Source organism: Dermacentor variabilis, chromosome 4, assembly GCF_050947875.1.
Source record: "Dermacentor variabilis isolate Ectoservices chromosome 4, ASM5094787v1, whole genome shotgun sequence".
Classification (NCBI taxonomy): Eukaryota; Metazoa; Arthropoda; class Arachnida; order Ixodida; family Ixodidae; genus Dermacentor; species Dermacentor variabilis.
This window is the reverse complement of record NC_134571.1, coordinates 114,738,212-114,810,027: the sequence shown is the minus strand read 5'-3', so window position 1 is coordinate 114,810,027 and position 71,816 is coordinate 114,738,212. Positions and strand designations below refer to the sequence as shown.

At 47.7% G+C, this 71,816-nt stretch overlaps 3 protein-coding genes across 4 annotated transcripts; 1 reads left to right on the top strand and 2 right to left on the bottom strand.

Annotated features, from left to right (window-relative positions):
• Positions 1–4,057: 4,057 nt before the first annotated feature.
• LOC142579649 (major facilitator superfamily domain-containing protein 6-like) lies at positions 4,058–14,083 on the bottom strand. 2 transcript variants are annotated; one of them, XM_075690060.1, is made up of 5 exons: positions 13,946–14,083; positions 13,638–13,744; positions 7,557–8,843; positions 6,949–7,101; positions 4,058–5,407 (listed from the first exon to the last, which is right to left on the bottom strand). In XM_075690060.1, exons 2-5 carry the CDS (start codon positions 13,723–13,725, stop codon positions 5,328–5,330), a joined length of 1,608 nt encoding a protein of 535 aa, XP_075546175.1. In that variant the 5' UTR covers positions 13,726–13,744; positions 13,946–14,083; the 3' UTR covers positions 4,058–5,327. The 2 variants fall into 2 exon arrangements, with proteins under 2 accessions (XP_075546175.1, XP_075546174.1); XM_075690059.1 differs by having other exon boundaries at positions 4,058–5,394.
• Positions 14,084–36,871: 22,788 nt separating this feature from the next.
• LOC142577890 (putative gamma-glutamylcyclotransferase CG2811) lies at positions 36,872–45,995 on the bottom strand. The gene is made up of 2 exons (XM_075687321.1): positions 45,786–45,995; positions 36,872–38,848 (listed from the first exon to the last, which is right to left on the bottom strand). Exons 1-2 carry the CDS (start codon positions 45,969–45,971, stop codon positions 38,519–38,521), a joined length of 516 nt encoding a protein of 171 aa, XP_075543436.1. The 5' UTR covers positions 45,972–45,995; the 3' UTR covers positions 36,872–38,518.
• Positions 45,996–57,176: 11,181 nt separating this feature from the next.
• On the top strand, positions 57,177–64,287 carry LOC142578301 (uncharacterized). The gene is made up of 2 exons (XM_075687699.1): positions 57,177–58,536; positions 64,220–64,287. The coding sequence occupies exons 1-2, from the start codon at positions 57,177–57,179 to the stop codon at positions 64,285–64,287; spliced, it is 1,428 nt and encodes a 475-aa protein (XP_075543814.1).
• Positions 64,288–71,816: the final 7,529 nt, after the last annotated feature.

Genomic DNA, 71,816 nt, shown 5'->3' with positions numbered 1-71,816 from the left:
AGAAGTGGTGAACGCAAGGTAACATTTTCCATCTACTCGCTACTCTCGTATTGCACTAAACGCTGAAGGAACTACACATTCGCAGTCAGCATTACCGCTAATTATTGTCAATAAAAGCAAACAACACAAAAGCTTCGCTTACATCAATTCCCACAGTGCTTGGGATCCGCGTAATTTTTTAGGCTGTGAATTTATATGCTTAAGACTGGCGCTCATTAAAACAATATTCTCATTCGCAGTGAGGAAAAGCGGCTTAAGTGTCCACGGTAGAAGGGCTTCAATCCCGTGGCTATTACATCATTGCCGATTTCCGTGGGATCGTAGTTGTCAAAATGGGATATAAGTGACAGGGAAATCAGGAAGTTGATGAATGGCAAGAAGGCTGAAGCTTGCACAAGACCTCAGGAAAATAAAATGACTTTTTAAGCAGCATAGTCAGGGAGCCGTGCTATGGTGTCAACGTCTATTAAAAATCCCCCAAAATATGACCAGAGGCCGACAAAACTGCAGGTATTTTGGGAAAAGTGAACCCGCTGGAAATCTCTGCACAGTACTAGCTTACATATAAAAGATTACTTAAATATAAAAAAAACTATAACGTTGGTAGCCGAAATTCCGGGTAAATAAACTGACTGTTGAAGGAGTTCAGCCGAAACCCGATGGTGCGAAATAAGGCCAGGATGTCGGAAAGTGTTGTAGAGAGGTAAAGTAGGTCCTTCGGCCGACGCCAGCGCCCGGCAACATATAAGGAGATGTCTGGCCGTCAGTCGTTACAGAGTGATCCTGGTATAAAATTTTGGGCGCGGGCTACATCACATTAAATACAATGCACTCTACGGTCATTCTCCAACGACTCGTACCGATTGTCGCACCATGGCGATGCGATCAAATTATGTCACGCGCCGACTGTCACCTTCCCTGAACTGCCAACATTCCTTACCCGCCGTAGTTGCTTAGTGGATGTAATGTTGGGCTGCTAAGCACGAGGCTGCGAAATCAAATCCTAGCCACGGCGGCAGTATTTTAATGGGGGCGAAATGCGAAAACACCCGTGTACTTAGATTTAGGTGGACGGTAAGGAACCCCAGCTGGTCCAAATTATAACGGCATCCCCCACTACCGCGTATCTCATAATGAGATAGTGGTTTTGGAATGTAAATCCCCATAATTTATTATTTACCGTTGGTTAAGGATGTCCTTAACAGTCGCACAACTCTTGAATATAAGTAAGTGTCAGGAGTTCTGCGCGAGGTCTTTGAGTATGTGGGTAAGCATATGGCGTTCGATATCTGCTAGTCTACATTGCGGCTATATTATATACAACAGACAAATCCCACATACATTACTGCACAGTAATCTTAAATAATGGTCTTCTTTCACGCACATGGATAACCGTGCAGGACAGTACTTTCACAACTAAACGGAAGTACTGTATCTCTAATGCCGAAAGGTGTACCTGGCCCGGTGGCCAGTAAAGGGACGTAATATTGTGAGCAGCTTCAGCCATAGCATGTTAACGGACGACCACACAGAGACAGTTTGTACAATTCTTGTGTCGTGTCTTTTGCCTAAAGGTGCAAAGCTATCTTATCCATGTATCTATCTAAATAGTTATGCACATCTCGATTTGCAACTGCAGCGGTAATCCATGAGTGCGGATAGGAAAGTCGATAGGGAAATAATTGGGGGCACCTTAACGAAATCGGGAAGTCAAAATCAAAAGCAGTTCACGACGGCGTCTCTCGGAGACGCTGTGCAATGTTCGGACGTTAAGAATGTGTGCCGACTGAGGAAAGGCTGCTGCGGGGTGCTTCTGACGATTACCCTAGCTTGTTTGCTCTTTAGTATCGAAAAAAAAAGAGGTAAAGAAAAAGAAAACCGTATCAAAAGCCCCGAATAGATAGTCGCTCTTCACGACTAAACGCTCTTAGGATGATAAGCCATTTCCAGGTGACGAGTGGCTACGGTTTATCAAGAACACTGATAACGCCGGCGGGACAGCATTGTGGCAAAGTTCAATGCGCAGAGATACCTTCTAATTAGTTTATTTTTGTTTTGTTGACGTCATCATGCGTCACCGCGGGAAGTTTGAAAAGATTAAGGTCAGTACACTACGGGGTGGCACTCACACGAACTAAACCCTCGTGTCCAGAAAAGCTGGATACGTTTACGTTATTGCTAACACAGAGTACTTGCAAAATCGCGCTTTGCGATTCATTTACTCTGAATACTCAACTTTCACTAGCGTCAGTGCTCCTAAAACACGCGCTGAATTGTCTCAATTATACAGGGTGTCCAAGCAAACGTCAGCCAAGCTGTGTAACGAAAAAAAAATAATTAGAAGCACGGAGCAAGATTAGATTTTAAGGACTACTGTGTTAGGTTGTCACACCTGTGACTGCAGTAGGTTTTATAATTCTATTTTGCACCATCTGTTCTACATTTTTTTTGCCGTTCAATAGCATGGCTAACGTTAGCTGGGACACACAATGAATATCGTGTCGTCGCGAGATTGCTCCCATTTTACTCCTTCACAAGCTTTATCATCATCTAACTATGCGTTACGAAACCTGCAGCCACCTTTCCACGCCGACATCACCTTATAGAATCAAACGTCCGAGGCACAAAACAATTCACCTTCGCATGTCATATATTCCCGGCACTATCACTGAATGGAAAATCTGCCGCCACACATCGCCACTTAGCCTGACTTCATAAGATTTCAGCGACTAACACACGTTGTACGACGACTAGCAAATGTTTACCCATAAATCTTCAAGCTTGAGGTGGCATCGTGCAAGTTTGCGTTGTCGTAGAGCGTTTTCTTATACTTGTACCGCATTTTCCCGCCAAGTACACGTATAGTCATGGCTGGCTGGCCCCCATCGCCGTCACTCCGTTGATAGACGAGCCAAGCCATGCCAGCTCAATGAAAACGAAGGTGAATGCAGCGCCACTTTTCTACTCACTACAAACGAAGGCCTATCAGCGAAAAAGTTATAACAGAAAAAGAGTGTACCGCGTTTCAATACGAATAAGAGAGATCAGGAATCGTGTACTCTAATTGAAGGTCACGTGAAAGACCTCTTATACATCGTCATGTTCTTGCCGCGTGGGACGCCCGAGATAATTTTTCGCAACGTTTAGTGGAAAATAAACAGAATATATATAAATTCGCCTTTAATGAGAAAAACATATGTCTCATTTTATTTAACCAGTACGATAGACAATTTTTTCCATCATCGGAGTTACCTTGTCTGTCCCTTCAAATATAGTCAGCTTAAGTATTCGCCTAACACATTCGTAATTTGAGTTTCAGCCACGCTACGTTCGAGATATTCTTGCAACAATCTCCTGAATGATGCATGTTACTTTGAAACACACGTATACATTCCCGAAAAAAGAAGGCCCTGTTACAAGCAAAATATAAAAATTCAAGCGGAGACACAGATATACAAGAGGTAACCCTTGAATGTTCAAAAACAAAAAGTTTATTGAGTGCAAAATCTCGTCGGCACTCATACCAAAATAGATGCACTCGGGAAGAAAATATACATGGTGTAAAATTCTTTGTGAAACGAAAACTATAGCTAATTGTAGACACTGGTCACTACGTTCACTGTGTCAATATATATTTAAAACGGTGCTACTAAGAATTAACTATACGCGGTAATGTGCCTACGTTTCGCTAACAAGTGTACTTGCCCATTAAAGAAACAGACGCCTGTAGAGCTCGAACCATACCACAAATACGTATTTTCAAAACAGTATAAGGACAGTAAAAATTGAGTTAAGGAAATATCCAAACATGTGTTTGTCGTAGAACCAATACAAAAGCTGCTATTTGCAGTCAAGATCAGAACGAAAACAAGTAAAACAGTATCCAGCTCAACAATGTAATTAACGACCCAACTTGGGTCATTTTCGTTTTTTATATGTAGCTCAAGAGCACAATGAGTAAAGTGGCTGACACCTCAGGTATACCACAAATCAACCCCACAATAACTGTAAGCCCAGATTTCCCGGCGTCAACACCCCCCCCCCCCCCCATTTTGAAGTTACAACTGTGCACTAAAGTGCTCTAATGACAGGATAAGGAAAACCGCATGCACAAACTCCCGTTTTCTTCTTAAAGCTGCAGGTATAGAAAAAAAAAAGCGATAGGACAAATGAGATTCTGATATCGGATCCTGTGCACCACCTCTGACCAAGGCAAGAATATTCTTTTTTTCTCAATCTCTTTGGGATCACCTCGCCTCGAACAGTAGCTGTTCTGAGCACGGCAGTTGCTCTGCTGTACAACAAGCCCGACAATTTTAACATACGACGCGAGACGAGCTCAAGGCATGCACTTATACCTGCGCGTTTCGTAGGCTTCATCGCCTCGTATGTTTAACGATCCCACAACGCCGGCTGCTTGGCCACGCGAAGTGCAATCGGGAAAACTGTCTTAACTGCCACTTGTGCCACTTGAAAACACACGTAGCCTAACTAGTCGCGCAAAAGCTGCGCGCTTTTATATGGGAAAACGTGCTTAATGAAAACACGCAGTGTAAAATTGCGGTGGCCAACGCTAAACAAGTGACAGATTGTGCGCAGCATCGTTCTTAAGCGCATTTGGGCCCAAGCAAAGGCGACAGCCGTTTCTTAAACGAACTGTGCATTTCTCTCGCGCGCATCAATTATGTCAAAGGACGGTTCATTTAACTTATGCTCAGAAGCACCATTGTTCGGGAAATACGATTGGAAGAAGATAAATTTAATGTCAGTATCGAACCATGAAAAGACAACGCTTATTTCGCGATGCCAAGTTAAAATATGCTGAAGGTGCTTAGATTCGGTGGCAAGAGTTTTATATGCGCCTAACTCTAACGATATTTTAAATAAAGCACTTTCAGACAGTGAAGATAACCATGCCTGACTAAAGCCGCAGCTACCGATATTTCTGACGCTTTCCGCAGAGTGTTCTATCGACAACGTTGATACACGGCACCTTCACATAGTACGTTACGCCAATACTTATCAGCTTCGCAAGGCCTGTCTTGAAAAAGCACGAACACATGGCACATACACCAGCGCAGAGTTACCGAGGTTCAGTCTACAGGCCTCCCAATGGCTAAAAAGAAGCCGTGAGATTGGCAGGATTGAATGTCACTGAGTAAGGGTAGGTTCCTGTGGTGTCCTCGAAGATCCGAACGTCCCTATGCGGGTGATGACTGAACGGTCGGCGATCTCCTTGCAGCTGTGCTCCGGGAAACCAATGTGCGCAGCAACCGGGGAATTCTCATAAGTAAGTGGGCTTGGCGCATTCGTTGTTGGCAACAATGTCACACAGCCGGGTATCCTGTTCCTTGGCGCCCGTCAGGCCGAGCTTCTCCGATCGGGGAGTAGTCCCTGCAGGAGGAATCTGACGTAAAGAAAATGCACGTCCTTCAACGTTCGCTCACTGCGATTGGTGAACGGGTACGTTCAGCCACTACGAGCCTGAAAGCGAGAACAAAGTTCATGAAGACGTACGACTGCGATCGGTGCATTTAAAAGAAAACGTTAAAATATAGCGACTGCAGGAAGCCGACATTTTTATTTAGGCCATCAGATTGCTTTTTTAAAAAAGTCTTAACAGTTGCAAAATTACTGGATAATCAAGTATTAAGTGTGAAACTAATTCGGCACTGAGAAACGATATCACTTTGTTGTAAACTGCACACCATAATACATATAAAAGGGACGAAATTGATGCATTATACGCCGCTCTGAAATATACCACTGATTTGTGAGTAGGGATATTGTGAAACCCTCTTAATAAGTTTAACTTAACGTAGGCTGCTTTATCCAAATATCAAGTTTGTCCGCTTGGCATGTATATTGGTACATAGTTACCGATTTGTAAGCATCGCCCTTCAATTTTCTTTGTTGAATATACTCGATCATTTTCGGCATTTTTAGTTTTAAAAATCTGAGTCCCTAAACAGACATTTTGAGTTGTACAGTTGCTAGAATATAACGTTTTCTCTGAAATGAAACAAATTTCATTCAAGTCGGTCCACCATTTGTCTCAAAAGCATTTATGGGTTTTAGACACTTGAATGGGTTACAGGACCGAGTGACCATCTGAGATATGGAACAGAATTGTCAGTACGTCGGTGATATGAATAGTGGACTTTCTCTTTTATCAACATATTCCTCTCCTTTTCCCCTTCCCCCGGTGCAAGGTATCCAACCGGGCCCAGTCATGGTTAACCTCCCTGTCATTCATTCATCCCTTTTCCTCTCTCTTCCTAATCGAATAGGCAAATTGTAGTTACCTTCGAGCTAAAGCTGCCTTTTTAGTAGATCTCGGCGTTCTTGAGCATGGCTGCACAATGCCTCTCGTGCAGGCAACGTTTTCGTCCAGGAAGACATGACGGGATGACTTCGTAACGGACTAGATCTGACTAACTATTAGGAGTCATTTGGCCTACGTCTAGGAAGACATGATCCAAATCTCACGTGAAACCGATATGAAACTAAAATGAATACTGAGAAAGGCCTTCAAAAATGCGTACTTGCGCAATGCTCGTGGTTCGCTCAGTTCGCGGCTTCTGCTCTGACTTACTAGGCTATCTCCTGGCGTAATCCTTACACGCAACTTCATTTTCCTTTCACAATGCCCGACGGGACGTTAAGAACTTAAAAGAAGGCAGCAATTATTTCCCACTGACGTCATTCGGAATTAGGCAGAATAAACTGAACAGAAGAAGCTTCCTTCCCATTTGCAGCAGCTGCATAAAGTAAAACGATAAGTGCTGGTTACACGATGGTTTAGAAAGTAATTTCAAACTACAAAAGCGTGCACGAACACGTCTTCCGTGTTCATGGCGTTATATAATACCGTCTTTTTGCGAGAAAGAAGTGTGTTCATTGTGGAAGCTTACTACCTATCCACCCAACTGTTAACAGGATGCGCACCTAAACGGCCACGGCCCAGGTACCGAAGACACAGGTAGGTCAGAGTGCACAAAATTGCGCTCCCCGCAGACAAGTAGCCAAGATAGCGGAATGTGAGCCGGGCGCCGATTTTGTCGATGCTCATTCCGCCCAGCAGATTTCCGGTGGCGATGCCTGAAAAAGAAAAGATGACAGGCAAAGGCTTCCATTTTTATAGAGCTACGTAGCTCTGCTGCTTCGAACACTAAGCTACTCAGGAACTACATTTGAGGGACAGTAAAGTGATCCACCGGAACAATACAAAAACACGAGTGCTCATTTGAGCGTACTTGCTAAGAAAAAAACGAAAAACGCAGAACAGTGCGATAGGGAAAGGCGCACAACGTTGGTCGGCCTCTTCAGCACTGTCTTGGCCGATTTCAATAACTCGAACGCTTCCAGGCTCATACCAGTACATCGCCACACAGGTGGCGTTACCAAGGAAGTGTTACATGACAATGGAGAGCCTATTTTCATATCTACGTTTGGCCAAAGCGAACATGAAAGACTAAACACTTTCATATGCCCAATCCTACGCTCTCTAAAATGTACTAAAGAGAGGCGCACAAAAGAGCGCACACAACACTCACCGAGACCTTCGAAAGTCGAGCCCAAGATGCACATCATCGAAGCAGCCGTCCCAGGAGTAGCCGCCCGCTTGGCGAACACAGTCATAGCGGAGTAGGCAAGGGGAAAGATGGTGCCACCCACGATATCCACGATGAGCCCGTACCAGGGATTGACAAGATATGAGTAGCCGATGAACTTGATTGACAACGCCAGTAAAGCCGCCGAGTAGGAAAAGTAGTACCCGATGCGCTCGAGTATTGCCTTGGAAATGAAGAAGAACGGCACCTCCACGCACAAGCTCATCACCGTGTTGGTCAGGCCGATCAACAGCTTAGAGGCATGCAGGTCTTCCAGATACCATGTGCTGAAGGACCATATGATACCCATGAGGGCGCCAACTACGAACGTCCACACGGTGAATAGCACGATCTCGGCGTTGCAGAACAGGGTCGCGATGTCCCTGAGAAAGTTCACAGACAAGTCTGCCGTACGCAAGCGGGCCATGAAGCATATGAGGAGCACGTCCAAGGCCATGAAGGCCGCGAAGAGATAGAAGCCCGGCTTGTAGTCGGTGTGGGTAGAGTCACTGGCTTCGTCGATCATGAATCCGATCAGTGGGCTCACAACGCCCCAACTGATGGTGCCCCAGAGACGTTGGCGCCCGAAAGCGCTCACGTTGTCGCCCAGTAGCTCGCAGACGGCAGCATCCGTGACGGTGTACAGGGTTACCGAAGACGTCCAGGCGACGACGATTGAAATGGTGTAGATCCAGAATTTGCTGTCGTACTTAGTGGCATCGCATGGACAGCGCAGGGCGGCGTTAATTTCACTGGCAACGCTCTCGTTAACCATCGCATTCATGCATATGTCGGACAGGCCTGTTAAGTTAACCAGGGTGTACGAGGCACTCGTGACGTTGACTTTCACTAAATAGTCCTCTTCAATCACAGTCAAGTTGCAGGAAAGCGGGGCACTTTCGCGAGCCCCGCAGAGAACGCTAGAGGCGGAACTTGCGTTCGACACCATCATCTGACTAGAGTTGCAATTTATGTAACCAGTCAACAAACTATCGGAGTGAGCCTTGAAGCTGGGGCTGAAGAAAACAAACCCATGGGAGACGACCAAGATAGCTTGAAGAAAGCCAATTACGGCAGTGGCGTTTTGTGTCCGGTCGATCACAACTCCACACAGGGGCTTTATGATGACGGCGGCCAATGGTGTTACGGAGAAGATGACAGCGATCATGGCAGCGTTTATTCCTACCTGTCGCCCGATCACGGCCAGGTACGGGGACACGCATGCTTGTCCTGAGAAAAAAGAAAAGCACACGTAAAGAGAGAAAATTCGTGACATCAGACGCTGTACAACTCATGCGCGACGGTTAGCGAACGCGATCATTTCATATTGTTTTAAACGTATCGTCGATACGTGCATGCCCTCACACGGGAAACACCAGGGAGAGGACGTCACTCAATGTCGTCGCTCGCGCGGGTTTCGACTTGTAGGCGACGAGCTTAAAAACGTCCTCGTCATATGTAACGTCAAACATAGACGGTGTTTCTCCTTCGTTTTACATATTTTAAAGGGACTGACAACCGATTTTGTAAGGACAAAGCTCAAGAGTCGCTCGTCCAGCAACGCTGAAAATTGAGAGCTATGCCGATAGACCGCCTCGCAAATTGTAAAAGCCGCCCATCGTTCTGCTTCCACGGGAATGAGTGAAACTGCGGTTAACCACGTGCATTTTGACCTTTTCAGCCAATTTTGAAAATAAGTTGTTAGAGTAAGTTTGCGTTGTCGTAGAGCCTTTTCTTATACTTGTACCACGTTTTTCCCCCAAGCCCCGTCACCGTCACTCCGTCGATAGACAAACCAAGCCAAGCCAGCTCATCGAAAACGATGGCGAAAGAAGCGCCAATTTTTTACTCACTACAAACGAAGGCCTATCAGTGAAAAAGTTATAACATAAAAAGAGTACTGCGTTTCAATACTAATAAGATAGATCAGGAATCACGTACGCCAATTGAAGGTCACGTGAAAGACCTCTTATGCATCGTCATGTTCTTGCCGCGTGGGGCGCCCGAGATTATTTTTCGCGAAGTTTAGTGAAAAATAAACAAAATATATATAAATTCACTTTTAATGAAAAAACATATATGGCTCGTTTTATTTAACCAGTACGATGGACAATTCTTTCATCATCGGAGTTACCTTGTCTGTCCCTTCAAGTTTAGTCAGCTTAAATGTTCGCCTAACACATTCGTAATTTCAGTTTCAGCCACGCTACGTTCGAGATATTCTTGCAACAATCTCCTGAATGATGCACGTTACTTTGGAGCACACGTATACATTCCCGAAAAAAAAAAGGCCCTGTCACAAGCAACATAGAAAAATTCAAGCGGAGACACAGATATTTAAAAGGTAACGCTTGAATGAATTAACGCACACGATGTACAACTGATACGCGACGGTTAGCCAACGTGATCACTCCATATTGTTTTAAACGCATCGTCCATACGTGCATTCAGTAAAAGCGCGATTGCCATCCAGACTACTTAGTCTCACGTAACAGAATTAAGTTAAGAGGTCGACAATCTCGGAGTTCATCGCATGTCTCTCTGGCAAAGACATTGTGCCTTCTGCAGTGATTGGGTGGATATGGCGCTCTGCTGCCAAGCTCGACGTCGCGGGTTCGATCCCGGCTGCGGCGTCCGCATTTGAATGGGGGCGAGAAGCAATACACTCATGTAATCTGAGATTAGGTGCTCATTAAAAGGCCCTCAGGTGGTTAAAATTAATCTGGAGCACTTTACTACGGTGTTTCAAAACCCAACGTGAAGTTTTGTAACGTTAAGCTCCACAATACTGTTACGGTGAGATGTGAAAAAGGATTTATCTGCAATATTTACACAGTGGCAGCGAGAGGCACAACAACAAAGATGTCGGACCGGGTCGCAGCTCGTCCTCTTTCTCGTCTGCTTTGCAACGTCTTAGAGGGTATGCACCATCGTTTGTGAACGAAACGGAACGTCTTCTTTGTCCTCAGGATAAGTGGCTCGTAACAATATATTTAAAAGACATTGTCAAGTGCTGCTTACTACTAGGTGGATCATATAATTGAGGCCCCTGCGTCCTCAGCACCATGCAAGGGATAAAATGGCAGAAGCTCGCGGAGGAGCGAAGGGATACAGATGTCTGGGCTGTCTGGAAAACAAATAATGATAACTACAGCGAACTATCAGGCCATAATAACCAAATATCCTTCGAGTTTCCGTAAAGACCGCACAGACCGAAATTTGGGGCGGCAGCGAGCCTAGCCGGTTCCGTGCGCCCACAAATAACAACTCTGTTATCAGAATTTCCAGCTAAGACATTGCGTGTTCTCGGTATAGCACGTCTATAGTCGCAAAATTTCACCACATAGCGTCAAGTTCAATGTTTGTTCGAACAGAAGTTTCAACGTAAATTCGAATAAATGCCATAAGTGTCCTTCCTTAAAAAAGAATAGCAGCGCTGCGGTCATCGCCATGTGCACCATTTACAGGTGTGAGCCACTTCCGTCACCACTGCAGGCGTCTATCAGAAAAGAGCCGCTTCTGGGCAGTAGAGGCGCCTGTAAGACATTTCGCAGACCAGCGCGTTTCCAGTTTCAGGCCCACGTCGAAGTCTCACAATTTAGCTCAGATCGCGTAGCGTGAATACAAGGCCGCAAAGGGGCCGCGTTAAGCACTGTACATACGACAAGAACGTTGAGTGCAGAGCCGACATCTATCATAGGTCAAACAAGGAAACTCTGCATCTCCGTCCGTCGTTATCAGGAGCGTGGCGGAGTTTCAATAGTGCTATCTTTCAATCGCGCGGTAGCGAATTCCTGCGAAATCGAAAGCCAACCGCATGCAGGGTTGTGCGATATGCGTTCGCAACTGTGGAGCCGTGAAAACGATTCCCTAATAGCTGTGCCTTTCTCATACAGTCACCGATGCCGCTGAAAGCGGTCGCATACCTCTAAACTCTAAACTGCCCAATGACGATGATTGGGGTTTATTGGCGCTTTAGGTTACCCAAAATTAGCAGCCAAAGATTTAGTACCATCACTTAGTGACTTAAAGCAGGTGGCACAGCTGTCAGGCGAAAGAAAAAAAATGTAAAACGAGTTGCGCTGAACATGGCCACAGCCATGAACATTTTTTGAAGATATATAGGTCGCTAGAAAGCTACGTGCAGCTACTTCAGCAAACTGTTTTAAAGATGAGATAAACGAAGTAAACCGTCATCGTTAATCCTTCGTCATTAATTCCTGAAAGTGCCCGTGAAGACTTGGAGGGCTTCTGTTGATGCACTTGTGTGATGTCATATCTTACGGCTTTCTACGAAGCAACAGCAAGCGAAACGCATACACTCCTATATCGTTTACGCTCTATGCTATTAGAAAGGTTGTGATGGAGGTCGACTTATCCGGATGCTTGATTCGGCTCAATCTAATAGGCTGACTGAGGCAGAGAGCAAGACACGTGATACTACGGCATGAACGAAGATGAGCTATTCAGGCAGCATGTGCTCTCACGTACGACTGAACAGTACCCCTGTGCCTTCACAAGCCAGCGAAATCGATTTAAAAATCTGATGCGTGATCTCGTCTCTTCATCCCGCGCGGCGGTCAGTGCAGTCAAGGCGACGTAATGACGACCAAGCCGTCTAATCACAATTAGAAGCGATGGAGATGCGGTCAATGACCAACTCGACGGAGGGTAAAAATTTGCGGAACCTGCTTTCTTGATCACGCTAAGGCCACTTCAACAAACCGGCAACGTCAGAGTGCCACAGAACCACAACGTTTGTTCAGAACACTGAGTAAATGCTACCGTTCATGAAACGAGTGGCTACCTCCGGAATATTGAATAACTCAGAAAGAAACAGGCTCTAATAAATGTGCAGGCTGGAACAATCGTGCAAGGGTAGACTTACAATCAATCTTTTCGCAAATCCCTACACATGCCGTGCTTAATGAAGAACACAGTCACACGCTACATGACAATAAAGACGGCAGCGCGTGCCAGTCGATACAGTCTGAGGAATCTGGCGAGTCAAACTACCAATTCTTGTCCGCCTTAATCGAGGAAACCGCCGAGGCTTCGAAAGATCACGTGGTCAGCAAGCCCATGTCATCTTGCATTCTCAAGGCCAACTTGGCCTGAAAAGCAGCTCGGGCAGCATGAAATTCGAGCGCATCGAAGATGCAACTAGCCCGGATGTTGACACAGGACCCTTCTGCCATGCTAATTGCAGCAAAACTATTCGCATACAGATTGTGGAGCTTAACTGCGCTGAAGGATTACGAAGGTGATCAGCACCGACGAAAAGCTTGGAATCAACCACTTGTAATCAATAAAAAGCCTGATCGAGCACCATGCTGGAAGCAATAAATGTAAGAGTCGGAGTCCTGAGAACGATTAAAAATATGAGACAATGCGAAATAGAAGACAAAGAGAAGGATACATACGTGTTTAGGTTAAGAAATGTCTACCTTTGCGACGCGAAGGCCTCACCAGCCGCGTTCGTTCGTTCTGGCCTACCCCATGTACGAGACGTCCACCTAAGCTGTCGTGCACCGTTCGATCGCGCTCCCTATGGCGCGGCCGGCGTGTTTCCGGTTGACCCGCACAGCGTCGTATAGTCTTGGTCAAGATACAGGCTCAAAGGAAAAAAAAGAAACGAGAGCGCATATTATAGTTCAGCGACCTCCAAACTCCCCTAAACTAAATGTGGGCGCTCAGAAAGCTCCATAGAAGTTCCAATTTAACCCCACATGACCAGCAACAGATTTTACGACATGAAGCAAGGCTCGGTCGATGTTAGGCTTTCTGATGTGTTCGCTATCCCGACACTGTGGACTTCATGTTCAGCTCCCGGTCACTTGGCTTGCTTCAGCAGACCCGCCACTTCGCATGTGCCTCAAGAGCTACGCTGACTAAGTTATCTCCACGACCATCAACAGCCGCGTCAGCGTTAGAAGCTCACACGATAAGGCAGCGACCAAAGTGAACGGCAGTGGCCCTGCATACGCACTCGAAAAGGGGAACATTACACACGAAAGTGCGTACCAGCAAGGTAGAGAAAAAAGTGGGCCTTCAGCGGCAGCAGCTGCCTATTGACGGACGTCGGTAGGCATCGGGTCCAGCAGGATTCCATCGCCGCGGTGTGCTTGTCTCTGGGAAGCGAATGAAAACCGGCGTACTCAGAACATGCGCCTGCGACAATAACACGAAACACAACCGAGAGAGAGATAGAGAGAGAGCAAGGACGGGAAAGGCAGGGAGGTCAACCAGACGAGCACCCGGTTTGCTACCATACACTGGGGAAGTGGGAAAGGGGAACAAAAGGAGGATGAAAAGGTCAAACAGCTCCGCACCTGAGAAGGTAACTGTGCTAGCGAGGCTCGAACTATCCCGACTGCCCATCGACTGCTCAGGCCGAAAGCCGACCACGCTCATACATATTACGGCTGGCGCGAAAAATCTTTAGGCTTTGTTCGCCGGTCGAGCGTCAAGCATGGGCGCTCCGACAAATGCGTTTGTGGGCTCGGCGGAACGCACGTGGTCGCTATCGCTACTGCGGCTTCCTCATGCTTATCACCGCGTGCTCGCATCGCCGCGTGGTAGCTGACGGGCGCTAGGCGACAGCGTACAAATGTCATCGACAAACAATCGAAAAGATAGCAAGCAAGGTATACACTCTTAGGCAAAGTTACACCCTTTGGATTGCCCCTTCTGCACACAACAATAATCGTTATCTGCCTTGATGCGTTTCCTTTCTTTAACGCTGCGAGCCCGGTACTTTCCAGGAACGAACGGCACGCGCGTTATCAGCATAGAACAGTTTACACCCTTTCGAGTGCCCCTTCTGATAACGCGCGTGCCGTTCGTTACTGGAAAGTACCGGGCTCGCAGCGTTAAAGAAAGGAAACGCATCAAGGCAGATAACGATTATTGTTGTGTGCAGAAGGGGCAAGCCAAAGGGTGTAACTTTGCCTAAGAGTGTATGTAACAAGCGGAAGCCGCTGTCGGAATCGGTGAATGCTCTTGTGCAAAGCTTTGTAGATGGTTCGTGTGACGTACGCGGAATCCGTTAGTCGGTAAGGGCTCTGACATGCCGCTCCGCAGCGGCCTGCGCTTAGCGGCTCTGCCTGTCGCGTCACTGTCGACTTTAATGAAAGCGATGACATACTATAGAGCATTTCTTCATGATGCACGAAATCATGATCAACCGTTTCCGAGCGAACAATACGCTCTTAAACAAATGTACGCCTTTTGGTCGTATCTTGCCACACAACGATAATCGTCATCTGTCTTGCTTGCGTTTCCTTTCTTGAAACCGCTGCGCTCGCTACTTTCCTGTCGAACATGCTCTGTCATGCTAATAACCCGCATGCCGTTTGTGACTTGAAAGTACCGGGCTCACAGCGTCAAAGAAAGGAAATGCGGACAAGACAGATGACGATTATCGTTATGTGGCAAGATAAGATAAGGGTAGCCGCTCGTCGATCGCCGATAGCTGTCGCCTTTTTTTTTTCTTCTTTTCTTTCAATAAGCTTTTTGTAACATGAATGGCCAGAGCAACTAGAATTTTCTGCTGCATGCGCATGTTGATTAAAGGAGTGCGCGTATGCACGGCACGTTGAAGAATTAAAATTAAATTCTGGGGTTTTACGTGCCAAAACCATGATCTTATTAAGAAGCACACTGCATTAGGGAACTCCGGATTAATTTTGACCACCTGGGGGTATTTAACGCGCTCTCAATGAACAGCACATGGGCGTTCTTGCATTTGGCCCCTGGGTGCGAAATGCTTAAATGAATCGAAAAGCAGTCGGCGCGCGCGCTGTGGAATGCAGCTACAGAAGCTGACAGCTCCTGCCAGTGCTTTCTCGAAGCGCATCGAATCATCGTGGCGAAAGCAAGCTGACAGGCGCGCTGCGCGAGAGGTTCTGGTTCCAGAAAGAAATCTTGGGCCTCCGTGAACCTGCACTTGCATGCGTAGCCGGTGGAGAAGTGCACCTACGTTGAACCAGCAGCTAGAAATGAAATTTCCCTAATTACGCGTTGTGTGAACCGGCAGGGGTATTACACTGGTATCTGAACTGTACCTCGCCTCTACGTTTATAAGTTTCGATTGATTGATTCACTAACGCATAATTTGACAGCCTACTTATTTAATTTATATCCAGCGTATTCAATACTTTTTCAGCACACAACGTGCTGAACGTCAAGTTCAACTGCAATTTAAACGCTTCGTGACCAGGGCCTTCAAGGTGGCCTCATCGAATCCAGCAGTCACAGGGTGCATTAAAACTGCTCGATAATAAAATGTGTCCTTTCTGCTCAAAAAATAGTTAATGTCATTCAACCTGCCCTTAAATTTTAGTACACGAGCGTTTTCGCATTCCACCCTCATCGGAGCGAGACCACCGTGGCCGTCATTGCGAATCGAGCGTGCAACCTGGCTCTCATCGGAGCCAGGGGGTGGCAGACTGGGAGCCTACTTGACCTCCCCCCTTCCCATAACCTGGAACAGATGTCTGGCTACGCGACTGGTTCTACTACAATACTGTCGTATCGCTTTGGTGGTGATAAACTTTATTGAAAACGGGGAGGGGGAAGAGGGGAGCTGGCTGCTGGATTGGGCTCAAGTAAGGCCCTGGGCCTGCTCAGTCCACCAGTGCAAGATGTCGGTCGACGTCCCCGGACCTGAGCCAGGCGGCCTAGTCAGTTTTGCTGTTGACTGGGGGATGAGAAAACGGGAGCGAGGTGCATTCCGACATTATGTGTGTGAGTGTCCCTGCTGTGAAAAGAGCCCACAGATCGCTTTCGCCGCAGGAAACTGTTTACAGACAAGTATGGAAGATGCACTTGCTGTTTTGTTGCTGCCGAATTGGGTATTGCCAATCGCAGAAGTCATAGCAGTCCTCCTGGCCAACCAGAACCGACCAGGTTGCAAATTCGACAATATGGCGAAATTCAACAATTTCCGGAATAGTACCCCAAGGGACGATCAATTTCGCGATATTTCGAGAGAATCACTACTGGGCACATGCGCACGAGGGTTGGGCAAACGCAAGAAAGAAGCTCCGTTGGCACTCATAGGCTGAATCTCGCGAAAGTGATCGTCCGAGAATGCGCCGCCTGAAAGTAGTGCATAGAGAGGGCAGGAAACACAGCGTATATGGAGTAAGATGATCCAGAGTCGCTCATCTGCCGTCCTCACCACGAATGTCTGAACTCGTTGCCAGAAAGTGGCGTATCATTTTCTCATCTGAGAATGCACGATTGTTACTGAGCGTCAGGTCTAGAACAAAGAACTAAAAAGCCAGCTTTTCGCACGCATATCTTGGATCTGTTACCGTGTTCCTGCAATCGAACCGTGAGTGCCGTGGTATAAATACGGAATGTGGTCACCGTGCCAACCGTACCGTGGATCTGCCAGCGTGGCTGAGGTACACTTTCGCCGGCAGGTCCACGGTGTCGAGGCAACGAAGAGCGACGCTTCGCGCCAAACAAATGCACGTTTGTACGGACCAACGCCTCATCCTAACCAACCATTCCTATATTTGATGATACTAATAGCAAATTCGGGTGGTCCTTTCGGAGCGTTTCCCAGGTAGTCTTATTCGGGTGATCGAAAAAGTGCGCTCACACTAAATTCGGTTCCTTAGTTCAGATCGCTGAAATCCGACTTGGAGCATCCAAAAATGCTCCGGCCGACGATGTCCGAGAAATTGTGAGATCCAGCCAGTTTTCGGTCGCGATAACTGGCTGGATCTCGCACTTTTCGCAATCTCCCAGTTTTCGGTCGTGAAGGAGGAAGAAGTTTGGTTCGACACAGTCGCACTGCTGTCTCGCGCCCTAGTGTTTTTGCATTTTTTCGACGTTTTGTCAAACAGATTTGTCGAAGACGTCAGACTACTCGCCAAGATACCTTCCCTACCGGAGGCCGGGGGGGCCTTCGCCTCCCGTAGCTTCGATAGGAGCCTGCACAAGAGCCCGATCTGGTAGTGGCGAGAGCTCCGTTATTACTACGCCTGACCTGACACCGGGCTAGAGGCCACCGACTGACCCTGAGTGCAACCGTTAATGTAAGCGATATAAGGCTACAGAAACAGACGACGAGTCTATGCTTATTGATGATTGTGACATAGCTGACATCACAGATCTGGACAATGAAGGCTTCAGGCTTGTGCGTCACCACAAGGAGAGGACCGTCTGAATCCCAGTGATTATTACCCCTGCCACAGAAGGAGCCGACCTGAAAAAAGTAAATCCCATTGTTCTGCCTACGGAAACTGACAACATTTTTGGTGCATCACCAGTTAGGAGCCGATTTACTGCTCAAGGAGCGCTGCTTCTAGATGCACAGACAGAAGAGCATGTGAATTCCCTTCTGAGCTGCAAGTCAATCTCAGGGACTGCGATCTCAGCACGAGTGCCCCATTCGTACCTGCAAAACACGTGCATTATTAGAGGAGTACCGAAGTGGTACACTGACGAGGAACTTTTGGCATACCTAAAGCCACAAGGTGTTTACCATGCAAGGAGAGTCACGCGACGCGTTCAAATTTCTGAATCCGATTGGGAGTCCAGGCGAACCAGCTCTGGGTTCTTACGTTCGCTCCAAATACAGACCGTCCAGAGAAGATCAACTTGGGCTTCACAAGACACAAGACCATTGGCTACGTTGAGACACCACCTCGGTGCTTCAAGTGTCAGCGCTATGGACATGTGGCCAAGTACTGCCGTGGTGAGCAGCTGTGTAAGAGATGTAGAGGACCGCATGATTTCAAAACATGCGCGTGCAGCGAGAACTTTCTATCTGCAAACTGTAGTGGTGGTCATCCAGCCAGTTATAGCAAGTGTCCTACGCGGGCAGTGGCAATAAAGTGAAAGAAAAATTTTATTTTGGGGCCTACAGGAAAGGATGGGAAAAATACGACGAAGAAAAAGACGGAGAGTCGCAGAGAGTCATACGAAATCAAATGGAGCTCAAAGAATGAAACTGATTTTCCAAGCCTGAAGCCTTCTCCAGGAATCCAGGACACAGTGGTGCCATCGCGCAGCGGACCGGCTAAAGCAGTCAAATCAATGAACGGAGGCCCCGTAGACGAGAAGACTGCTGGACAACCGGAACAGCGTAGTTATGTATCTGCACTGCGGCGACCCCAATCGCGTTGCGATGAAAAAGCACCACAGGAGGACTGTCAGCAGGTGCTACGTGCGCTCTTCAAAGCCTTGCGATCACACATAAAGAAGATGCCGGCGAGCTCGATGAAGGACATGCTCGAAGTAGTCCTGGCTCGCGAGGCAGTGATCCTAAGCTCTGCCTCTTCTTAAAGCACCTAGCAATATGGATGCGGTCAGGACACAATGTTCACCACCTCGCCCACAGATAAAACTTATTATGCAATGGAACTGTGCGGGTCTTGCGTGCCATTTATCTGAACTGTTGCTTTTCTTACGCAGCATGCTTGTGCTATATTGGCCCTGTCCGAGGCTGGTCTTCCAAGTTCCAGATCAATTGCTGGTTATGTCGCACATGAAAACCAAAGTATTCCGACATTTCCGAACGGAAGCGCCATTCTATATGAAGGATGTGAAATACCACATTACGTTCTACCAGTTCGAGACCTTTGCAGCAGTGCTTTGGAAGTCACTGCTGTACAAGTGCGGCTGGGAAACCGAAGCCTCAGCGTGGCCTCTGTATATGTGAGCTCTCGCCTGAAGGTCTCGATAGGAGAAATTATAATAGACCTCTGCAGCCGCTGCCCAGCTCTGAGGATTATATGTGGGGACTGTAACGCATATCATAGTCTCTGGGCCGACAAGGCGATTGATACACGTGGGAAGCAAATTGTTAGTGCTTTAAACACCGAGGGACTCTGCGTGGCAAATGACAAAGAGCCAACGTTTTCTCAACCACCGGCCTCTTACAGTATCATTGACTTGACGTTGAACTCAGCGGACATCCTCGCATCGTCAACGACGAGTAAAGATAGAATGGGCAGCGACCATTTTCCTGTCTTCGTCTTCGTTAACATTGCTGGATATAGAACCAACGGCCGAAGATCCTGTCCTGTGACGCATTGCGATACGTACAGCGACGGCCTAAGCGAATCATCTGGAGACCTGTTCGCGGACATGCTACGTAGCAAGAGATTAGCTACCTCTGAGATAAAGCTACCTGACCACTTCCCCGCTCCGGATCTAAAGCTCAAAAATCTATGCGCTGCCCGTTGAAGAGCGGAACGGAGGCTGATGAGGACGAAGGGCGACCAACCAATGAAGACTATATATAACAGGATTAACGCAGTGATTCGACGTTACACAAGGAAACTAAGAAGAGATCAATGGGCATCATTTAGTGCAAGCCTATCGGTCTTCACGCCAGTTCCAAGGATATGGTGGGCCGTTAATAACCTTGCTGGAAGCTTTCGACCAAACAAGCCATTTGAAGCCCTAGCATTGAAGTTCGGCAAGACGTTTGCTGGTCTTACGAATGCCTTTGCTGAAATATACTCTTCCGGCAGGTCAGCCCGCACACCCAACCCGCTTCCGCCGCTATCGTCGTCTCTAATGGATGCTCCTTTCACACTCAGAGAGTTTGAACAAGCTATGAGCAGCCTCCGACGTCGCTGTGCGGTGGAACCTGACCTTATCAGTAATCAGATGCTGACTAAACTACCGGTTGAAAGACGACGTGATTTGCTGGCATTTTTTAACCAAGTGTGGGCCAGAGGGGATATCCCACATTTATGGAAGGTAGCATGGGTGGTACCAGTTCTGAAGCCAGGAAAGAATCCTGCAGCTTTGGACTCAGACAGACCGGTATTGCTGACCTCCTGTGCAGCGAAGCTAATGGAGAAGATGGCGTGCACAAGACTCACTTCGTATTTCGAGCAGGGTCGAAAACTACTATCGTGCATGACTGGGTTTCGGCAGCGTCTAAGCGCTCAAGACAATGTGCTGGACCTGCTAAGCCACATAGAACATTACAGTGTGAATGGCCTGTCGACACTTGCTGTTTTCATGGATGTTTCCAAGGCTTACGACTACGTGTCTCAAAGAGCCATCATCAGCCAGTTACAAGTTAGAGGCGTCACAGGTCGTGTCTTGCACTTCATACATACGTTCCTCAATGATCGTCGCATCAAGGGTCGTCTTGGTGACACTTTGAGCGATGCAATACGTATATTTCACGGCATGCCACCGGTGAGTGTTTTATCTCCCTTATTATTTATCATTTCAATGAGTAGCCTCCCAATAGTACTAAACCATCGAACACCAGTGAAGATATCTATATATGCCGATGATATCTGCATATATCTCTCATATATATGTATATGTATATATATATATATATATATATATATATATATATATATATATCATCTGCATATATATCTGCATGTATGTACGGTCTCCGGCTACCAGCATCGCCGCCTCGTACGAATAGCCCAGAGAGCAGTAAAAGCCATTCAGGGCCACTTGGCAACGATTGGATTATCACTATCAGCAGAGAAATCATCATTCGTACTCTTTCCTGGAGAGAAAAGAAAATCTACAGGCTTGACGCTGAATTTGGACGGATACCAGATTCGACAAGTCACCAACGTCCAATTTCTTGGTGTTACCTTAGATCACAGGCTACTCTGGCGCCGCGGTGTTGACCACGTTGTGTCGTCATCGTCACCCAGGCTACATGTGCTCAACCGAGTCGTTGGCATACGCTGGGGCAACCACCCGACGTCGATGCTACGACTACATACAGCGTTCGTTACCGGTCGGATCCTGTATCAGCTACCTCTGATGTCACCCTCAGACAGCCAATACGAGCGCTTAGAAGCCATCCACAGAAAAGGTATCCGACTTTGCCTTGGAGTCCCTCAGCCAGCGTCAAACAAGAAAGTGCTCTACGCCCTCTACGCCCTCTACGCCCTCTACAACTGCAGGCTTCCCAGGCTCTCATGATCCAGCTACGATTGAATGAGTCTACGCCCGGTAAAGCCCTCTTACGACGTATATGTAACAGGCCGCGCTCACATTTTTATGCAGCACTGAACACGCTTCGCGTATTAGGATTGCGCTGCTCGAGACAGAGGGAAAGGATAGAACCACCCTGGACATTCGAGGACATCACATGCAGCTTAAGTGTACCACGATTGCAGTCAAAGAGCTGCATTCCAGCTGCAGAAGCCAAGTCATTAGACCTGGAACATCTGAACACGACTTACCCGAATCACCTACAAGTATACACAGATGGCTTTGTCAAGGCAGACGAAAACCGCTGCGCAGCTGCATTATATATTCCCGTTCTAAGATATACGTGATCTGGCCGTCTGGACTGTATAGCCTCGTCGACAGTTGTGGAAGGCATAGCAATAGCTTCTGCTCCGCGCAAACTAGAGGCTTTGGCTCCGCAGAATGTGGTTGTCCATGCGGACTCAAAGGCCACGTTACAACTGTACCGTGGTCTGCGATCCCTCAAGTTCCCATGCAGATCACTAGCCATCGTGAAAGAACTCAACAACAAAGGCTTCACAGTAATGTTTCATTGGATTACCTCCCACATTGGTATCTCTGGAAACGAAAAAGCTGATGCGCCTTCCTACGCAGCGCTCTATCATCCTCCCAACATCAAGGCTCCAAAGAGTAATCAAGTGCAAAAATCTGACATTCGAAATCACTTTGCGTCGCCTTGGGTTCCACCGCATATGCCCTGCGTAACCAAGAGATTGCACTGAGAGGAAGCCTCGCTTCTATATCGAATAATGACAGGATCTGCCAATACACCGGCCTGGTTATTTAAGACGGGGCGAATAAATTCTCCGAACTGTACGGCATGCAATGAGACAGGAGACATTGAGCATTTTTTGTGGTCCTGCCAGCAGTTCCAAGATGAAAGGGACTTTCTCCTGAAGAATCTGAAAAAAAAGGACCTTCCGCATGCGTGCCTGCAACACCTTATATTTCCCGAGGGATCAGTTGTAGCCCGCAAGGAAACTTCACGTCTCCTTATCGAATTCTTAAGAGATACTGGTTTGATGGACATATGGTGAAACCCTTCAGCGGTATTGTGCGAGACGCTCGGGTGGAGGAATTGCCGGCCTTGATCACCAGGCTAAACCCGCCTGTTGCTACAATTTACCACCACCACCACCACCACCATCGGTCGCGAAGCGCTATGCAGCTTTAAAAAATAGTAATAGGTGCTCGCCTGTTGCTCCAATTTACCACCACCACCACCGCCACCATCGGTCGCGAAGCGCTATGCAGCTTTAAAAATATAGTATTAGGTGCTTTGGTTTTACGTGCCAATACCACGATCTAAGTATAAGTTATGCTGTAGTGGGCGACACCAAATTAATTTTGACCACCTGGAGCTATTTAACGTGCACCCAGTGCACCGTACCACGGGCGTTTTCGCATTTAACCCCCATCGAGATGCGACCGCCGCGACCGGGATTTGATTACGCGACTTCGGGCTTAGCAGCTCAACGCCAAAGCCTCTAAGAAACTATGGCGGGTGCTATGCAGCTTCCGTCAGTACGTTTCTGTGGGTGTCGGCCAGGCTCTTTAGGCGGTTTTATAATTGCATTGTCGGGCTTTGTGTTCCTCACATCGACGATGTCGACGCGGCAACGCGTTCGTCAGTGGCACCATGGCGGTACCTTCCCTTCTTTTGGTTTGGGGCGGGGGGGGGGGGCAGTGACAGCATGTTATCATAATGCCGAAAAGTTGCTGTGTTGGCGTATACATAGGACTGTCTTGCAAGCGACCGCCACTGTAGCGATCGCTTTCGTAGCCCGCCAGTGTTTTCTTTTTCTGGCTTGCTCCCTCGCTCGCTGTGATGCTATAATCTATAATGCTGCGTAATGCGGTGGCGGCGTTCAGTCGGGCATCACTGAAAGTTTCCTTCGGCCTTCGCTTCATTCTTTCTCGTTGCTCCGGAAAGTGACCCGCCGTTCGTGTGGCGCGTGCTTTCTCGGACTCTTATCTGGAGCGTCTTGCCATCCTATTTAGAGGACCGGATCGACCACCCGAACTCACATTAAGTTACCTATTTCCAATGTCGTGCTGTTTTGTGCTATCCATATTCACGGAGTGTAACCAAGGGCCTTGACCAGTTGCTAAAGTTTATTTGTATGGACGGATGTAGCTTCGTGTCAGCTTCAAGCCGATGCCAAGTTGTCCTTTCACCAACGGCGAAGTGTGAAGTCTCTACTGCTCAATATCTGCTCTGGGTCGGGGTGCTGCGGAGATGGCGCTGTGTGCTGGTGAATTCAAGGTGACGGTATTTTCGTTCACGAAAAGAAGGCTAACGAAAGAAGTGGGCTAACGGAATGAACCGCGGAGTAACCAGCAGTTCAGAGGTGAGTGGTGCTCTAGCTAATTCCGCCCTTTGCAAGGAATTCTGTTTAACACTAAAGAGCTTAACTGCTGCCGTTGCGAAAGTTATGTGTAAACGTTAGTCGTAGTGACGTGTTCCGCTAGGCGATCAACCTTTAGTTCTCCAACGGCATGTACTCTCTCTCTCTCTCCTGAGCAAAATTATACACACTGCAGCGATTCCGTGTTAAAGCGGAATATCTTCAGCGTCCAACCTTTATATATAGCTTTCACTGATTACGAGAAAGCGTTTGATTCAGTCGAAATCTCAGCAGTCATTGAGGCATTGCGGAATCAGGGTGTAGACGAGCCGTATGTAGAAATACTGAAAGATATCTATAGCGGCTCCACAGCCACCATAGTCCTCCATAAAGAAAGGCGTCAGGCAGGGAGATACGATGTCTCCAATGCTATTCACAGCGTGTTTACATGAGGTATTCAGAGACCTGTATGTGGAAGAATTGGGGATAAGAGTTAATAGATAATACCTTAGTAGCTTGCGATTCGCTGACGATATTGCCTTGCTAGGTAACTCACGGGACCAACTGCAATGCATGCTCACTGACCTAGAGAGGCAAAGTCGGAGGGTGGGTCTAAAAAATAATCTGCAGAAAACTAAAGTAATGTTTAACACTCTCGGAAGAAAACAGCAGTTTACGATAGGCAACGAGACACTGGAAGTGGTAAGGAAATACATCTACTTAGGGCAGGTAGTGACCGCGGATCCGAATCATGAGACTAAAATAATAAGAAGAATAAGAATGGGCTGGGGTGCGTTTGGCAGGCATTCTCAGATCATGAACAACAAGTTGCCAATATCCCTCAAGAGAAAAGTTTATAACCAGCTGTGTCTTACCAGTACTCACGTACGGGGCAGAAACCCGGAGGCTTACGAAAAGGGTTCTACTTAAATTGAGGACGACGCAACGAGCTATGGAAAGAAGAATGATGGGTGTAACGTTAAGGGATAAGAAAAGAACAGATTGGGTGAGGGAACAAAGGCGAGTTAATGATATATTAGTTGAAATCAAGAAAAAGAAATGGGGCATGGGCAGGACACGTAATGAGGAGGGAAGATAACCGATGGTCATTGAGAGTTACGGAATGGATTCCAAGGGAAGGGAAGCGTAGCAGAGGGCGGCAGAATTAGGTGGGCGGATGAGATTAAGAAGTTTGCAGGGACAACATGCCACAATTAGTACATGACCGGGGTAGTTGGAGAAGTATGAGAGAGGCCTTTGCCCTACAGTGGGCGTAACCAGGCTGCTGCTGCTGCTGATGATGATGATCTTTTGCGCCTGTGAATGTAAATTGAAATTAAGGACTGCAGTTTGACATTGCTAACGATCTAGCGCATTCGCCAATATTAGTTTCTGCGCCTGAATTACGAATAAGTTCAGCTTTTGGGGCGAGTTTGCTGGTCGTCCATACACATTTTCTCTCGGGTGTACCTGCCTACAGTGCAGATCACGGGCCGTATTCTGCAGAGAAAGAACTTCACAGTTGCAGTACTCATACGCATTCGTTGGCTCTTTGTGTGTTAAAGGACACCTCAGCAGGTTTAATCGTTGCAAGTAGACAAACACTGGCGCGTAGATCAAGTGGTGGCAACGCTCTCTGCAAAATATCCAAGGGCTGCACGGCGAGAAAAGAGCTAAACCTTCAAACATAAACGCGCCCTTCCTCTCGATGGAGATGTGCTTTCGGCCAAAGAATCACGGTCACAAGCAACAAATTCCTCTGCGTAAGACTCACTGCATGCAGCGTCGCCGATTATTGGACGTGAACTCGGCAAATCGTTCAATGCAGAACGTGCAAAACGGCCAGTGAAAGTGCGCCGTGCAGCAAGAAATCTAAGAGAGAGAGGAGAGAGAGAGAAAAGAGGTGCGCTGTCCGTCAGCACCCGTATGGAAGAAGGCAGTGGAGGGATGTCGGTTGCAGACTCTTGCCGAATCAACAGGACAGAATGCCCATGTTAGCAGTGACGCTCGCCTAGCTGGCTGCAGCATGGCAACGCGACATTTAAGTTTCTCCTTTGTCTTGTGACATTTAATGAATTCTAAAATTAACTGCGGTAAGACAATCACTACACGGCGTACGACAAGTTTCAATGTATAACCAAGCAATATATGTGGTTGAATGCAGATTCACTGATGTGGCTTTTCTCAGCCTTCGCAAGTTTCTAAGCTTCACCTCGACCAGACACTGAGCGCGGGAATCAGCCTAAGAGGATGTCCGAATAAACTATGTAAAACGCACTGAGGATACTTCAGCAACCCCGCGTGTTCTGATCCCGATGTAAGATACAATCTGTAGGCGTGGCCAGCCCACCTTGCAGGAACGCCTGATGTACAATGTCCCCTACTTCAAAAAGGCACCCCGACATGACTTTCCGGTTGTAGGTCTGTCCAATGAGAGGCGGCATTGCTTTTCTGTGGAAAAACTACCGCTGTTCTGACGTTGTTTTCGGCACGCCCTCTTTTTTGTGCAACGAATAAAATATGACATGGCTGTGTTCCTTCGTCAAATCTTCGTCGTCAACGCACAACTTAAGACCTACGAAAAATACGTACTTTGAGCACGCTACTCAAACATATCCCGCAAATGACTGTTAGGCACCATCCAATTGTGCCACTTGCTCAGACGTCAAACCCTGCTATAGCGCCACGCGCAGAAGAAAATGGCGCCCCGGCCACTGAGAGGACACAAACATTCGCGCCGGTCCTGTGCGCTGTAAGCGGGCGTACGGTCTGCCAGTTGCCATGACGACGAGGCCATTTCATTTCGTTCTGCTTTTCGCTGGGACATGGCGCCGATTTTTTTTCCCACTGGATGACGCTGCATTGATGGGTATGCTTAAGGGAAGCGTGAAGGGACGTTATCGGGAAGCTCTTGTGACGGCATTTGTCGCGACGTGTTCAAACCTAAAGATTTATCAGGAGTCACGAGCAACTGGTACAGGAGGTAAATGATCACCATCAAGTTCGGGAGAAAGGGCGCGACATAATATTTCCGTGGGTGCCAATACATATCGGTATTACTGGTGACGCCTTCGCCGATTAGGCGGCCCTGTTCGCCTGTGAAGGCAACCATACGGTCGCGATCCCACTACCAAGAACCAATGCTGCAAAGGGAGTTTATTTCCTGGCTCATCAGGTACTCTTATTCGTCGTTTCCTAGTTTCCCGAAGTGTCGCCTACATAAACATGATCTTTTCTGAAATCTTCAATTGCCATCAGGAATTTTCCGTCCGAATGCAATGTTTTCATGCCGCCTCTGCATCGGGTTAGCTTTCACGAGAGCATGCTCGTTCTGCGTTGGAATCTCTAACACACCTACGTGCGACTCGTGCGTCATCGAAAAAAAAATATTGAATAGCTTCTATGCTCTTGTTCTCGTTATGACGTCCAGTGCCGCGATATGCGTGTACAGCATTAAATCAACTAGATTACAGACCGTTTTCAGACGCCAAGATTCTTGGACCATGGCCGTGTGAGTCTCTGCAGCTGAAAGCAACGAGCGCGTTGTAGTCGACAGGCCTCCGCAACCGTTTGCAGACTTGGTGTGCTCCTTCGAGTGTTCGAGCGACTGGTGCTCTCTCTCTCTCTTCCATATTTTCTCTCTTTCCACCCCGTTAGCCTTTCCCCTAGTGCGCAGGGTAGCAAACCGAACGCTCGCCTGGTTAACCTCCTTTTCTTCCTTCCCTCTCGCGTTTCCTCCTTCTTAGAGCGTGGTTTTCGGCGCACTCAGATCCGTCGTTTTAAGCTGCCCAATACATTTACACAAACCACAATCGTGCAGGCGCGCCGTGTTAGGTCGACCCGCAAGAAAATTTTCAGTGCCTTTTGGAACGCAAGCACTCACGAAGCTAGCAACTCTGAAAGCAACCGCCCGCCCATTCCGGCGCTGAAATCGCGTAGGAGAGCGCACCAGTCACACCCGTTTTCTTTTTTTTTTGTTAAGCCGCTGCCCGCGAGCATACCAGCCGGGCTTTCGTGCCATCCCACACTAGGCCCGCCACCAACGTTGATGACATCGCCCTAAAGTACTCGGAGCTTCTGCAACACCACCGACTCAGCAGAAGAACGTACGCTTTACCAAACAAGAATCTGAGCAAAGAGGAAGAAGTCATCCTGCGCCGCCTACAGACCAACACCTACGTGCACGGAATAATGATACACAGACTGTATCCTACGCAGTACTCGTACATATGCCCCCATTGCGACGTTCCAGACACCCTGCAACACATGGTCCAGGATTGCCCACTGCGTGACACACCCACAGACCTTACCTCACAAGCTCCACAAGACGACTCCAAAGAAAGCCGCCCCATAGAAGCACAAAATGAGCGCCCGAACTCACCGCAGATCCATACGATAACTGAAACGTGGGAGGCCAAGCTTTCCTCCGATGACCTGGACGACCAACGCAGTCTCGTCGCCCGGGCCAAAGACGCCGCCCAAGCCAGAGGGTTCTTGGAATGAGGAATCCTGCCACCTAGGGTGAACCGGGTTCTGACTCGGTTTACCGTTTCGGAAAATAAAAGTTTAGTTCTCTCTCTCTTGTTAAGCCGTGTCACGCACGGCGCGCACACTAAATAGGACGATTCCGTACGCTTCGCATTTAACAAAGCATTCCGGTACTGCACTATCGCATCTTTATCACTTGACAAGTTACCTATCCGCGTAATCTATATTGAAAACTGACTATTCGCGGTAATGCGGCATTGAGGGCCTCGCTTCGTCGGCTCGCTACCGTGTGCATTGCCCGCCGTGTTTCAACATGGCGACGTAGATAACAAAAGGACTAAGGGCTGCTGTTCATAACGATGCTTCCCCTCCGACTCTATTCTTTCTTTTCAATCATTCGTCGCACCGAGTGACTGATCCCGCGGCGATAACGACGGTGTGCGAGCAAATGAGAAAGGGCAGGAAAGAATGGATAAATTATTGTCGCAAAATGCCGGCCTCTACAATTCAGAAACGCGACCCTCGTAAAAGGATGGATGAAAGTTGACGATAGCCCGATAGCCCTTTGGGCTATTCTGTAAACTTAACCTGTCCAATCGATACAACATTGCTCTTGCTCAAATTTTGCACAGGAGGCATCGGGTTTGGCAACATCTTGTTGCAAACGTGTCTTTTCCAAACGTTATGTCATAATCTGGTGAACATACAACTTTCCCCAAAACAAGTGCTTCTGCATTAATTCCAGCAGTCATTCGTCAATCACGGAACGGAAGAGAACGCACAGAACCAATGTTTCCGTTTCGCACGAGGTGGAGTGGAATCCATATCTTGCATCGGCCTAGGGGTCTTCAAGGCCTTCCCCAAAAAATACTGGACCCATTTGAACACAGTATTTTCTTTAGGGCGTCATTTCCATGCGCGTCTTGCAACTTTTGATGAATTGTTTCTCCATTCTCGGCCAATTTTGCAAGTAACTTGATATCCATTCTTTGGTTTCATCTGCTCTTCAAACTCAATTTCAACAACAAAAAAGTGAGTTGGACAAAGAAGTGTACACACGAAACTCTCGATTGTCTTACAGTGGTTCAGTTCGTACCAGAGGTCCACAGGGAGTTTTTGAGCGGAGAGAAAAGGAGCATGGTGCCACTAAATGCCGTCTCCCACTTTTTTAACAGAATGCGTTCCTGGACTATCATGTTTTCGTGACTTTGTTGCTGACTCACTGCATGGACTCTTGTGATGGCAACGCAAAGCACAACACAAAACAAGTTAAACACGTACATTTCATAAAGCTCTGATATCTTAATTTTGTTGTCAGCCAATTGAGATGTGAAGATTACCATGGCACCGCAGCGCGCCAAGACTCGCATTATGTAGGAAGCAGATCTAAGCAATGCCCAAGCGGCATTAGTAAACTTGCCTTTGTTGTGAACAGCTCGCTGGCAAGCTTCTTTTTATAGTCTGTCAGAGTGATGGTTTGTTGACCATTAATGCAAGCCAAAATGAAGATTGAGTGTACCATGTATGTACATAGTCCCTAAAAGTTTGCGAATGTGAATAAGTATGACGAGGCAAGAAACAGCTCAAGGAATTCCCTGCTAAAAGTTTGAAACATTTTAATTCTCTAGCATTTAGCTTGCTTGTATACATTGCTACAGGTGGAAGGACATGGTTGTAGAATAAGTATGCTTGAAGGCACCATACGAGGAGGATAAAACATTTCCAGTAGTTAGACCATGAAATGTGACACTTTGCATATTACACTATATGCAAGCCTGTACATTGTGTTTGTATAACAGTGTTATACAGACACAATGGCCAGTCCGCTTTACATTTTTATTAACGCTGTTTGTTCGAAGGCAAGCAGTTCACAGTTTTAATATCAATATACCAGCGAGTGTGTGCCGCCGCAAGCTTGCTTTGTCGTAGAAGCGACGCATGACGCAATGGTGGTGTGGTTTAGGGCGTCGCTGGCTTGAAGACAATGAGCTGCCGCCGTGGGAAGGAAGATAACGAAGGTGAACAGCTCACGGAGCCGTGCCAATGGTGACGGTGCCATCAGTGGTGCCATCGTGACGAATCCTGGGGCGGAGACATTGACGTTTCAGGCATTCTTTTTTTTTCGTTGATTTCGCTTTCAGAAAGATAATAATAATAATATTTGGGGTTTTACGTGCCAAAACCACTTTCTGATTATGAGGCACGCCGTAGTGGAGGACTCCGGAAATTTTGACCACCTGGGGTTCTTTTAACGTGCACCTAAATCTAAGCACACGGGTGTTTTCGCATTTCGCCCCCATCGAAATGCGGCCGCCGTGGCCGGGATTCGATCCCGCGACCTCGTGCTCAGCAGCCCAACGCTTTCAGAAAGAGATAGTACTACAAATGCAGAGTCATTCGCTTTTGTCTCGTAAATTGAAACATGGGTTTGAACTCTCTGTCCCATCCGTCCCGGAGAGTAGGCGTAAGTGGGGAAGTGCTCTCTCTCTCTCTCTCTCTCTCTCTCTCTCTCTCTCTCTCTCTCTCACACACACACACACACACACACACGCACACGCACGCACGCACGCCCTCTGGCACACACACATACACGCACGCTCGCACACACACGCGCACACGCACACACGATTGCACCCAACCATACGCACACTCACGCCCACATACACACCCACACATGCTCGCACACACACGCACGCACGCACAAACACACACACAGACAGAGAGAGAGATAGGACACACGTTCGCCCGCATTCACATTTATACGCGTCCACGCGTGCACCAACACACAAAAAGGTACGCACGCAGGTACGCGGAACTGCATGCACACACAAACGCGCGTATGCTCGCACATGCATCCACGCACTCATGTGCACGCAGACTCAAATACGGAGACACAAGCACGCGCGTACACTCAAATGCCAGTACACACGCACGCACGCTCAAGGCGTTTGCATGGATATACACTCCCTCTCCTCCCCTTCTGCATCGCAGAAACAAGCGCATGCAAACGGACTGGATAGCACTCGCTCAGCAATTAGTGTTCAAAACTCTAGCTGTAATAAATCGCTTTACGGTTGAAATTTCGCGCTTCTTCTAGTCTATGTGCCCTCTGCTGAGAGGGTGCAAGACCATTTGCTCATTTCGTGTGACATAACCGCCCATCCCCGACCAAAACACTGCTTTAACGCACGACCAATGTTTCGACTAAGTGTCATAAATGCATATGTTATTAAAAAAAGACTACCCCCTTGGCGCGGACCGTTGAAATTTGTTGATACTCATCTATTACATAGAAATAATTTTTTTTAAATTTCGGCCATTCCGTTACGCTTGTGCATTGGCGGGAAGTTCTACAGGATGGTGAAGGTGCGATGTCCACAATTCCTGAGTATGTCCATGCTACAAGGCACGGTAGTATATATATTTTAACCGTAACACAAAGACATGCGCATGCTTGTTATGTTCTCTAAGGAATACAATATAATAAAAGCAACGACTTAACAAATAAGCAAGACATTCCTACGTTTTAGAAAGCAAAAAAAGAAAATATAATATTGCAAGAGCCCTCCTGAACGAAACAAACCAAAACAAATCATGAGTTTTGTGTTTCGGCCATCTGGTAGAAGTCTGTCGAACTTAGTCCTACGTGGCGTTAAAAAAAAAGTCACCACCGCAGCAAACCCACTGCCAGCATGCCGCGGAATGATAGGTGCCAGTGATAAAACGACTCGGCCACGGCTTCCAACGCTGCCAAAAGTGATACGCTCGGGTTTTTATAGATACCACGTGAACCTGCACGACTCTGTGTCAAATTTTGGGAACAGTGTTACACCATGTGTGGAGAGTCGAGATAGGCATCAATCGAAAGCTGAGTTTCCTGACTACATACGCTGCAGCGACTTTTACGATAGATGCCGTAGTTTTATCACAGCTACCGTTTTTGTCTCGAAAATTGAGCACAAACTTTCGTCGTTTCCATAGGATTCCATTGCAGAATATTTAACTGCTCTAGTAACAGAATTCTTCGTTGCCACAGCATGATCACTGCATTTGGCTTGTGTAGATTGTCTTCCAGAACATGTCTGTCACCGGACCTTTTCAACAATCGACCTGCAGCTTTTGTTATTCGCGAAAAAGCCGCTCGTTCCATTGAAAACGCGCTAGCTTCGTGCCGGGGCCGCTTGGGGCGCTAGTTGGTACGTGTCCAGAAGCTGGACATGCTTACTTCGACGACATAGTGGTCCCGTTTAGTAAATTACTGAGACCAGACACACCTGGGAACCCATGGCTCAGTGCGAACAAGCTTTTGGGGAAATGAGGAAAGGTCTGGACCGAAGAACCCATCCTCAGAATATATTCTTGCGAGAAACCTCGCATACTTTATTGCGACGCGTCGAGCATAGACATCAGTGCAGTCCTCAAACAACGATATCATGAAGGCAAATAACATCCGGTCGCTTAAACTCGCGCAAACTGCTGCAGCACGAATTAAACTGCGGCATAACTGAAATTTAATGCCGAGCAGTGGCCGATGTTGTTTACAAGTTTACAAGGGGCACTGCTACTTCCACGGCGAACCATTCTATATCGTCACTGACCAAGCTGTCTTACAGTGGCTCAAAAACGTTAAACACTCACAAGGTCGCCTGTTTCGATGGTCCTTGAAGCTTTGCATGTATGAACTTAACATTCGACTCTAATAGGGCAGCGAAAACATGGAAGCGTGCCCATGTTCATGAAATACAATAGTTCAACTCCTTTCTTTACCAGAACGCAAGGTCAACAGAATGACAACCCACAATGCAAATACACTACTGGAAACGGCGTCATCATTGTCACACGGAGAGGATTTCACAAAGGTTACGTACCTTTGAAAACTTCCACTGGACTTTTTGCAGAAAGCACAACACCAGTTCGGAAATGTAGCGGTAACGAAAACCCTGAGGTTGTTGTCACCACTTTATTATTGGCCAGAAATCATCAGCGACATTGCATCTTAATCCCGACACTGTGACGTATGTCAAAGATTCAATATACCCAAAACCAAGCGATTCAGTTCACTTGAACAGCAACCATCCGCAGAGCAAACGTTCGACATTCTAGCAATGAACACTATAGGTGACTTTCCTGTATACGGCTCCGCAATTAGATTTATTCAGTTGGAGATAGATCACGCTGCGCGATATGGATGGGACTTCAAATAAAATGAAACTTCTCGCGCCGTACATTTTTTGCTTCACAGCCATTTGCGCTGCAGGGAAACCAAAGAAATTCTTCTCTGATCGTGGAGTAGGGTTCACTGCAGGCAAGCTCAAGCACTTGCTAAAATACAACAATATCCACCATCCGTTGACATCCAACCAATACCCCCAATGCATTGGCATCAATGAACGTATGAATAAAACCATTCTGCTCCGACTAAAGTTAAAAATGAATGTGCAACCGCAGAAGTCCTGGGTTAAACATATTTAGGATGTTGTTCGGGAGTACAACAAGAACCCCAAACGAGGCGACCAGATATCCACAATCTACCGTATGGGATACCATATTACACACAGTTGCTAATACCAATCTGCAAAGCTTGGAACCCGCAAGGAAGATTGCAATTCGAAACATGATCGCCTACTATGAGAAGAATAAGGTGACTTACGACAAATGCTTTCTTCCGCAAGATCTTGAAGTTGGCGATCCGGTCCTCTACCAAAAATCTTGGCACCCAAAGGAAGGAAAACTGAGTTAGGTCATGGAAGAACCTTACACAATCCTTCGCAGAGTGTCTGTGGTCAACTTTGAGATTGATATCGATGTGTGATACCCTTAGGCAGAAATACCGACATCCTGCACGTTAGCAAACTTCACCGGTACTATTATACCCACATGTTGTCCCTCTCTGAAGGGGAGGAGGAAAGCGTGTGATGGTTCACGGGTGGATGGTGAACGAAGAGGATGAGGATGGTGGATAGTCCATTGACTGGCGTTCTTACGGACTCCATGACTGCTTAGTCGCACATACACACACCCATACGAGAAGCAGGTTGGAGAGGCCATACGGAACGATGACGTAGAGAAGGCGACCTGCGGCTAGATTCTCGAGAATTCAGAGGCGTGTTGGTAGAGGATGGAGGAGAGAGGGATCGGTGGAATGAAGAGCGGTAGGAGGTTCTCCGGTGGCCCGCTGCTGGACGGGCGCCTGTTCGCTCTTCGGAAGTATAACCACGTTGCTCATCCTGTTGCCGCCGTCGACAGAGCCGGGAGATATGCCCGCGCTAGCCACAGTACTAGCAAATGGGTCGAACAGGAAGTGGAGCGGAGCGGCAAGGCTGTATACGCACTGGTGGCGACAATGAAGCCACAGGGACGTAGTGGTCCGTTTGCTGAGGGGCCGCGGTGACCGCAGGAAGCGCCGCGGCGTCGGCGTATGTTGACACCTGTCGAGCGCAGGGGCCGTGGGAACACGTTAGACGCGACGCAGAGGCGTGCTCTTGCTTGAATATGTCGCGTAAGCCGGTTGGAGACGGAACGACGCCAGGTTCTGGCGCACTGTAAGAGCACCACCAGTGAAGTTACTCCCGAACGATATTCCGTATGATCGTGCGCAATTCTAGTGCTGAAGGCAAACGGAGGTCTGTGTTATTCATGCAAATCTCTGACCCGTAGCCCCTCAACAGTATCTTTTCTGTATATCGTTATTGTTTAATCGTTATTGTTCTTGGTCTTTAATTCGGTCTTTATTCCTTGTGCACTCTGATGTTTTATGTCATAACACGCCCTGTAAGGTTTCCTGCTGCCACCCCCCCCCTTACGTCATTCCCCATCGGGGTCTTTGAGGCAAAAAAATATTATTGTGCAACTTCTATGAGTTATTCAGGTCATTGAAGTCGCTTTCCAGGTTGTAGTTTTGCAGCTCTTCCTCCACATCATCTCCGCGCAGACCAGCGAAGACTGGTAGCTCAGGGTGGCGGTTGTGAATGGCCACGACGGATGGCGAAGGCTGTGCTGGGGTGGTAGTAATGGACGTTCTCGGATTGTCTTGGGCAAGCATGGCAATAGGTGGTGTGTGTGTGTGTGTGTGTGTGTGTGTGTGTGTGTGTGTGTGTGTGTGTGTCTGTGTGTGTGTGTGCGTGTGTGTGTGTGCGTGTGTGCGTGCGCGTGCGCGCGTGCGTGCGTGCGTGCGTGTGTGTGTGTGTGTGTGTGTGTGTGTGTGTGTGTGTGTGTGTGTGTGTGTGTGTGTGTGTGTGCGTGCGTGCGTGCGTGCGTGTGTGTGTGTGTGTGTGTGTGTGTGTGTGTGTGTGTGTGTGTGTGTGTGTGTGTGTGTGTGTGTGTGTGTGTGTGTGTGTGTGTGTGTGCGTGCGTGTGTGTGTGTGTGTGTGCGCGTGCGTGCGTGCGTGCGCGAGAAGTGTGTAGCAAGCGTGCGACTGCAAGCGGTCGAAAATATTTGATTCGTGTATTTGCGGTGTGCTTGGACAGCTGAATACCATAACGGGTTGAGTAGGCGATGTCGAGATTAAATAGTACACCACGCTTTCGTTGTTCAAGATAGTGTCCTTTAATATATAACACAGAACGATAAAAACGCCTAACACATACATCCAGACGGGATCCACAAACCACAATCTTCAGTGAAAGAAATGCTTATCTATCATGTAGTTTTCATTATGAATAGAGTAGTAAATTTAATTTACAGGAATAAAGTAGAATATGACAGACAAGAGTTCGTGAAGAATCGCTGGATCTCGTGTTATTCAGAGTAGGTACAGGCATGAAATGGCACCCGGCAAAACACGTTACTCGGGGATGATACTAGCCACAATCTTAAGATGGGTGTAGTGCATGTTCGAAGCGGCACACCCAACCACACCACACCGCACCACGTCATACCGTGCACTGGTCCATGTGGACGCCGCCCAGCTGACAGCTGGCTGAAGAAGGCGCGACCAAACGTGTCAGCAAAGTTCGATTCTTGCTCCGGGATCTCGTTGCAAGAGGTCATTTTTTGATCATCCCTAAGCAAAGGACTGGCTTCGCGGAACATTCGCGTGCCAAGGCTGGCTGCATGACGTATTTCTCTCTCCTAACTTTTACTTCCGAGTTTTTTATGGCTAGGATTTAGAAAATGATGTGTCCGAGATGTCGACAAAAACAATGCGCCGGAGCGGTGAACGCTGTTGGTCAAACGCTAGTCTATGACGATACGCCAGAGACTAGCGCTAGCAAAGAAAAAACAAGAAAAAGAAAACCAAATAAGAACGAAACAAACAACGAAGTTGTGTGTTTACGTCTTTATTCAACCAATATAGCATAACAACCATACAGAACTTAATAAACTGTTGAGCAATACAGCTTCGCCGGTGTTCACTCTTCATATGGTGGAAGGACTGTGAATTTCTTCCTCTATAAAGGCAAAACAGCGCATCAGATGCTTCCGGAGCCGTGCCACGCAGCAGCTCGGCGAGTGCATTAGATCCGCAGCAAGTTCCATTTCCCAGAATTGAAGTGTATGGTGCTATTAACTGCCTTTTGAAAGCCGCCTGTTGGAAATAACAAATAAAACTTCAGTGTACTGGTAGTTACAGCTTGAGTGATATTGTGAAGAAACATTTAGGAAACACTCGAAAGCAATATTTTTTGCAACTTATTTAGGAGTAACCAGCGTACGTAATGCTATCCTGCACAAAGGATGGGGGGATCTCGTTTTGTTCTCACAACTTGCCCGGATATTCTCGTTTGAGTGCCCGGATAATGGCCCAGGCTTTTGTATCAAGGTCACTTGAAGGTCACCTACAACGGGAGCTAAAAATATTTCATACTTAAAACAAAGTGAGTGACATTGGAACTATAAGAAATCTCATAGAGAGGCCTGCGAAAATCTCACTTTTTATGTAAGCTGCATATCATTATTTTATATTCGGAGCCTAGCTCGCACATTATAACTGAATTCCTATACAGAAATATCCGTGTCTTTAATCAATGTTAAAATTACAACATTGTTCCAAAGCTGTTTGTCGCGCTGTGCTGCGAACATTAACAAACGTGAATTGCTCTCTGTCACGTAGAATTGTGTAACGTAGGGTCCAGGAACCCTCGTCAGGTACTGTGCGCCATCAGCTCCAGTGCGTTTTGCTACGTACACATATCAAGAAGAAATCAATAAGAAATTCTAAATGCATACATTAGTTTACTTCTTGCATCTATGTCATGGACCATGTCTCCTTTATATCCATGTCTCCTTTAATAATGTTTCTTTAGGTGGCCGTTGCTCAGACGCTACGTCGTTCTGATGCTTAGCACAGATGGTGACGGGTTCGATCAAAAATCGCGCTGGCCACATTTCGAAGGAGGACCGGGGACGCTCATGTAGCGTACTTTGGACTCACGTTAAGGGAACCACAGGTGGTGCAAACCAACCCAGGGATCTCGATAGCACGCCATGTGTTGTCGTTGTGATGATTAACCGCGCAGCTACACACAGAAAAACACACACTCTTTACTGGCAATAGTCATTAATAAGACTCACTCCGTTGGTTTATAGCGAGTAAAAATACATTACAGTGGGTATGAGATATTTTACGGCAAATAGGGCAACGTAAAAAGTTCACAAGCCTCATATATATCTACAAACAGGTTAGTAAACAGGGATAAGGTGCCTCAGAAAGGCTGGCTTTGACGAAGATAGGTCCTCCCATCGAAACGTTGGCCAGCCTTTCTGAGGCACAAAATGGCCAGCCTTTCTGAGGCACCTTATCCCTGTTTACAAACTTTATACCACAGTGTGCTATTCCATCTGTTAGCCCCTTTCTTGATTTTGGACTACAAACAGGTTAGGCATTATACATATATAATCTGTAGAATACGCAGCATCGCTGCGGGCGTCACCTTGGTCGGGTACCTCGCGTAGTTCTCTTGAATTAGGACGCACTGAATGGAGTGCCTACAGGTATAAGGTTTCGTAAATTGCGCGGAAAGTCAGCGTTGGGACGCAGCAATTGCCGGCAATTTCAGCAAGGCTAAATCTACCTGCAGCAAACATCCTCCTCCTCCTGAGAAAACCGTTGGTATAGGTATCGGTTTGAACGTTTAAAGCTATTTTGAAGGCTGGCCTTCGTTGATGCCCCCGGTTCTGATGATTTCTGGAAATGTGGCCTCCATGAAGCGTCGCGTTTTCTCATTGTCGCCGATAAACTCTGGCCACTCGATCCCCGGTTTTCCGGTGAAGTTCACCACGTAAGGAAGCGACAGCAGTTCTCGATCAAATTCACGCACAAAGTAGATCCACGCTTTGAGCCTGCCGCCGCCATGCGAAAGCAACTCTACGTCTTCCTGCGACCTAGCGTAAAATCGCGGGTGGCGCTCGAGGTGGTCGAGGACCTCCAACATCCGGTCGTCCACTTGGTACACTTCGCCGCACACTTCCTGCACATATAACGGGAATTGTTACAAAGCAGAACCGAATGCACCAAAATAGAAAATGTGTGTCATTAAGTTAAGCCTTCTCTAACACTGTTTTCCCTCTCAGAATTGACCGGCACCGAACTGTGCTATATTGTTGGGATATAGAACACAATGTAGAGGTTTAATTTTGGTGGTGTGCGAATAGTGATGTACCCAAACTGAATCGCGTATGCAGTGCCGAATGGTTTTCTCATTGTATAGAGAAGGTTATGAGGGCCTTTCTGTCTGTCTGTCTGTCTGTCTGTCTGTCTGTCCGTCCGTCCGTCCGTCCGTCCGTCCGTCCGTCCGACCGTCCGTCCGTCCGTCCGTCCGACCGTCTGTCTGTCTGTCTGTCTGTCTGTCTGTCTGTCTGTCTGTCTGTCTGTCTGTCTGTCTGTCTGTCTGTCTGTCTGTCTGTCTGTCTGTCTGTCTGTCTGTCTGTCTGTCTGTCTGTCTGTCTGTCTGTCTGTCTGTCTGTCTGTCTGTCTGTCTGTCTGTCTGTCTGTCTGTCTGTCTGTCTGTCTGTCTGTCTGTCTGTCTGTCTGTCTGTCTGTCTGTCTGTCTGTCTGTCTGTCTGTCTGTCTGTCTGTCTGTCTGTCTGTCTGTCTGTCTGTCTGTCTGTCTGTCTGTCTGTCTGTCTGTCTGTCTGTCTGTCTGTCTGTCTGTCTGTCTGTCTGTCTGTCTGTCTGTCTGTCTGTCTGTCTGTCTGTCTGTCTGTCTGTCTGTCTGTCTGTCTGTCTGTCTGTCTGTCTGTCTGTCTGTCTGTCTGTCTGTCTGTCTGTCTGTCTGTCTGTCTGTCTGTCTGTCTGTCTGTCTGTCTGTCTGTCTGTCTGTCTGTCTGTCTGTCTGTCTGTCTGTCTGTCTGTCTGTCTGTCTGTCTGTCTGTCTGTCTGTCTGTCTGTCTGTCTGTCTGTCTGTCTGTCTGTCTGTCTGTCTGTCTGTCTGTCTGTCTGTCTGTCTGTCTGTCTGTCTGTCTGTCTGTCTGTCTGTCTGTCTGTCTGTCTGTCTGTCTGTCTGTCTGTCTGTCTGTCTGTCTGTCTGTCTGTCTGTCTGTCTGTCTGTCTGTCTGTCTGTCTGTCTGTCTGTCTGTCTGTCTGTCTGTCTGTCTGTCTGTCTGTCTGTCTGTCTGTCTGTCTGTCTGTCTGTCTGTCTGTCTGTCTGTCTGTCTGTCTGTCTGTCTGTCTGTCTGTCTGTCTGTCTGTCTGTCTGTCTGTCTGTCTGTCTGTCTGTCTGTCTGTCTGTCTGTCTGTCTGTCTGTCTGTCTGTCTGTCTGTCTGTCTGTCTGTCTGTCTGTCTGTCTGTCTGTCTGTCTGTCTGTCTGTCTGTCTGTCTGTCTGTCTGTCTGTCTGTCTGTCTGTCTGTCTGTCTGTCTGTCTGTCTGTCTGTCTGTCTGTCTGTCTGTCTGTCTGTCTGTCTGTCTGTCTGTCTGTCTGTCTGTCTGTCTGTCTGTCTGTCTGTCTGTCTGTCTGTCTGTCTGTCTGTCTGTCTGTCTGTCTGTCTGTCTGTCTGTCTGTCTGTCTGTCTGTCTGTCTGTCTGTCTGTCTGTCTGTCTGTCTGTCTGTCTGTCTGTCTGTCTGTCTGTCTGTCTGTCTGTCTGTCTGTCTGTCTGTCTGTCTTCAATGTAAAACCAAGGAAGATGTGCCAGTTCGGGAATCTTTGAATGAATGCGAGTTACTGCTGTTATCCTCTGCTGACGAGCAAATTCTGCTAGGTTTGCTGGCATTTTGACAAATACCGTATTTGCACGATTCTACCGCGCACCATTTGAATAAAAGATGTGTTCAAATTTTCATGCGCATTAGTTACAATCGTAACTAATTCAACTCAAAATCAAAAACGAAACCGATTATTACTAAAACAGAGAAAAGCGAAGTAAAAGCTAGCTAGCCACACTGCCATCGAACGCGTCGTCTGGAAAGAGCGGCGCTCGGAGACGTCGCAAAGTGGGTTTATAGTGCGTGGAACGGCCGCACGCAGACGGTGGTTGCGCCAGCCTTCAAGAAGTATAGCATTTCTAATGCATTAAGTCAAACTGAAGATGACTTTCTGTGGCCTGTAGACAGCGAAAAGGAGATGTCGTCGGACTCCGATAGCGACTAGCCGCTAAGGTTCAGTTGTGTACGTGCCTGCCTGCCTTTGTATGTTCCATAAAACCTTGTCAACGTGGTACGCGTCTACTCAGGTTTTCTTACTTGATGTGCGGGTTAGAATCGGCAGCAAGTTATTGTTTTCGATATTTGAACGGTAATGCAACGGCGCGTTACAATCGGGGGCACGACAGAATCGTCAAAGTACGGCACGTTCCATAAAAATTGACCACTCCAGAAGGTCTATTTGTAGTTCAAGCCGCCGCATTTTTGTGTCAGCGAGCGACCTCTTAATTGGCCTACACTTTCGATGCCCAACCATATATTGAAAGGAAAGCAATATATATATATATATATATATATATATATATATATATATATATATATATATATATATATATATATATATATATATAATACACGAGAAGAGCGGTGTTAATTGAGGGTCCCTATTTTTATTAATCGTATCACAAGAAGCGAACAATGACACCGCGGACAACCATAGGGGAAATTACAATTACTTTCTAATTAAATTAAAGGAAGGACAAATTAATGAAAATGAAAGTGGATGAAAAAGCAACTAGCTGCAGGTGAGAAACGATCCCACGCGTAATGCGAAGACCTGGGATCGTTCCCCACTTGCCGCAAGTTGTTCCTTCACCCACTTTTATTTACAATATTTGTCATTTCTTTCATTCAGTTCATAAGTAAAAGTAATTTCCCCTATGTTGTCTTGGTGTTTTTATTTGTTGGCTTCTTGTCATATATATACATATATGTATATTGGGTGTTCAAAGTTCAATTTTCTGGGTTAAAAAAAATGCGAGGAGGAGTATACTCTTAAACTATAAGGCAAAGTTACACCCTTTGTAGTGTATCTCTGCCACACAAGGATAATCGTCATCTGCCTCGCTTGCGTTTCCTTTCTTGAAAACGCCGCGCCCATTACTTTTCTGTCGGGAGTGCTATGTCATGGTGATAACGCTCGTGCTGTTCGTTACTGTTACTGGCATAGAGTTTCTCACTATAACACCTAGAGGGAAATCTGGCGCCACCGCCTATGGAAGTTTCTTAAGGGGGCACCGTGCCGTCATGGGAATGACGGTTTATGTGTCTGCGAGGCTCGTGTTGGCTGGTGTTGTAAGACGCTTCGTCTAAAACGTGTATATGGCTACACAGATAACGCGTTCTCAAAGTGAAATCTACATAAAATGTTTCTATTCACACATATTACATCTTTACTCACCTACAATGCATGACCAAGTGAAGAAAAGCAAGAACAGACGCAAACTGTTTCAAGGCGAGCGCAAACCTTGTCGTCTGTCCTCCAACTTTAGCGGCTCGCTGATACGTTTTACGTAACATAATCGTGCACGCAATAACAAGTTCATATATTTAAACAAAACATGTTTTTGCTTAATAATAGAACCAAAACAGCTTTTTACGTGCTGTTTTAATGCAAAATGAATCATTGTGACAGACGAACGGTGCTTGCCAAGCGCGTTTTCAAGGTGTCCTGTCTCTCCGAGAATGATGCCAATCCGAAGTCACAATATACCGGCATTCCCATGGATACCACAGCGCAGCAGCGCCACATTTCCCTCTAGGTAATGTAGTGAGAAACTCTATGGTTACTGGGAAGTACCGGGCTCGCCGCGTTAAAGAAAGGAAATGCGGACAAGACAGATGACTATTATTGTTGTGCCAAAAGGGTGTAATTTTGCTTAAGAGTCTAGGCAAAGGTACACCCTTTGGGGTGTATATCTGCCTCACAGCAATAATCATCTGCTTTGCTTGCGTTCTTGGCCAGCGAAACCAAAGAATGTCTATGCAGCCGACGTGAGACGATCCCTGTTCCTTTAAGCAATTTCTAGTAGAGCGGGTGACAAGACGCCGTGCCGCTTTAGACTTCTTATGCTCTCAGGTGCTGCGATACTGCTCTGTTTCTTTAATAATAATAGAAGCTTTGTTTGAAAAATGATTGAAATTAATGCCCTCTCACAACATAAAGCGACAGCGACAGCTGACGTACAGCACCTTATTAAACACTAAACTTTCTAGGGCACCTCGCACGTGCGTAAAGCGAATTTCCGACCCTACGTTGTCAGCACTTAGGAAACGCGGATTCATGGCACGCATTTTCTAGGTCACCTCTTTAAATTTAGAACGCGTCTACCAGTCCTCATGACAGAGCATGAAATTGTGTCACCGTAGTCAAAGTCATGTTTATTTAGCTACACACATCTCCGATTCGGGCATTACTTCAGAAGAAGTGGGTATAAAAGAACAAAAAAAACAAGTGCAGTGTAAGTCCATGGCCTACATACAAACAAAACATACAAATATTTTAGAAATTTGCTTCATATATACTATTGCTTACACAATATTAGTTTCGAGTGATTTGAAATCTTACTTCGAATTATGACAATGGCCAAGAAACCAACGGTTTAAATATGTTCGAAATGCTTGCCTTCCGCCGCAACACACCACACGAACCGCTCTCGCGTCGAGTCGACAACTCTGCGCAGCACTTCCGGGCCGCTGCTTCGACAGGTGGCAACTATTCTCATCTTCATGTCGTCTGCGGAAACGCGATCTTTCACGCAGCCCCACAAAAAGAAGTCCAGTGGATAGAGATCAGGGGATCTCGGCAGCCAAAATATCTTTCCTTTGCGGCCAATCCACTGCCGCGGAAAGATACAGTTTAACCAGTTCTTTGCAGTGGAGAAGAAATCTGGTGGGGCCTCGTCATGCTGGAACCAAACTTTCCGCAGTTCGTTGAGAGGGAGATTCGAGCGAATTTTATCGACGGCACCAGCAAGAATTTCTTGCGCATAATTTTTTCCATCGAGGTTCCCTTCGAAGAAGGGAGAGCCATCGATTCTGTCCCAAAGTATGCCACAGCATACATTTGGACCCCAGCGAATTTGGTGGTTGTGCTGCCGCAGCCAGGAAGGATTTCCTTGCGACCAGTAGTGAGCGTTGTGAATGTTCACTTTGCCATTCCTCCAACATCGAGTCTCATCAGTCCAAATCATTCTTTGTGCAAAATACTTGTCTTGGTCAGCTTTTAACAGGGCCCAATTACAAAAGTCTGCCCGTTTTTCAACATCTGCCTCACTTAGGTCCTGGTGAAGACTCACATGGTGCTGGTGAAATTCGTGCCTTTTTAGAAGGTTATACAGTATTCCCGCGCTTTTCCCGCATTGTTCAGAAATCCCTCTGATGCTTGCATTTGGCATGGCATGCACGCAGGCAAGGACATCAATTTCAAAGTCCTCATCAATGATGTTCTCCTTGAGCTGTCTTTTTTGGCGAAATGAGCCTGTCGTGCGAAAACATCTGAAAATGCTAACAAATGTTGGTTTGGATGGAAATCATCGATTCGGATGGGAGACGCGAACAGACCCATTGCTAATGAGGCACTGCGGTTCATCTCCGCCATTGATAGCACAACATAATTTTTTTTCGCCTGATTTTTCTACCGAGCATCTAAAGACTGGAGTGGTCTTCCTCTTCAAATCGCTGCCATGACCTGCTCTTCACAATTTGTTCAAGACGTAGCAACTTTTTATTTGCAGAATTGAATGCATTATAACACTTGTTCGTACATGTTGTATCCCCACCCTTTATGTAATACCCCTACTACGGGGTCTTTAGGGAAATAAAATGAAATGAAATGAATAGTAAGACGACCCAGACGGAGCTGCCATTTTTCAACGCAGAAGGTTCCAATTCAGGACTTCCTTCTTCCAACGGCCCAGTTTTAGTATAGACAATCAGTGGCAAAGGCACAGAATGGAAGCTAAGGGGTTCACTCGATGCGCTTGCAAGTCGCAAAACCGCGAAGAAAAATGAAAAAGATCGTCAGGCATACACCAATGAAGTCCACTACTCAGGCCAGTTCACAGTCGTCCTTCTATTTCGAAGCAGTTTTTCAGGTGTAGGCAATGCAGGTCCCTCAAATCACACACTTCGGACAGGTGCAGCGTCCCTGGTACACCACTGGCAACTAAGGCGCTGCACGGCAGCTGTCACCTTTGTTTCATGCTTAGCGCTTGCATGACTTTGAGCCTCCGAAATGCAAAAAAAATAAAAATAAAACCAAAGAATGTATCGTCATCCTGCACTTGATTGCTTCGAAAGTACATGTACGGTGGCACCGCGCTTTGTCGCCAACACTGCTAGTCATTGCTTCAAAGAAGAGCTCGGCCAAGCCGCCACGCAAAGTCATCCTTCGGTTTCGCTGGCCACGAACGAAAATGGTGGCCAAGAACGAAAAGTAATCACCGCCGCCGGTCACCCCACATTCTTGTTAGAGTCACACGCAACAGCTGCGTCACACTAGGGAAGGGCCTCATAGCGGGTTCCGCCGTCTTGCATGCGTAATTAGAAGGCTTGGGCTGAAATTTCAAACAAGGACATTTCGAGAAACAGGCACATTACTAAAATCGTACAACATGGAATAGTCACCATATGCGACCGCCTCTGAGTTTTCAATATAAATATACATGCTCACTGCAGTGAATAAAAAGTTAATTCTCAAATATAACTAAATACTAATATTACGACGACCACTATTCTCAGAGTTTGCGACCGCATGGCCGCATAACCTTGGTAGAAAAATGGCTTCTGTGTGCTCCGCATTTTTTTTAAAACCCGGAAAGTCTAACTTTAACACCCTGCATATATTAATGCGCGCGCGCGCCTGAGTGTGTGTGTGTGTGTGTGTGTGTGTGTGTGTGTGTGTGTGCGTGTGCGTGTGCGTGTGCGTGTGCGTGTGCGTGTGTGTGTGTGTGTGTGTAAAGGAATAATTTCTTGTAAGCACTTACGTGACCCACACCATCGCAGGGCAGTAGACACGGTAGCTCAAACGCGGATAGGAGAACCAGCGGCCATTTCTTCATCGTCCTCGCCTGGCCAACTAGTGTAGAGTAACCGTTGTCGGTGTTATTCAGGAAGTTGTGGTTCCTCTCTCCACTCTTGAGAGTTCCATAGACGAACACATAGTGCCGCATCTCTGATGCCGCTCCCGTAGTTTCCATGTTCACGTATGACCTTTCTTTGGTTTCGCCTATTTGTGGAGCCTGTATCATAAGCCACTGGCGCTTTATAACAGCTTAAAGCCACTATTTAAAATGGAATTGAATGAAATTGCATGAAACTGAGTGAATAAATGCGAGAAACGAAATGAATGTATCATTTCAACAAAAAAGCTCAAGCGGTATGCTACATGACGGCTATAACGCCTACATCGCTCGTCAACTATCTTACGCCAATTGCTCTTGCGGAAAGCATGACATATGAGGTCTGCATAGGGAATCATGGTCTGAACTCTCGATATCCTGGGATCAGCCGCGAGTGGTAGTGCCTACCGTTATTTTATTTCTTGACTAGGTGTGCGTATTAACAAGTCGCGGAAACAAAGGTATATCTATATATATATATATATATATATATATATATATATATATATATATATATATATATATATATATATATATATATATATATATATATGTAGGAGCGTAGGTAGTGTAGGGTGTAGCGTAAGGAGCGTAGGGATGTTAACCAGTGAAGGGTCCTGTTGGCTGCCTTACGCTGAGTAATATGAAAGGGGAATACAATGAAAGGAGATAGAGATAATAATAATAATATTTGGGGTTTTACATGCCAAAACCACTTTCTGATTATGAGGCACGCCGTAGTGGAGGACTCCGGAAATTTTGACCACCTGGGGTTCTTTAACGTGCACCTAAATCTAAGCACACGGGTGTTTTCGCATTTCGCCCCCATCGAAATGCGGCCGCCGTGGCCGGGATTCGATCCCGCGACCTCGTGCTCAGCAGCCCAACACCATAGCCACTGAGCAACCACGGCGGGTCAAGAGATAGAGAGCATGCACAGACGGCACTACGGAGTCAAAACTATTCGCACATGCCCGACGTTCTCAGAAACAAAAATTCAAGAATAAAGGAGTAGGAAGGAGCAGCGCACCCGAACTGTTCCTTCCTAATCCCTCATTCTGAAGCTTTTGCTTCCTCGTCCCAGTAATTACATCACTTAATGTTAAACAAACTCACACAGCAACATATTATTCTGTTTAAGGACGCTGCTGCTACGAGAAAGAAATGCCGATGCTAATTAGAGAAACTATGCAAGGCACATTACTAAGCCATCAGTTCTCCGCTAGTCTTCTCTTTAAGGAGAGTTGTTTCTTCCATAGTCACTTTACGTCATATTGCAAGGTTTCGGGGGCTGAAATATCGGCAATGCGAGAAAGTGATTGTATTATTCAGCGGGTCTTTCATAAGCGTAAATTTAACACTTAGAGAATGTGTGAGCAATTCTTACCCCACATTATATAGCAAACAATTTTTTTTTCATTCTCGAAGAGACAGAAAGGAGACAAAGAAGGAAGACTAACAAAAAGAAACTCACGAGGAAGGCGAATCGCTTAGCCTCAAATTTTTGAATATGGCGTTTTCTCCTTGGCCAAGTGACGAAGAAGAACGCACCCCAAATGCTCTGCACCAGTCTGTCACTTTCCTTAACTCGACACGAGTTTGAATCCAGCTACACAGTAAATCGGTACGCTAACTCACTGAACCAGCCCGCAAACAATTTTGCTCGATTCAACAGACATTTTTCGCTCTATAGGCAAAGCTGCGCGACATGAAATGACCCCTGAGCTACCACCTGCACATTTTCCCGTGACGTGCGTCGTCACGTGAAAACCTAATTCCAGACAACGGCGCGGTAATCCCAGCTGCAGAAAACACAGCACATCTGCACAGTTTACGCACCACAATGAGAGGGCAACAGGCGCTCTGTCCCGTTGCCCTCTTATGTTTTGCTGTGTGTTGTTTTTTGGTGGCTTAAAAGCAGGTATAATGAATCAATACCAACTTTCCCAGTAAGAAGTTGTCTCAAGCCATATTTCTAGTACAGTGGGCCCATCAATGTGTTTGTCATCTCCATGTTTCATTGAATAAAAGGCGCCGTGTCCGTTGTCCTCTTACGTGTGCTGTGTGCAGTTTTTGGGCGCCTTAAATATAGGTACAATGAATAAATACCAACTTGCCCAACAAGAAGTTCTCTCGAGCCATATTTCTAGTACAGTGGGCCCTTCTATGTCGGTGTCATCTCCATGTTTCATTGAAGGCGCTCTGTCCCGTCGTCCTCTCATGTATGCTGTGTGTTGTGTTTTTGGCGCCTTAAAAAATAGGTATAACAATCCATGCATAATATACACAGATAAACGTGCGCAGACGTTTTGCTCGCTATAGTCACTAGTGCAGCTCGATAAAAGCACGCTTTGAGCAGGAGCATAGTGTGACAATAGTGTAGACGCGTACTTCGCTTTACACTGTCAAAAATGAAGTTGGTAAATGGCGGCTAAATGGGTGCGTTTACTATTTTAGTGTATTATTCTGCCATAAATGTTAACGGCATCAGAATAAAAAGCTTCTGTGCATGCTGTCCAACTCCAACACAATTTGCATAGGTCTCCAGGCGATCGCGCTCACTTATTTCCCTGACTTCAAGTAGTTTTCTGTGTTTAAAATGGTTCTATTCTTAATACAGCCCTGTATTTGTGTCACTGGTTCAGGGATGAAACGTGAACACGTCCGCAACATTTCTGGGTGACCTTTATCTCAGGGTTCAGCTGAAGGGGAAAATTTAGCTTGAAATAACTAGTTATTATTTTCCAATGCCCATATCATTTACATTGAGACATAAAAGTCATTAAACTACGAGTGGATTTCAGCTTGATCGGATCTATTACAGAGATGCAGGGCTGGTGCACCGCATTTTCGGGGCTGGTGCTTGTATTTATTTCTTCGCATGTCAAAGACTACACCTTCTTACAAGCAGTGTACTGCCACGGAGCTAGTAAACCGGTAAGTCCTGCCGCTACTAGAGAGAAAGGCTTCTTAGACGTTTCTGCAATGTAACTACTAAGCCATTTCTACCTCGCCTGGCCGTGCGCTATTATGCTGGGAATTTGACACTGAATCCAAAATTTAGAAGAACTGTAGTTTTGTTCGTTATGTTGGAATTAACAGCTATGCGCGACGTTGTAGCACTTATATATGCGGACAATAGGCAATAGAAATATCCATCGAATGCTTTACTTATTTATCCAAATATATAAATGCTCACCGGTGCCACAAGTGCTTCCACAAACAAGGGCAATAAATATTCTTGAAGTTGCTTGTAGAGCACGTGACGCGTATAACCTTTGGCATTGCTCCGCATATGTGTTGTTGTTTGTCCCTGCCTGGTCTAGTGCATTGAAACCTGCAATAATTGTGCCATAATGTGCCTGGTAAGCCCTACATAAACCAATAGCAATCTTCATATATTGAAAGGTGTGTAGTTCTCACCCGTAATCTTGGGACAAAGGAACAACAACGCAGTAGTGCAAGGGCATTTATTGTGCCTTTTATACACTAATGCCAGCTAGCTGAATTGCTATCCACAAAACATGCCGATGGGCGCGCGACAAATCGCGGCAGTCCGACTCAGCGCTATCGAATAGCGAGGGAATATGATCGCCCCATGCTGGACACCAAAGCCTGGTCGTTCGCGCATACGTTGACATGAACGGAGGCGCGTTCGAACGAGCCCTCGCGAAATGGTCTCGCAGAAGCATGGATCGGCACACGCGCGGAACGTGCGCGCCGCTTGCCGAAACCGCGCCTGAGAGGACGAGCGTACTCCCTGTTTCGCCCGACCAACCCCGCCGTTAGGTAGCGCTAGCAGCACCGCACTCACGCCATCTCTCGTAATGCGCTGCAGTCAGACAGGCCGCTGCTGGCACTAATCCACGAGGAGAAGCCGGATTATGGGAGATGCGAGACATACGGGGAAAACAACATATCAGGGGGTGCGTGAGAGCCGCGCATGCCTCCAAAGGATGCGGTTCTTCCTTTTTTTTTCTCATAAGTATTTTTTTACCCTTGTCACACGAGACATCTAATGCGATTTCCAACGAATGACATTTGTTCAGGTTAATGCCATCATCCCCGCGCGCTGTCACACGGCGAAAACTGATGTCGTTTGAAAACTATGACAACGACGACAGTGAAAAAAAGTCGAAGTTCGGGTAAGCGACATGGTAAGAATGCACGACGGGCGCGTGCACTACATCTGCAGAAGAGTACCGAGAACGACAGTCGCGTATCATCGCCGCTCTGACGTATGTACATGAGGGCTCCCAATATCCACATTGTGACCGCGTGGCGTAGGAAAACAGGCGTTTGCATTTACAACCAAGTCAATGGAAACTGGTGCTGAAACTTCGCTTGCGAACACGACTGCCACAGACACAGTAAAAAACGACCGTATAATCACTGGATTAAGAGTAGCTTTCTTTAAATATGCACTGTGATGCATTTAAACATAATTAAAGTAAGAATTAGTGAATAAGATTAACAGGTGCTCAACAGGCAGATCAACTGTTTGCTATGCTGAACGGTGGGCTCCCGGCGTCGATGATACACGATCGGTTTCAAAACGACTGCGGAAGAGTTTGGCGAACTAATTCGCTTGGAAATGTCGTTTTCAACGAATGCCATCACGTTTTACCGTGTATCGGCAAACAAAAGGAATTTTGACCAAATGTCATTGTTGTAAATAAGATTAGATTTGCCATGTGACAGGGGTATCAAATGTCGCCTGCTTTGTAGGTTAATATAGGTCTAATCATATTGCACGTGTGACCCGAATACTGTTGCTCTGCATTTCTCGAATGTATGCGAGCAGCAGCTGGCTCTGGAACGTTGCACGATGCAAAGCCTCGGGAGTTTCTAAAACATGGTGACATCTGCTGGCAGTGCTTCCTGGTTAGAGCCAAGAGAACAAGGATTGAAAGCGCACGCCCTAATGTTGCGCCTTGCATTAAGCGGATTCACGCGATCTTCCGGCTTCGTTAGGGGAGAACACAGGGAAGGAATGGTCGCTTCTGGAGGCTGTTACTTGAGTAGATTCAATTACTAGGGGAACCCTGGCACTGCGATGGTTCAAACTCCAACAGTATGACGGGCAATTCATGAATGTGCTCTGATCTTCGATCTTTGTGCTTCAGACATTCTTGTGGCTTCGTCTATTACACTTTATATTGGCCTGAATGGGCCTAAATTTCAAAGCAATTTACACGTGTTTCAATGCAGAGGGTAATAAAACTGTCTAAGTACTCATGATCGATACTAATTGCAGTGGTTCCGCTTGTTCATGTGTCCGTGGTGCGGTGATTTCAATATCGGGCTTCTGTGTTAGAGGTCCTGTCTTCGAATTCTGCAATCGAACGAATTTATTAACGTTCATTTAATTATTTACAACGCTGTGCTTTCTTAAAAATTATCACTTTGCAAGGTCACGAAGCAATTCAAAGCCAACAGGACAAATTTTAAGCAAATCCAGACACTAATCTTTCTCATGCTGGCTGAACTGCCCTGCTCGCAGCTCCCGTAGACATTATCGCCACAGTTCCTCCTACTAACTGCATGAAACTCTATGTTTATACGGGGGCAAGGGGAGAGAGTGTCCATGTTGGCGCTGACGCTCGCCTCCAAAAATCATGTGCTCACGGCACTTCAAATATTTCTGTCGCTGCTATTATTGAACCAATTTGAAAAATTCTATCGGTGGAACGCTCCTTAGCATAGAAGGAACGTAACAACTTCCAGTGTATACCCGAAATTGTGCGCTGGTGAGGGGGACCATAGGAGTGCGTCGGAAAAATAGACCATGCTCGAGCGTTCTTGATGGGCTTCAAGGCATGAGCGCTGGCAACTCCAATAAGTGCGTTGGTAAGGGCCCAAACATTGTCAATCCGGCCGTCCGTTCTGCCCTCCTCCGCCGACGTGCGGGTGGCTCTCCAGTCGAGACGGACGAGCGATCGCAACTTTCCCGTCCGCACGCCTGCTCGTCTTTCATTGGCTGGTCCGAGGCGGACGGCGTCGGACGTCGTCACTGCAAACGTGGCGCTTCCTTGAAGCGAAGTGAAGCGGAGACGCGAGGCCTAAGCTACAGCCGCGTCAGAAACAGTGTATTTTTCTCCTTCTTGTGATTTTTACTACAGTTATCTGGCACCCACGGAGATAGTCATTGAAGGCAGCAAGCCGGTGTACCCTTCCAGGCCTAATCAGTGCGTGCGATCGCCGACAGAAAGAGACGGAGCGCAGGAAGTTTGTTGTGTTTACGAGAGCACCGGAAGAAATATTTGAAGCCGTCGACTTCATGATTTTTTGTGCCATGCTTCACGCGTGCGTCGCAAACGAGAAGTCCATCACATATACGAGCATTCTGAGCAGGACACACGTTCAGTGCGCGGCGAAATAAATAGTGTCCGATCGGCCCACCTAGCGTACGCGATTGGTATCTGTTCTGTGTATTCGGATCGTTGCCGCGAAGTGATGAAATCCAGTCCTTCGCAACTTTGAGAAGTAATGATACGATCAGTAGCGATAGGTTTTAGAGCGCAGCTCTTTGGCGTCCGTTCCTGGGTTTCGCGTCGTCGTCGGCGTTGTCGTCGGCCTCGTAACCAGCTCCGCCCCCCTTTCATCCCCCCAGCGCTAGCAGCGACCGACTGATACCGCTGGATGCCGCTGACGCCGCTAGAGAGTCAGGATAACGTGACTGCATAGAACACCGTCGCCGCCATGCAGAAAGAGGAGGAAAGGGTCCCCCCCCCCTGTTCTTGTGTGGCGGATAGGGTGCTCTTCAGTTGCCGACGCGCCGGTTATTTCACGTAGGCCCCGGCACGTCGACGAATACGTGACCACCTTCCCACGGCTGGACCTGGTTCTTAGCGCTGCGGAAGCGAGGGTATCATATTGTTTGTGTCGGCATCGGCGGCGTTGTCCCTGAAACCAACTCCGCAGCTGGGGTTGACTCACTATCGGCGTCAGCGGCGTCAGTCAGTCGCTGCTATCTCTTCCCTCCTCCCTTTATCGTGTTGTCCGCTTGCTGCGCGCGCTTCTGCCCCATCGTTTGCCGCTGGGTGTACACGCCGCCCCCCTCCCCCCTCTTCCTGCGAGTCTCCGGTTGTCAAAGCGCCGACTCGAACTTAATTCCTTTCTTCGCTCCTCCTCCAATGCAACCCCTGTGCGGTGGCAATCAGAGAGCCAGATCGGTGGCGGCGGATCTGTATATGTGCACCGCCCGAGCCGAAATTGCCGCTGCCGTTCGCCACTGCGAAATTATCTGCCAGTTCTTTCTGAGCCATGAGCGAGACGACCGATGGAAGTCCTCCGTCTGCTGCTGCTGCTGCTGCTGCTGCTAAACGAGCTGCCAGAACAGAGGCCCAGCGCCGTCGCCGTCAGAATCCAGAGGTGCGTGCCGCCGAAGCAGAAGATTACCGTCGCCGCCATCGTGATGATCCAGGAGTACGGGAAATATAAAAAAAAATTCTGTGATAGCGCATACATGTGTTGCTCGATTTCTTTGCCTCAATCTATCGAAAAGGTGAAACAGCTTATTTGCTGCGCTCAAATTTCGCATTAGGAAGTAACTTAATCGTCGGTAATTTTTTATTCCCTCGTCATTGCTGCCGTTCCACGTGTGCTATACAGCGTGCGACCCGTTCTGCCTACCGCGACATTCGAGCTGTGTTCTTGCTTTATGAGAGGTGTTCGCAAGCTACAAATAGTGATATAGATGTGCGATGTGTCGCAGCGTTGCTGGGTGTAGAAGTGCTCGTTCTACGCGATGTGCGTGTGCTTAGAAGTGAAATGTGCAGAAGTGTTGCCGATCGCGTTTTGATATGTAGTACCCTTATAAGCCCTATTACACCGGCCTTTTGTGCTTCGTGCATGTATCGTTTGTTTCAGAAGTAACTGCTCTTTTGAAGGTGGTTCAGTTTAGGGAACATAATAATAGTTACGTGCGTCAAGACATACAGCGCTTTCCTGAAATTTGGACGCGCCTGACAGCACTATTGTCATGAATGAAAATTTCGGGCAGCTTTGCTTTTTTTCATGTGGACATTGGTGCGAATAGCAAGAATTTCTAGATTTCACGAAGTAAATTGCTTTAAATTTTGTGATGAAAGCGGCTGAAATACCTAAAAATCTGAAGTGTTAGCTTTTGGCTGGTGACTACGCACAAAGTCTGTTTGTGGGGACACCACCAGTGGCATGGTAGATGAATACGTTATAGGTAAGAACTGGATACTTCCTTCTTATTAGGTACAAAGTTTACGTTTGATGACAAAAAGTTATATAAATGTAAAAATGAACACGTAACCCAAGTGATATTACGTAACACGTAAGTAAGTGTCACAGGCATGGTGATATATGATATTCTGCTAGGTGAGCCAGCAGAACTGCGGGAATGAAATTTTTCCTAGAGTTATTCTTCGCTGTCCAGGTATGATCACGTTACTAATGCAAGCAGAACTGGGTAAGCGAAATTTTGCCGTTACGTTGTATATCCACCGTAGTTGATTATCTCGTTCGTGTCACCTGTTTTGGCACGAGCCTTCAGTTTAAAGTGAACAATAGCACAAGTACCAGCATTATGTGTCTGATAAGTGCTTTATTTTCTATCCTCGTGTTCATTCTGCCAACAGTCATCAAATAATCTGCATTAAACTGACTTGGGCCTTGTCAGGATTGGGGGCTCAATCCCATCACTCGTAACCCATTGTCAAGATTGGAGTCCGGCATGAATTAGAAGGTAGCTGGCCCATGCCGTCGTCCAACTTATCTACGCTGAGGACGTTGATGAAGGGAAGGACTGCTTCTCGTCGAGAACGAGGAATATGGGTTTATTTACAGTATCTACATCAGTCTAGCATGACTGCGAGAGAAAGTACCTCAGTCTAACATGACTGCTTGAGAGAGCGAGCTGAGCATCCACACAACAGCGGTTTATAAACACTCGGTCCTCCCCCGATCCCAAGGTGACGGAAACGTTCGTCCAGTCGTCGTAAGCTATCCGCCTCTCCGCGGGACGGCTTACACACACACACACACACACACACACACACACACACACACACACACACACACACACACACACACACACACACACAGGTTCACGGTCCGGAACCGACATCACACGGACTTCGTAAAACTCGGAGCTGACCCCCGCACCGCGCCGCCAGGTGCCCATTGTCTTGCGTCTTGGACGGCGCGTGGGAAGGGGCCTTCGTAGTCGTTCCCGCGGCAACTCCCCCGCTCATAGCAGAACAGGTGGGCGTTGGTGGGTTCGGTAACTATAGTTGGTCCGCCGAACGCATTCAGTCACAACGGCGACGAGGCTAGAGCGTAACGGTGGCATTCCTAGAAAAGTTGACGCCTGCTGTCGCAACCGGCTGGCAAAACTTGCACGTCAGCGGGGCCTTCTTAACAGCGCCTCCATGGCCCGGAAAATCTCGACTGTCCAGCGCTCACAACCGCTGGGCAGGAAGAGAACGGCTGGTGACCAGGGGGTGATGTCTTGGCTCGCAGCAACCACTTGTGTAACGATGTCACCGCCCCAAAACATCCAACAAGGACAGGCAACTGCAAAACGAACCCTACAACCCAATGCCATGACAGAGACTCAAAAAGTCCTCCCTGTACTTATTAGGTACGACTAACTGATCTCAAATCCTACCCTTTCGATCTCTGTAGTGCCGATACAACAATCCTCCTCTCTTGTGTGTCGTCACGTTGCACCTAGCAATGCCTTCTTTAGCTGTGTGGTGTAATTTAGCTAAGCTGTCATCATTCTTTTGCTCCGCTGCCAGTGACTCTCTATCCATACGTAAGAGCTGATCAAAGTTCTTCGAGGCCGGTGATAATAACGACCCTGTCTCGCTTGCGATGCATCAGCGGGCTCTTCCTGCTGGAGTGAACTCTGATACCCTATCGATACGCTCTCATTGAGCTGGTCAGCAGGCAGGCTCTCCTCAACTGCGTTTTTGTCCCTCGGGCCTAGCTCGGATTCGGGTATCGAAGTTATCCCCTTTTCTGCTTCCGCTGGAGCAACTTGTGCATTTTCAGCAGAAAGCGACGCAATTTTACGAGCTTGGCCTCGGGTCAATGCCTGTACTACGCCCTCTCCATGTTTAAGCCCCTTTTCACGTAGTAACTGATTTGAACGATTCAAAAAAATGTAAGGGCACTGTAGTGACAAGAATTTGGAAACTGCAGTATCGGTCACTAGCTCCCCGAATGGTCCACTGATTCTGACTTTGGCCTTGGGCAGACACACGCTGCGTTCTTCTACAACCTGTTTGATCCATGCTACTTCTCCGGTGAAGTCATCTACCGTCACGTAAGACGGATGGACAATGTCCATCGTGGCGGCACTGTCTCTTAGCACTCGGCATGGTTTGCCATTAACTTGCAGGTCGTGAAGATATGGGCTTAAAAGTTCCATATTCTCGTCTTTTTTCTCCACGTAGGAGAAAACTACGCTAGGCTTCCCGCAGTTTACAGCTATATGTCCCAGTTTGTGGCATTTATAACAGCGGATCGGCCTAAAAGATTCGAATTTTCTTTTCTGTTCCTTTTGTGCGGTTGCCCCGTTAAGTTTCTCCTCGCTCTTTTCTGCGGGCTTTTCCTCCACGTCTACAGACTCCGATCGTCTAGTCTGCGAACCCTTTTTGAACAGAAATGGTTTCCGCGGTCCATTTCGACCGTCCGAATTTCCGTCCTCGGCGTTCAACTTCCTACGCGTTGCATACTCTTCAGCTAATTCAGCTGCCCTTTCCACAGTGTTTACATTCCCTCTGTCTTGCACCCGCAGTTTCACAGCTTGGGGGATGGTTTTGTAAAACTGCTCTAGACACATGCACTCAATGATCATGTCTCTCCTGTCGTACGCTTCCATGCTTTTCAGCCACTCGACTAGGTTGGCCTTTAAGCCTTATGCAAACTCCGGATACCCCTCGCTATCAGGGGGGGACGACGACGAAGAAGAAGCGCTCGTGCCTAGTCAGAGATCGGCTCCGTGATTGCTAGCCAATTACGCAGTGCTAATTACCTCGAACCAAAGTTTTGCTTGCACCAATGTGTCCGTGAAGGCGAGCGGCATCGACCGACACCAGCTGACCCCAGAGGTGCGTTTTTCTTTGCCACATTTCGTGACTGCTTCTACTGCCGCCGTGCGGAACACGCCTAAGCTAGGCTTAGGCGTGTTACGCGGACACTAGGCCCAACAACACTGTCGCACCGACAGCGGCCTGCCGTACATCCCGCCGGCTGCCGCTCGTCAGCTCCGAGATGGAGGCGCCCTCTGAAACAACAATGATCGTGGACAATCACATGTGCGTTCAAGTTCAGGGAACAGAGATATCACCAGAGGAATACCACAGCGACGCTGGATGGACGCTCGCGGGGGAACGCATGTCGAGGCTGCGCCAGCAGACCCCCGCCAGCGGCAAGCCCGACGGACCCAGCGGGAGTCAAACAAGCACGAGGTCAAAATTCTACAAGAACGTCAGAGCCTCGGCCATCAAGGCAGCACGCATGCCAGCCATGCCACTAGAAGAAACCAAGATAGTTGTCAGACCCAGAGGGGGACTGGACATCGTCAAGACCGGCACCACCACCATCGCTGCGGCCATACTCGCTGCGGCCAAGATCACGAGCAAGGAAAGCGCCGCGGACACCATCTGCCCCAACACACAACAGAACATCATTGTCGTAAGTACACCGAACGAAGACAACGCGGCAAAGTACGCTAAAATCCAGGAAATATCTATTCAAGGCAAACCCTACGAGGTCAGCGCATATCGCACGGCACCTCACGACACCGTGAAGGGCGTCATTAGAGGCATCCCCATAGACGCGAGCGCCGAAGAGCTAGATAGAAGCATCGTCAACGAGAGGAACCCGCTAGCAGTGGCCGCAAAAAGGATTGGAAGCACGACCACTGCGATTGTGGTGTTCCAGGGACCCAAGGTACCGAACTTCGTCCGATACGGAGTCACCCTGATACCGTGCCGCCTCTACAAGAAACAGATCGACGTCTGCCAGCAGTGCGGCCGAGTGGGACACCGCAAGGACGTGTGCCCGACCCCCACAATCAAGACGTGCCTGGCCTGCGGACTCGAGAACCCTACAGAAGACCATCGCTGTACCCCAAAATGTATGTTGTGCGGAGACGAACATCCGACCAGAGACCGAACGTGCAAGGCGAAATACAAGATCCCCTACGTAGTGCGCAAGCGACAATGGGAGCGCCGACAGGCCGAACGCCAGCTGCTGTCGGAGAGCGATTTCCCGCCACTCGACAAGCCGCCAGCTGCGCGAAAGTCAAGGACCCCACCGGAAAACCGCGCGCCCAAATCCAGAGAGAGCAGTTGCTGCAAGAGAAGCCTCAGCAGGAAAACGTCACCATCACGTGAGCGAGTGAGCTGGGTCGACGCAGCGAAAGCAAACAACATAAGGAACGCGCAGAAAATCACCGAAACCACGAAGAAAGAAGATATGAATAAGGTCCGGGAGGCAAATGAGCTCCTAAGACAAGAAAACGCGGCGTTGCGAGCGACCATCAACAACCTCACGAAAGAGATCGCCGAGATCCTTCAGTTGCTGCTATGCAACAACGAGCCTCTACAGAGACCCACGCCAAGCACAAGCAAGACCAAGGAAACGACAACGAACATCCAGGAGCAAGCCATAGAGGAACCGGCACAGAAGAAGCGAGCCATCGAGGCCACGCGCATGCAAACAGAAAACGATCGCATCGACAGCCTCGAAGCGAAATTCGAAGCGACATTCAGGAAACTCGAACAGCTAATCACGACAAACATCGCAGCAGTGACAGCACTGAAACAAACAATGGAGACCTACCAAGCCGAGAAGACGAACAGATTCGCCTACATCGAAAGGACCCTACAGCCGATGGTAAGCCACCCGACGTTTGCGCCCCTCTTCGGGCAACATCCACCCAACCAGGGAGCCCCGTACACGCCAACGCAATCATGGCCGCCAACGCAACACCAGCAGCAGCAAGTGTAACCGCGTGGTAGTGGAACTGTCGCGGCTTCGCAAGGAAGAAGGCAGTCATCCAACAGCACATCGTGCAGGCCGCGCGCAAACCAGACGTTATACTACTACAAGAAACACTAACCGAAGCACCGTCCCTCCCCAGCTACAGAGTGCACAAGGGACCGCCTGACGGCAGAGGCCTGTGCACCCTAGTCAGGAAGGGACTCACGTTCGTCGAACACGAGCTGCACAGCAATATCAAGATCGAGCACACACTCACCGAAATCATCCCGGGCAAGGAGAGAAAAGGAAGCATATTTCTGCTCAACGTCTACAGCAACCCATCGCAGAGAAAACAGAGATTCAAGACATTGCTGCACAGAGCCAGCACCGCAGCGGGCCGCAACACGTTGATCGCGTGCGGAGACTTCAACGCAATGAACCCTGCCTGGGGCTACAACAAGTACACAGTAAAGGACCGCGACCTGTACCAAGACGCCACGGAACTCGACTTCACCCTCATCACGGACCCGACACATCCGACCAGGATCGGTAACTCCGTGTCCCGGGACACCACTCCGGACCTCACGTTCGTCAAGAACAACATCCGGGGCGCGATCACCTGGAGAAACACGGGGACCGAACTAGGTAGCGACCACACCAGCGTTGAAATCGGCATACCGGAACACAACGACACCAGCATCAAAACACACAGATGGATAGACTAGGATGCATTTCAAGACGCCAGAAGCCAGAAGAGCGACGGTGACGACGAGATCAAAGTCATCGACTCGTGGACGGCCGAAATCACCAAGAGCGTACGCGACGCGACTGAAGAGATTGAAACGGGCGTGGAGATTGACAAAGTAGATCACCGTCTTGCGGTCACAGCCGGCTTGCGCATCTCATCGAAGCCAAACAGTCGATACTCAATCGCTGGAAGAAACAACGTCTTAACCGCAGACTGAGAAAGAAGGTGGCGTAGCTGAACCGAGCAATCGAGGAACACTGCCACGCTCTCTGCACGCAACAGTGGAACGAGATCTGCAACGCGGCAGAAGGGCAGATGCACAGCGGGAAGGCGTGGAACCTGCTGCGGCACCTGCTCGACGAAACCAAGACCAAGTCGTACCAAAGGGACAGACTCGCCAGGCTCATACATCAGGCGGTCTCAGCACACGGCGTCGACGAAGTCACCAGGCGCATTAACGACAAATACCTGCCGACTACACCTACCGAACAGCACGCGCCGTACAGCGGCCTGCCTGACGCGAAGCTCGATCGTGACATCGACGTCGAGGAGGTACGCGCGGCCCTGCACGACCTCAACAGCCGGTCGGCAGCCGGCCCTGACCTCGTCACGAACAAGGCTTTCAAGAACCTGGATGACGGCTCGATTTAAAAGCTCGCAAAATACTACAACAAGTGCTGGAGAGCGGGCGCGCTGCCAAAGCTGTGGAAGACAGCCAAGACCATCCTGATCCCCAAGCCGGGGAAGCCGCCGGACACGGATAACCTCCGGCCCATCTCGCTCACGTCCTGCGTGGGCAAGGGGCTGGAGCACGTCCTGCTCAACAGGTGGCAAGACTACCTGGAACGAGAAGGGCTGCACCCGGCCACTTTGATCGGCTTCAGACAGCCCCTCAGCAAGCAGGACGCGATGCTGTAGCTCAAATACCAAATCATTGATGATGGCGGCAGCACCCGCGACAACAAAGCAATCCTAAGGCTGGACCTGCAGAGCGCCTTCGATAAGGTGAAACACTCGGCGATTCTGTCCCAAGTCTCCAAGCTCAACATGGGCGGAAGATCCTACAACTATATCAAGGACTTCCTCACGGACAGGACCGTCGAGCTACGAGCAGGCGACCTACAGACTCAAGAGAAGAAGCTCGGGAGCACCGGCACACCGCAGGGATCGGTCATTTCACCGATGCTGTTCAACCTGGTAATGATCGGAGTGACCGAGAAGCTCGGGCACATCGAAGACGTCAGGCACACCATCTACGCGGACGATATCACACGATATGGGGGACCGGTGGCAGCGACGCCCACATCGAGGGTGCGCTGCAAGCCGCTGTCGACGCAATAGAAGACCAGCTGGAAGGCACCAGACTGAGACGTTCGCCGAGCAAATCGGAGCTTCTCATACTCCCACCTACCAAAAACAGCAGAAGCAAGACCAGACAACGCGAAAACGAAAAAATCAGAATCGTCACCAAATCCGGCAACGTGGTCGGCAAAATTAGGATCCTAGGCATGGTCATCGAAAAGCACGGAAGAAACGGCGGAACTATCACCCGTCTCAGGGCAAAAGCAGCCAAAGCGATTCGACTCCTAAAATGAGTCACTTCCCGAAAGGCTGGCATGAGAGAGGAGAGCCTACTTAGGCTCGTCCAATCCTTCGTCATCAGCCACGTCGCGTACGTTGCAGCCTACCACAGATGGCTGCAACACGAACGAAACAAAATCAACGTGCTCATCAGAAGAGCGTACAAGACGGCGCTGGGCCTGTTCGAGTCCACGAGCACGAACCGCTTGTTACAACTCGCATTACACAATACGCTCGAAGAAATAGCCGAAGCGCAACGGACTTCTCAACTGGAGCGGCTGTCCATGACCAAAGCCGGGAGGAAGATATTGGACGATCTGGGAAAAAGACGCTCGAACGAGGTGGAGATGAAGCTCCCCGTCCCCGAAGAGGTCCGACGCCAGACCAGAATCAACCCTATACCGAGGAACATGAATCCCGAGTTCAACAAGGGAAGAAGAGCGGCTAGGGCCAAGGCTCTCATTGACAAGCATGCCAACGACGAACACGCGCGGTACGTGGACGCGGCCTAATACCAACGGAACGCCTTCGCAGCGGTCGTCATAGAGGCGTCAACCGGCGCCACGAGGACGGCAGCGAGCGTGAGAAGAGCCGGAGCGGAACAAGCGGAGGAGGTAGCCATCGCCCTGGCCATCGCCGACGCAGACTGCCACACGGTGCTGAGCGACTCAAGACAGGCGGTGCGAAACTTCGCCAACGGCCAAATCTGCAGGGAGGCTGAGCGCGTACTGCGAGCGGTCAAACTAAAAGAACGAAAAGTACGACTCAAGTGGTTGCCGGCGCACGCGGGCGACGCATCGGGACGCAATGAGAACCATAATGAGACGACACACGCAGCGGCGCGAGCGCTAACCAACCGCGCCCCGGCGACAGACCGTCCGACGTGGTTCGGAACCAAGGACCGCATGACAGATTACAGTGAAATCACGAAGGCCTACCGCCTGGCTCACAGGACTCTCCCACCCCCGCACCCGAGACTGAGTCGAGCGGAGGCGGTAGTACTAAGACAGCTCCAGACCGGATCGCTACCGAGCCCGAGACTGATGAATCGTATGTACCCCGAGACATATCCGACAGATATGTGCAGAGTCTACCGGAGGGAGACTGCAGACTACACGCACATCTTGTGGGACTGCGTCAAATATCCAGAAGATTCAAAATCAAGAACACTCACACCGCGGCTCGAGGCAGCCGCAAAGAGCTGCGACCGAGACGATCAGCTCTGGGCCGTCCAGCAGGTCCTCGAGGCGCTTGAAAGGCACGGACCCAGCGAGCCGGCAACGGCGAGCGGAGACCCGCGCCGAGTAACGGCGACTTCGAGGATGACGTAGGCCCTCGTCGAGGCGCGCGCGCGCCCAACTGCAGGCATAAATAAAGTTGTCTCCAGTCCAATCCAATCCAATCGCTATCTTTCTTGCCTGTACTCCTAAACCTTTGCCGAAAAGCTTCGGCTGAAAGGCGGTATTTCTTCAGAAGACTAGCCTTAACTTTCGCATAATAATTTGCATCTTCTGCACTGAGTCTGGCGATTAGTTCCGCCGCCTCACATTGCAACATAGACAGCAATCGCTCTGGCCATGCACTCGGACCGAACTTCATCTTCTCGCAAGTCCTTTCAAAATTGCAAAAGAACAAGCCTATGTCGGTCCCGACCTCAAATCGCTTTAATAGCCTGTCCATACGGTATGATTCTGCCTCACCTGATCGTCCCAGAGCCCCTTCACTTCCTTGAGACAACTGCAAACGTTTGCTTTGAAGTTCAAGTTGCATTTTTCTTAACTCGCGACCTTTATCGCGTTCCTCGCTATCTCGTTCTCTGTCCCATTCCTCTCTTTCTCTTTCCCATTTATTTCTTTCTTCTTTAGAAGTTCCAATCCCATTTCAATTTCTTCCTCACTAGCCTGTTCGGAAATTAGCTCCAATAATTCCGGTTTTAGCATTTCCTTGCGTACATCTAGGCCCAGTTCCTCACCAACAATCAACAATTCGTCTCTCAGCAGTGTCCTTAACTCCATGACTGCGTCTTTACTGTCCTGATCCTGCTCTCTATATCTAGCTAGGAAAACACAACCTAGCTAACACTAAACAATCTATCTTCCCTACTGTTCTAAAGAGAACAACCAAAAAATGAAGCCTAGAGAGTCAAAGCAAGAACCAAGCACTCACCGCAGACACAGGACTAAGTCGCAAAGTCCATCTCACCGCTGTAGGTAGCTGGCCCATGCCGTCGTCCAACTCGTCTACGCTGAGGACGTTGATGAAGGGAAGGACTGCTTCTCATCGAGAACGAGGAATATGGGTTTATTTACAGTATCTACATCAGTCTAGAATGACTGCAAGAGAAAGTACATCAGTCTAACATGACTGCTTGAGAGAGTGAGCTGAGCATCCACACAACAGCGGTTTATAAACACTCGGTCCTCCCCCGATCCCAAGGTTACGGAAACGTTTGTCCAGTCGTCGTAAACAAGCCGCCTCTCCGCGGGACGGCTTAAACACACACAAACACACACACACACACACACACACATACATACACACACACACAGGTTCACGGTCTGGAACCGACGTCACACGGACTTCGTAGAACTCGGAGCTGACACCCGCACCGCGCCGCCAGGTGCCCATTGCCTTGCGTCTTGGACGGCGCGTGGGAAGGGGCCTTCGTAGTCACTCCCAAGGCACCTCCCCCGCTCATAGCAAAAAGAGGTGGGCGTTGGTGGGTTCGGTAACTATCGTTGGCCCGCCGAACGCATTCAGTCACAACGGCGACGAGGCTAGAACGTAACGGTGGCGTTCCTAGAAAAGTTCACGCCTGCTGTCTCAACCGGCTGGCAAAACTTGCACGTCAGCGGGCCGTTCTTAACAGCCTGCAAAGTATGTCCAATAAATGTTTTTCCGGTGCGCTTTCATCTATCTGTAAGCTTACGGCTACCTATCATTTGTGGGCGTAGGATGTTGAATAAGTAGCTGCCTCACTGATCTTTATTTTGCACAGGCCACGGTTCCAGTCATTACCTGAACCGTTTTCAGCTGCACTGCCAGAACATGGAAAGAGGTGCTTAGCCTCTTGTCATTCTTTAGCATGTTCATGGCCACAGTGCATTGCCCCTGAGAAGTCAGCTGCTATCACTATATAAAACGTGCCTATTGGCTGCCATGAGTTTAACCTCAACACAAATTTGCACACTTATATCAGCATTAGTTATATGGTCGAAGCCAGCTAATGAGAGCGAACTTCTGGCAAAATTTTCAAGTGACTCTGTCCGCAGAGTGTCAGCTCCCTGTATTATGTTAGCCCCAATGTCAGTGTGCTGCATTTTTATTTTTTGACACAAATTTACTACTCAACCAGATGTTTTCAAACCATCAATTTTAGACCCATGCACATGGTCACTTTTTTATCATATTCTGAAAATGACACCCATGTCTTGCTTAGATTAGCACCATCAGTTTAACTTATGCCAGAGTTGAGTAGCTGCATGTGAGAAAAAAATCACTGCGTAGCTAATAGGAATTAGACTGGTGCGAACAAAATTATTTGTCTTTATGTCTTGCTGTATAAGTTGTGCTGTTCATTTGATGCCCACAGTAATACGTAAACACAAATGTATGTGTATCTTGCATTTGCGTGCATGTGTGTGTGAATGAAACAGCACAACTTCTAATATCAAGGAGTGTTGCACCAACTATACCCTATTAAAGATGTTCTATATAGTATTCAGCTGATCTTATTTAAATTTTATCACGTGGTGCAGTTACAACATTTCATACCTGTGTGTAAACCAATTTATGGACTGTATCCACTGCGTGTGATAATGCATATTTTAGACCAATGCAGTACCTGAGGCAGCAGCTTTTATTTAGCTGTTGCCATCGCTTATTAGAGCAATCTTGTTGAATATGCCTTCCAAACGACTTATAAAAATGTTTGTGTTTAGTATACCAGCAGTGAAATAATGAATTCAGCTGCAATTCTTTGTATATTAGTGAGATTATTTAGACTGCTCATCATTCTGTCACGTGTTGTTCTTCAGTCACACGTGGTGACAGTATTTAGCGTCATAAGTTCTAGGCGCATTTTACACGGGCCTTTCGATGAAGTGAAATCTGCCTTTTCAACAGTCAGTTTAGTGGAAAGCCACTGCTGAACCAATAGCTTAAAGACCAATTCCTGCATGCTTTTCGCCAATGAGGAAGTGTACGGAAACTATGTGTGATACATCACTTCCGCTACACCAATAATCACACAGCTGAACCTGCTACATGTAGTTAACTCATTGATATAGGCAATGGAAGATGTTGCACCTATGCAACAGTTACTCATCCCTTGAAATGTGAATGGCCCAAGCATTCGCGAGCATATTGGTCACAACCATCTGGCAGCACAAGTGGGAACACTTCTGTAATCACAAGTGAAGACAAGTAGAATAGTGTCACTGTCTCAGCTGGTTTGTCAAGATTACCTTGCCTGCAAGTTTCTTGTTTATATTGGATAAACTTCCTATTTTATGAATTAACAGCTTTCACAAAATTTACTGCGCTAATGAAAGCACAGCACAGATACCAGTACTGAAGGAGGTATATGCGAGTACAGCAGAGAACTTATGGGTAAGTTCGAAAAGATACAGGTAAAACTACGCCAAACAAACTATTTTCACGTTAGAACATATACCACCGGCAAGGAAAGCACATGCAGAACATGCAATAAGTGCCATGTGTGGAAGATTGAGACGTGTGATGCCGAAAACCTGTTTGCGTTTTGAACATTGACATAAGGAAAAATTGCAGCCTGTACTTCTGTGTCAGAGGGTAGAATATCAAAGGAGAGGTGCAAAAAGGATTCTGTATGTAGTACTCCCTTATGAATGGGCTATTCAAGTTGTGCCAAACATAACTACTTGTGTGCAAAGCATTGGCCAAGGTACCATATGTATGTCTGACACTTTAAAAATATTTTCCATTGAACATTCTGAGCTCTAAATGTGAAATGCATGCTGTTTTCAGCTACAGATAGCGTATATATGTATTTGACCTGCACCACAAAGAGCTTATGCAACAAAAAAATGCGTACACCTTAGTGTTATGTTGTTTTTCATGGTGTCTCAGTTTACTTAATACAGTTTTAAATGTACACATTGCTTCACATGTGTATAGCTAAAAATCACAGAAAACTAATTGCACTGCGACTGCGAGCTCACAACACAAGCATTTGTGTGGCATACTTTCTGTCCATTGATGTGACCTTGCACTATAAATGTAAAATCCCACAGCTGCAAAGCTGAGCATCCACCTTTACATTTCAAACGATTTTTTCATCGCTCAGCAGTTATGCTTATAACCACATTCTGACAGCTAATCTGCACCACCTTAATTTAAGCGCGATGTAAAAGAATGTTCGTGCATATCCAAGCTGTTCTAGCGTGTGTGCAGGAATACATCATTGTCCAGTGGCACCGTATACTCCAAGCGTAAGAGTGCGCAATTAGTAAACAAAGCGGCTCCTAATACTAAGCTGACCCATACGTAGGAGCATTATATTTTCTGATCCACACGCAAAGTTGCCTTCAGTGTACTGAATAACAACAGCTTTGATTTGCCACGTTATATTACTGCACACACACAGCGCTGAAGCAGTCTGTACAATGGTGAGCAATGCGCCAAGGAATGAAAGATTACTTGTGATGTGTGGACTTGAATAGTAGATGTGACTGCTTACCTAATTCACCAGTATGCGTGTTTTCTTCTAGAAAAATTTAAATTTGGCGAAGAGGTTGAGCCACTGCGGCCCCTTGACTGCAGAGTTCTGCGCTCTCACAGCGCTAATGGGAGTACCATTCATTTGGTTACCCGAATAGTGAATAGATAATGGAGCACAATGATCTTCCAGTTTTACGTAGAAGGCTTTGTGATTTATTCACAAAACTGAACCTGAGGAACTATTCGCTAGTGCGTTATGCAAAAAAAAATTGCAATGAATGTTTCCTCACTTTTTGTGTGGCCCTTTCTTCCACCATTTCTGCCTTCATGTCATTGTCATGCGCATGTTAAAGCAGCTACTAGTTAAGAGAGGCAAACAGAAAACTACCAACTGCACCAACCTTTTTACACTACAAGAGTAGTAAGATGGCAACAAATTGGCCACCCAGGCTAGCAAGAAAGAATACAATTCTTTTATGAGAGCACATGCGGAATTCCAAGAGTGGCACTGCTGAGTTGACATATATATTTGCTGTCAATCGCGCTTAACGCAAGCACCAAACACAGTGGATGGAAAAGATGTAAGATCACGTGTTAACGTGCAACATAGTCACAGCAACATAAAGAAAGGCTCATGGGAAATAGGCCCTCGCCACGTGATGCGAAATCAATAATTGTCATCCGTTGAGAGCGTGGAACGGAGAACGGAGTCTCCACTAAAACCTATCGCGTACTATACAATGCTTGAAAAAGCCAAGCAAAAGGGCGCGGCCTACCCGTGATGACTCATTGTGCGGGTTGGCCGATTGGCTCTGGAGAAAATGTTGAAAGTAATGAGACATCCCACCAAATCGTAGCAATTGCTACAAAGGAAACCCATACGGTTTCCTCGAAAGAAAATTAAGCCTTGCAGGTGAACAAAAATTCATCTTAGCCCGCGATTCGAACCCGGCACCACCGCCTTTCCGTAGCAGCCCCTCTACCATGTGAGCTAACCAGGTGGCTAGCAGACGGCAAGAGTTTGACGTAATGGTTCTGGTTGTAGGGACGCAGTGGCACCGTCTTTCGCTACGGGTGCTCTGCAAAAGACGTGGGCGAAAGTGGCGGCATCCGATCGCTTATGGGTAGGGGAAATCGTAGTTGCTGCACAGTGCCGGGTATTTCTGTGCTTGATCTTTATTTATGAACTCGTGCGATGCATCCTATCATATTGCCGTCGCCGCCGCTAAATTGCGATGCTTTTCTTTGTGTTCAGGTTTACGTCTGGCGTTTTAGTTTAGGTTTAGCCAGTCATTCATGACTTAATTCAGTTAAAGGTAGGCTTCGACGCACATCTGCGCTAGAGAGAGTTTCTGCCAGCGCTCTTCAATGCTTTAGACTTTAAACCCACCCCGCATATGATATGAGTGACTTTTCTGTAGTTCAGCAATATGAATCGCTTTTTCCTTATGTAACCTCACATCGTGACCATGCGCTCGCTCGCCCTCGCCTCACAAAGCCCGCATACGACCACCCTAGCTTCACAAATCTTCCTGAAGGCGACCCTCACTTTATCCTCACCTGACTACGTGAGGGTGAGGACAGATGAGGGCAAGGAAGGGCCTCGTGACGGCGCCCATATCTGATTATGAATAATAGCATGCAAAAAGTATTTACGATTGTAGGGAGGGATTATTTCGTAGTGTGTATCAGCGGTATCGTTGTGCAGCTTGGCTAGGGGCAAACGGGCATAGGCGTGTTTTCCTCCGTAGTACTTACGCGAAGCTCTCATATTTTTTTGTCGCAACTCACGCATGCGTGCGCGCATCAGGAGAACGCCGAGTATGTATCGCACGTCTGCGCCGTTGACATAAGCGTGGAGGAAGGGAAAATAATTGGAAGGAGCGTGAAGTGATTCAGCAAGCCGAGAGCCTGCCTCCCCTGACACCGCCCCTCCCGCTGTTTGGGGCCACGTGCGCGATGTATCTTGGGTACGATCAGGCCCACATGGTTGCCGGGCCACTCGAGATTGTTTGGCATGTGGCAACATTTAGTGGCTCCTGCCGTCAGAGCCACGTAGGAAGTAATCGGTGGTTTTCTGCTACAGCGCGGGCCACTATCTCCTTCAAATGAGTTCTCTTGAAGCGTAAAGAAAGGATGAGCCGCCTCACCCATGACGACAGCATTTTCAAGGCGTTACTTGCGCTTACCAACGCGGTTCGTGGAGTTGCTAGCGCTCTCGCCTCGAAACCCACCCACCGAGGTTTCGCCTCGAGACCCGCCCAGAGCATGGTCAACTAGACCCACAGCCTCCTATGGCTCCCGTCACCAGGTCACATGGCAAATTTCGATTATACGCTGCAAGATTATACGCTGCAACCTTCCCTCAACGCTAAGAAGCGTTATAAAGCAAGAATTTTACAAATTAGTTCTATAATAGCGCAGATATAAATATTTGAAGTGCCAGGAACTCATGATTTTTAAGGCGAGCGTCGCCGCCAAAATGGACACTATTACCACTTGCCCCCGTATCAACACAGAGTTTCTTGCAGTTAGTAGAAGTTAGTAGTAGAAGGCCGGACATGCCGCCATTGGAATCTGAACCTGGCAACGTTTAACGCTAGAACGTTATCTAGTGAGGCGAGTCTCGCAGTGCTATTGGAGGAGAGGAAATGGGATATAATGGGGCTCAGTGAAGTTAGGAGGACAAAAGAAGCATATACAGTGCTGAAAAGTGGGCACGTCCTGTGCTACCGGGGCTTAGCGGAGAGACGAGAACTAGGATTCGGATTCCTGATTAATAAGGATATAGCCGGTAACATAAAGGAATTCTATAGCATTAACGAGAGGATGGCAGGTCTTGTTGTGAAACTTAATAAGAGGAACAAATTGAAGGTCGTACAAGTCTACGCCCCTACATCCAGTCATGATGACCAGGAAGTCGAAAGCTTCCATGAAGACGTGGAAACGGCGATGGATAAAGTCAAAACAACATACACTGTACTGATGGGCGACTTCAATGCCAGGATAGGCAAGAAGCAGGCTGGAGACAAGTCAGTGGGGGAATATCGCGTAGGCTCTAGGACTACCAGGGGAGAGTTATTAGTAGAGTTTGCAGAACTGAATAATATGAGGATAATGAATACCTTGTTCCGCAAGCGGGATAGCCGAAAGTGGACATGGAGGAGTCTGAATGGCGAGACTAGAAATGAAATAGACTTTATACTAACCCTGGCATCATACAAGATGTGGATGTGCTCGGCAAGGTGCGCTGCAGTGACCATAGTATGGTAAGAGCTCGAATTACCCTAGACTTGAGGAGGGAACGGAAGAAACTGGTGCATAAGAAGCCGATCAATGACTCCGCGGTAAGACGGAAAATAGAAGAATTGGGGATCAAGCTACAGAACCGGTATTCGGATTTAGCTCAGGAAGAGGACCTTAGTGTTGAAGATATGAACGATAATCTTCTGGCCATAATTAGGGAGTGTGCAATAAAAGTCGGCGATAACTCCGTTAGACAGCATGCTAGTAAGCTATCCCAGGAGACGAACGATCTTATCAAGAAACGCCAATGTATGAAAGCCTCTAACCCTACAGCTAGAATAGAACTGGCAGAACTTTCCAAGTTAATCAACAAGCGTCAGAATGCTGGCATAAGGACGTATAATATGGATAGAATTGAACATACTCTCAGCAACGGAGGAAGCTTAAACACAGTGAAGAAGAAACTACGAATAGACAAGAATCTGATGTATGCGTTCAGAGACAAAGCCGGCAATATCATTACTAATATGGATGAGATACTTCAAGTGGCTGAGGAGTTCCATAAAGATTTAAACAGTACCAGTGGCACCCACGACTATCATGGAAGAGACAATAGTCTAGAGGAATTTGTAATCACACAAGTAACGCCGGAAGTAGCAAAGAAAGCCTTGGGAACTATGCAAAGGGGGAAGGCAGCTGGGGAGTATCAGGTAACAGCAGATTTGTTGAAGGATGGTGGGTAGATTGTTCTAGAAAATATGGCCACCCTGTATGCGCAATGCCTCATGACTTCGAGCGTACCAGAATTTTGGAAGAATGCTAACATAATCCTAATCCATAAGAAAGGGGACGCCAAAGACTTGAAAAATTATAGACCGACCAGCTTGCTGTTCGTTGCCTACAAATTATTTACTAAGGTAATCGCAAATAGAATCAGGAAAAACTTAGACTTCTGTCAACGAAAGGAGCAGGCAGGATTCCGTAAAGACTACTCAACAATTGACCATATTCACACTCTCAATCACGTGATAGAGAAATGTGCGGAATATAACCAACCCTTATATATAGCTTTCATTGATTACGAGAAAGCGTTTGATTCAGTTGGAACTTCAGCAGTCATGGAGGCGTTACGGAATCAGGGTGTAGACGAGCCATATGTAAAAATACTGAAAGATGTCTATGGCGGCTCTACAGCCACCGTAGTCCTCCATAAATAAAGCAGCAAAATCCCAATAAAGACAGGCGTCAGGCAGGGAGATACGATCTCTCCAATGCTATTCACAGCGTGTTTACAGGAGCTATTGAGAGACCTGGATTGGGAAGAATTGGGGATAAGAGTTAATGGAGAATGGAGACAGGCCGCCATTGGAATCTGAACCTGGCAACGTTTAACGTTAGAACGCTATCTAGTGAGGCGAGTCTAGCAGTATTATTGGAGGAATTAGAGGGTAGTAAATGGGATATAATAGGGCTCAGGGAGGTTAGGAGGACAAAAGAAGCATATACAGTGCTAAAAAGCGGGCATGTACTGTGTTACCGGGGCTTAGCGGAGAGGCGAGAACTAGAAGTCGGATTCCTGATTAATAAGGAAATAGCTGGTAACATACAGGAATTCTATAGCATTAACGAGAGGGTGGCAGGTCTTGTTG

Coding starts and splice junctions, on each gene's coding strand:
- LOC142579649 (XM_075690059.1), bottom strand. CDS start 13,725: ATGGAATCCTGCTGGACCCGATGCCTACCGACGTCCGTCAATAGGCAG. Junction 8,844..13,637: donor CTTTTTTCTCTACCTTGCTG/GTACGCACTTTC, acceptor CTTTTTTCTCAG/GACAAGCATGCGTGTCCCCG. Junction 7,102..7,556: donor CTCGACTTTCGAAGGTCTCG/GTGAGTGTTGTG, acceptor TTTCTTTTTCAG/GCATCGCCACCGGAAATCTG.
- LOC142577890 (XM_075687321.1), bottom strand. CDS start 45,971: ATGCGGCACTATGTGTTCGTCTATGGAACTCTCAAGAGTGGAGAGAGG. Junction 38,849..45,785: donor CCTGCGATGGTGTGGGTCAC/GTAAGTGCTTAC, acceptor TTATATGTGCAG/GAAGTGTGCGGCGAAGTGTA.
- LOC142578301 (XM_075687699.1), top strand. CDS start 57,177: ATGGAGGCGCCCTCTGAAACAACAATGATCGTGGACAATCACATGTGC. Junction 58,537..64,219: donor GAGACCCACGCCAAGCACAA/GCAAGACCAAGG, acceptor TATTTTGCACAG/GCCACGGTTCCAGTCATTAC.